General features: G+C 42.2%; 4 protein-coding genes across 9 annotated transcripts; 1 reads left to right on the top strand and 3 right to left on the bottom strand.

Annotated features, from left to right (window-relative positions):
* Positions 1-17,039: 17,039 nt before the first annotated feature.
* LOC109870230 (rho-related GTP-binding protein RhoU-like) lies at positions 17,040-24,185 on the bottom strand. Its single transcript, XM_020460635.2, has 3 exons — positions 23,523-24,185; positions 22,618-22,676; positions 17,040-20,427 (listed from the first exon to the last, which is right to left on the bottom strand). Exons 1-3 carry the CDS (start codon positions 23,770-23,772, stop codon positions 19,975-19,977), a joined length of 762 nt encoding a protein of 253 aa, XP_020316224.1. The 5' UTR covers positions 23,773-24,185; the 3' UTR covers positions 17,040-19,974.
* An 11,940-nt stretch (positions 24,186-36,125) lies between these two features.
* On the bottom strand, positions 36,126-40,267 carry LOC109870423 (TATA-box-binding protein-like). Of its 4 annotated transcripts, none has more exons than XM_020460929.2 (8): positions 39,322-40,267; positions 38,612-38,717; positions 38,180-38,502; positions 37,935-38,022; positions 37,653-37,744; positions 37,398-37,565; positions 37,123-37,217; positions 36,126-37,032 (listed from the first exon to the last, which is right to left on the bottom strand). In XM_020460929.2, exons 2-8 carry the CDS (start codon positions 38,660-38,662, stop codon positions 36,953-36,955), a joined length of 897 nt encoding a protein of 298 aa, XP_020316518.1. In that variant the 5' UTR covers positions 38,663-38,717; positions 39,322-40,267; the 3' UTR covers positions 36,126-36,952. The 4 variants fall into 4 exon arrangements, with proteins under 4 accessions (XP_020316518.1, XP_031660811.1, XP_020316519.1 ...); XM_031804951.1 differs by having other exon boundaries at positions 39,891-40,266; XM_020460930.2 differs by having other exon boundaries at positions 39,169-39,552.
* Positions 40,268-42,298: 2,031 nt separating this feature from the next.
* LOC109870411 (proteasome subunit beta type-1-B) lies at positions 42,299-44,672 on the bottom strand. Its single transcript, XM_020460913.2, has 6 exons — positions 44,466-44,672; positions 43,984-44,091; positions 43,461-43,542; positions 43,188-43,317; positions 42,924-43,030; positions 42,299-42,642 (listed from the first exon to the last, which is right to left on the bottom strand). The coding sequence occupies exons 1-6, from the start codon at positions 44,564-44,566 to the stop codon at positions 42,457-42,459; spliced, it is 714 nt and encodes a 237-aa protein (XP_020316502.1). The 5' UTR covers positions 44,567-44,672; the 3' UTR covers positions 42,299-42,456.
* Positions 44,673-50,517: 5,845 nt separating this feature from the next.
* Positions 50,518-57,806, top strand: LOC109870050 (uncharacterized). 3 transcript variants are annotated; one of them, XM_031804806.1, is made up of 7 exons: positions 50,518-50,631; positions 50,948-51,116; positions 51,273-51,434; positions 51,465-52,013; positions 53,971-54,164; positions 54,499-54,658; positions 54,803-57,806. In XM_031804806.1, exons 1-7 carry the CDS (start codon positions 50,629-50,631, stop codon positions 54,943-54,945), a joined length of 1,380 nt encoding a protein of 459 aa, XP_031660666.1. In that variant the 5' UTR covers positions 50,518-50,628; the 3' UTR covers positions 54,946-57,806. The 3 variants fall into 3 exon arrangements, 2 of the variants coding, with proteins under 2 accessions (XP_031660666.1, XP_031660665.1); XM_031804805.1 differs by having other exon boundaries at positions 51,273-52,013; XR_002252087.2 differs by lacking the exon at positions 50,518-50,631 and adding an exon at positions 50,655-50,704 and having other exon boundaries at positions 51,273-52,013.
* Positions 57,807-71,454: the final 13,648 nt, after the last annotated feature.

Genomic DNA, 71,454 nt, shown 5'->3' with positions numbered 1-71,454 from the left:
ATAAAGAAATAACAAACATGGGTACAAAACCCGACACGCACCAGTAAACATGTGCACAAGCACTACAACAAACAATTCCACACAAAGACATGGGGGGGAACAGAGGTTTAAATACACAACAATTAATGAGGGAAATGAAAACCAGGTGTGTAGGAAAACAAGACATAACAAATGGAAAATGAAAAGTGGATCGACAATGGCTAGAAGACCGGTGACGCCGACCGCCGAACGCCGCCCGAACTAGGAGAGATAATAGGAGAGATAATTTATGAAATTATGATATTATTCCCTGAAACAGGCTTGTAATTTACACCGTTCATGAAACGGAAGCTTTCTTCTTTGGAAATTATTTTGTGACTTCATTTTGTAACTATGACTTAGCAATGCAATTTGATAAGACTGATCATGAGACGACCTTGGGGCCACAGAGAGTTTTGGATGAATATGGATCAAATCAAATCAAATGTTATTTGTCACATGCTTCGAAAAACAACAGGTGTCGACCAATAGTGAAATGCTTACTTACGGGTTATTTTCCAACAATGCAGAGTTAATGATAAAAATCTAATAAAAAATAGAAATAGTGACAATAAATACATAGAATAAATACACAGTGAATAACAAATATTCATTAGCATGAAGAACATTCAACTTGTGAATTTCCCTTGTTCTTACAAACTCCTTTTAACAAACAGACAGACCGTTGCACAATTGATTCCAGAATATAATCATGGATATCTTTATTATTCCCTGAAGTGGTTTTGACTGAGATGTTGATGGTTTCAGTAAACCATACAATTTGTTCTCAACTTTTCCTCCCTCTCCTAAGTTTAACCCCATTTTACTAAGGCACCACATACTGTAGCAGACATACAGAGGGGTTTGTTCACACAGAGACCTGTCTAATGCACACTTGTGATAAGTATATCTCTTTTCCAACAAGATGGAGTGTAAACTTTCCTTTGTTGTGTCAATCGCATGCTATGTGACAAAGCAAACATTTATCTGTAAAAAAAAAGAAAGAGAAGAGGGTAGGTATCCTTGAGTATAATCAGTCTATCACCCCAGCAGGTTTCTCACCCCACAGGTCATAGTGGATCAATGTTCATAAAACCAGAGGAGGGTGAAATTAAATTTAGACACATCACAGTAGACACTTGAAAGAAGACAAGACACCATAAAAATACAGGATGTTGTTTTGATTTCTCCTTCAGGTTTCAACAGGCATCTACAAAACCCCTCTCTTTATTTTGATGAACAACAACCCCCACCACCAGATAAAAATGTCCCAATTAGATAGCAAACAACAGTGGAATGACTGTATTAGCCACCTCATTGCAGATAGCAGATTGGGTCCTATGAGTAGTGTTGGAATCTGTGAAGACTGCAGTGCCATGTGCAGCAGCCTCCAGACAATGTCTGTGTCCCCTGAGGGATCTTTTCATCCAATGCACCCAGCAGCCCTCCCCTGCCTCCCAAACGTGGCCCCATCGCAGTTCTCCTGGTTATGTCATTGCAATATCTTTGCAAATAACAGCTGCCTGCAGCTCCCTTCCCCTCACACTGTGCTGGGCAGAGTCACGAAAAGAGAGGAACTGGGTGCAGCCCATGGAAAATAATGATACTTATGACAAATCATGGGATTAAAGGTACAGAATGGAAAGATTCATTGTTGAGAGGTCCATCTTCCAGTAAATGTGCCAGTGATGTGGACATTTTTAAGCTGGTATTGCTTGTAGTCTGTTTCTGTATGCATCCGTATAAAACCATACTTCTCGGCATGGAAATATCATAATTGAAAGTATTGACATTTCAATTTTGTTTTATTGACCCAAGGTACTACTGTGCTTGAGTAATCGAAAATATATTTTTTCATACTTCATTTTCTATTGGTAAGGCTCATAGTATCAGGTTGCTCCTTTTGAGCTTGAAATCTGATCACTGACCCATATAGAAACCAAATTGAACATGTTGATGTCAAGGCATCTCCAGGAGGTTGTAATGTACTCCTCCCACACTTGCGGTCAAATTCAGCTCAAACTGTAAATTCAACTCACATAGTCCCATGATGTATTAAAACCTTTCCAATGCCTGCCTGCCTTTCATCAGCACAAGATCAGTCATTCAATACCAGGGTCATCAGTTCCCCACTGACAGTCTAATGGAGGCTCAGTGGCTTAAAGTATTAGCCAGTAAGAACATGGGTGCAACCGATCGTAAACCACTTGCTGGCCATATGGGGTAAAAGGATCAGATAGAGTTTTCAAGACAAAACACAGCAGTCTCAGTCAGTATTATAATGTAATTCATCTTCTTTAATGCATTTTTTGGTCATTACAACAATAGTTCCAAGCAGTGTGTGAGCGTTGACAACTCTCTCCAATAATCTTTAATTGAAAATAATTCCTACGATACGGAGGCATTATATCGTGATCTTAAAATATGTATTTCATGGGCAAACTATTTTCATGGGATTCAAATAGGATTTTTTTAAAACTCATGTTTGTTTTGTTGCAGAGCCTATTTTTTGAGGATGTGAGAGCCATAAGCTATGAGGTTACAGGAGGAGAAAGTAGGTGATTCGCCTTTCCCTCAACAGCCTTGCCTGTTTTCCGAATTTGTGTCGGCTCACAAAGTTGGAAAACAAGATAAAGGTTCTGGCCCACTGCCTTGACTCTGACTGGGGCAGTGGGAATATAAGGGGGGGGGGGGGGGGGGGTCAACAGGCTGGTTACATCTGGTTTCTAGGCCACAACTTAATAAGAAACCCAGAGGGGGTCTGTTTTCTCTTCTCAATGTCATTTTCTTGTCTTCATTTCCCAGCAGCACTTTATGTATACACATTGAGACACTTTTCTACTTAAAAAGGTAAATATGTTAGAATCCTCACCTCTTTTCTCTGGGGAGGATAAACTATAACAAGCTTACAGAAGTTCTATTGGGCTGACTGCTGAGACAGCATGACAAAGGACAGGTTTAAGATAAAGTAGACATAGTGACATCATAAAGGCTAGGGCAAGCTGTTAAAAAGGGTGTGGGACACTATCCAACTGTTCCCTTTATACAGTAAACATGCACACGTCACACATTAGAAATAAACAACCTCTATCATCCCATCCAAGACAAACAACATTTGAGGTTCCCCACAGTTTATTAGGAAAAGGGGAGGGAGCTTTGGGGGCAAAAGGGATAAAGATATATATATATATATATATTTTTTTTAAAGAGATTTCTTTCTTAATAAATTAATCATCAAATGTTCTTTGTAAAACAGCTGTGCACCATTATTAGTGGCGTTTGAAGATTTGATAACCGTTTTCTTAGAAACCATGCTCTTGGCAACAAAATAAATGTATTGGCAAAAGCCCAAATGACTGCAGACCAGCTGATTTGATAAACGCTCTCTCCTCACTCTCTCTTTTTTTGATATCTAGATGATTTTACTTTTAAATTACATTTATGCAGTGCTGAGAGTGCAGCTTGCAAGCTATAGCTCAGCAAGTTGTTTACCTTCGTGATGGAAAGACAAGTGTAGGGTGTGAGATGGAATTTAAATTTTTCAGGTGTGGAGTGAACAAGAAGGTGGAAGAGGCTTGGCATCTTGCGATGATATGCATTATATATATATATAATTTATTTAACTAGGTAGGTCAGTTAAGAACAAATTCTTATTTTCAATGACGGCCTAGGAACAGTGGGTTAACTGCCTTGTCAGCTCTTGGATTCTGATCTGGCAACCGTCCCATGGGGACTTGCATCTTCGGTTACTAGTCCAACACTCTAACCACTAGGCTACCCTGCCACCCCATATGCCTAGAGTTTCAAGCTTTGGTTTACTTCAAATGTAATCTTCAAGTTAATAATATTTATGTTGGATTCATGTCTCTATCTCAACCAAAAATCTATATTAAAGTGCATTTAAAGTTTGATTTGATTTAGTCTTATTCTGTAACTTAGATTTTTTGTTGAGATGGAGACTTGAATCCAACACAACAATTTAGAATTTGTAGACAAACTGGAATTGAAGCCAGACTAAGTCAGTGGCACTAAAGATACATCTCCTTTTAACTGTTGATATTTGGTTGCGCTGACAACCAAACACAATTCAATAACACTTTTGCAATACAGTAAATAGCCTATTATCTCGTCGACAAGTTGATATGTTGGATTCACATCTCCAACTAAACAAAACATTTAAGTTATAGAATAGGATTAAAACTTCTTCAGGATCGGTGGTTCCCCACAGGACGGTAGAGCTAACGAAAGCTAATGTGATTAGCATGAGGTTGTAAGTAACAATAACATTTCGCAGGACATAGACAGTTCTGATTTTGGCCAAAATCTTAATTGCGCCTGAGCTGGAATAATACATTATGGCCATTCTCTTGCATTTCAAAGATGATGGTACAAAAAAAATACAAAAGAGTTGTTTTGTGTGTTATATTCTCCTACATTCATTTCACATTTCCACAAACTTAAGCGTTTCCTTTGAAATGCATATGCATATCCTTGTGTCAATGCCTGAGCTACAGGCAGTTAGATTTGTGTATGTCATTTTAGGCAAAAATTGAAAAAAAGGGGCAGATCCTTAAGAGGTTTTAAGCCAGTGGCTCAGATGAAACTATCCAAGCATTTATTTATTTTTACCTTTATTTAACTAGGCAAGTCAGTTAAGAACAAATTCTTATTTTCAATGACAGCCTAGGAACAGTGGGTTAACTGCCTATTCAGGGGCAGAATGACAGATTTGTACCTTATCAGCTGGGGGATTTGAACTTGCAACCTTTCAGTTACTAGTCCAACGCTCTAACCACTAGGCTACCCTGACACGCATGAAATACATTGGGGCAAAAAAATATTTAGTCAGCCACCAATTGTGCAAGTTGCTTGTTTGTAGGTGACCAAATACTTATTTTCCACCATAATTTGCAAATAAATTCATTAAAAATCCTACAATGTGATTTTCTGGATTTTTTCTCTCTCATTTTGTCTGTCATAGTTGAAGAATACCTATGATGAAAATTACAGGCCTCTGTCATCTTTTTAAGTGGGAGAACTTGCACAATTGGTGGCTGACTAAATACTTTTTTGCCCCACTGTACATTTAAATGTTGATATTTACCTAACACAATTCAATATGACATTTGTAATACAGTAAATAGCCTAAAGTGAAGGCTATCTTACAAACAAATGTAACAGTGTTTATTGAATCTTAAAATGAGTAATATCCACGGCCATATTTTGAGGTTCCTGTAACTATAAATGTATTCTTATGTAATCATGGATGCAAAGGTCACAGGTCTGGAGATCTTCACAATGGCCATAATAATCTGCACAGAATCTCGAACAGCGTTGATGACGTGCACTATGTATTTTTTTATATAATCTCAACTGCAATCCAGGTAATGTGGTTGTGCTAATATTGTCTGTTACATGGAATTGTCAATCACAGTGAACTCAAGTAGGACAGGGCAATGCTAAGGCCTTTCTTTCATGATTTCAAGTGGATACTGTCCCACACAATTGAAAAGCCTGGACCCAAGTATGTTGGTGGTGGTTGAAAGAGATGGTAGTTTGTCAAGGCCATTACAAGTGCCCCTGTGCCCCCTATGGGCATGATGTCTCTGCACACACGCATTCACACGCACACTACTGCACTCTATAGAGGGTTTTCTTTACCCCCTCCAAATGACATGACAACACATCTGCTGCCCTATCTTCAAAGCTGGGGAGCCTTGTTTTACAGGTCCCAGTTGTGGGTCTGGTGCAGCAGATAATAGAGCCTTTAAAACAGGATAAATTATGAAACAGAAAAATGTTGCTTTTAAAGGTTCTCTCAAGTATCAAACATAAAGTTTTGTTTTGCTAAGTGTATTTAATAATTTGTCTCATAAATCCCTGACATATTATTTCATAAACAGATCAAAAATACATCAATTTACACAACAAAAATATTAAATTCCAATCCAATTCACATCCTTTACATTTATACCCCAAACACATGTACTTTTAAGATCAATACACCTGTTTAGGTTATAATTATGTAGTTGACTGTTACCCACTATAGCCCCATAGGAGACTCTAAAACATGAAAGCCTTTAAAGACTGGTTTAACTCATTAGAAGTTACTTTATACCCATGCTCAAAATACATTCACAAAGTGTAAGAAGGGCTAATAGAAAGACGAGGCTATTGTAAGTGACATTAATGCTAATTATTGAAAAATGACTGAACAAGCTAGCATAGCGCTAACTGACCGGAGCTAGCAAACCGATAACCGGAGCTAGCCAAAAGCTAACCGGAGCTAGTCTTAAGCTCGCAGCTTTTCTAACATTTACAGTACAACAATTACAAAGTTCTTAAACATCACAGTTACGACATAAAATTCTCTAAACCCTTAGGATATTGTCAGGAGTGTCTTTTTCAAAAATATATATTTTTGGAGTTAACACATTTTTATTTTCTAGATCAAAGGTCTGCACCGCTATCATTTAATTTTACACTCGACATGCGTTTTCTGTCGAGTACGAAGATATACAATGACGATGTTGTTCAAAATCATTACATTCACTTCAACAGGCAAGTTACAAAACCATATTGTGGTATTCAGTGTATTTATGCATTTTAATGGCCTGTAACACAAGATAAATGATGAAACAGTAGAACGTTGCAACTCTTTCAAAGGTTCTCTCAAAAATGAGAACACACAGGTGCAGGATCGCATATAGTCCCAGTGCGACACGAACATGTCTCACTGCGCCCTACTGGCCAACAGTAGTATCAATGCATCGCAGTGGCGAAACCTTGGAGGACTGACATTTTTGTGTGCGTCACACTTGCAACGTCTGTCATACGTATCTGTAGACACTTTTATTGGATTCCAGTTTTTTTCCCCAATCACTTTGGAAAACATTTCAGATGTAAGTGGTATATTTTCAAAACTCTAAGCAAAAAACTCTAAACTGATAACACTTATCATACCCCCTATCTCAAGGGTCTTCACACTTACTAGACTCGCAAAAATACCCTCGGCTACACGTATTACTAAAATGTAAACTGTGAACTTGTCATATCTCGAGCAGTACCCTGAGTTAATAAAGCAGCATACTCGACTCCTCCCTGTCATATTATTGTTTTGGTATTTTTTCTTTGAGTAAGGCCACTCCAGAATGCAGCTGTTTCAGCCTCGCTCAGTGCCTTCTGTGGCGGAGGGGCGGCCAGGGAAAGCACAGAGCGTAGGCGTCATTGATCTTATCAGGAAATATGTTGACTATCTCCTAGCAAATACATTTCTAACTTAGCGTTATGAAGGAAATGTAGACATAAAACGTCTCGGTGCTCACCAGCCACTAAACATGGAAATATGATCATCCGTTACAATAAAGCAAGCTGTAAAATAAGATTCAACTGTGGTTGGTGGTGAATAAAAGCAGTGGCTAACATCTGTTTTGAGGTAGCTATACAACTTGGCTTGTTATTAATCTTTGATGTCAGAATGTTATACCCATGGAACTGGAACTATACAAACGATGAAGCGATGGAGTAACTTTATAAACGTTGTTGCTTTACTCTTAACTGGAGCATCTTGGTAACAGGCCTGCAGACACACTCAGAATGGTGTTTTGGCTGCATCCCAATACTCTAACAATGTTGCAATATTGTAGATCCGTGCTGAATTTGACAATGGGAAGTAAACTGATCATAACCAAATCTTATAGTGTTTGTGTTTGTGGTGGTTTCGATGCATAATTAGCTTTTTTGATGGAACTTGCCCCACCAATATTTTCATGTTAAAATCACCACTGAAAAGCGGTTTGTTTTTTATTGTAAAGTTACAGCCTGTTACATTCTGAAATTGTCGCCATAGCCTTAAATCCCAACCCACTGACGTCCAGGCAAGAGGCAACTCCCCAAAGAATTATCAACGATTTCAGTCGCAATTTGCTTTTACTTCATATAATGACTTCCACGATACTGATCAAATTAAGCCTGGTTTGTTCTAATGTAACTTTAATATGCTAGTGTAAGCCCAATAACTCATATATAGCTTCCGTATTCAGCAATCAGACATCACGTTTATGTGAGGATGCAGAAATTATTTTGGCAATTAGCTAGCTAGCTTGCTAGCTAACATTCTATAGCTGTGTAGTCTATATTTAAGAAATACGGCCCGAGGGGGTGTGGTACAGTATATAGCCGACATACCACAGCTAAGGGCTGTTCTTATGCATGACGCAACGGAAGTGACTGGACACAGCTCTTAACCGAGGTATATTTTCCATATACCACAAACCCCCAAGTTGCCTTAATGCTTTAATTAGAGCAGTAAAAATACATGTTTTGTCATACCCGTGGTACATGGTCTGTTATACCACGGCTGTCAGCCAATCTTAAACCACCCAGTTTATAATATAATATCAATGACACTGTATGATAACATTACTGTACATTTATACTCGTATGGGATGGGGTAAACATTCATTATTGATATGCTAATGCAAGCAGTGTGAAATGGCAATTGCTCGCTCCCTGAAAACTTGAGACATCTGTGGCATTGTGTTGTGTGACAAAACTGCTCATTTTAGAGAGGCCTTCTATTGTCCCCAGCACAAGCTGCACCTGTGTAATGATCATGCTCTTTAATCAGCTTCTTGATATGCCACACCTGTCAGGTGGATGGATTAACTTGGCAAAGAGAAATGCTTACTAACAGGGATGTAAACAGATTTGTGCACCAAATTTGAGAGAAATAAGCTTTTTGTGTATATGGAAAATGTGGGACCAACACATTACATGCTGCGTTTATATTTTTGATCAAGGGAATGATTTGGTTTTACTTTCCAATATAAATTGATGTAAAATTGATACATTTATGAGGTAAAAAATATAAAAATGTACAGTGTTCACCAGTGATCAAACTATGTCCAAACACACCAAGACAGTCATGAAGAGGGCACGACAAAGTCTATTCCCCCTCAGGAAACTAAAAAGATTTGGCATGTGTCCTGAGATCCTTAAAAGGTTCTACAGCTGCAACATCGAGAGCATGTTGGTTGCATCACTGGTTGCATCACTGCCTGGTACAGCAATTTCTTGGCCTCTGACCGCAAGGCACTACAGAGGGTAGTGCATACTGCCCAGTACATCACTGGGGCTAAGCTGCCTGCCATCCAGGCCCTCCACACCATGCGGTGTCAGAGGAAGGCCCTAAAAATGGTCAAAGACCCCAGCCACCCCAGTCATAGACAGTTCTCTCTACTACCGCATGGCAAGCGGTACCGGAGTGCCAAGTCTAGGACAAAAAAGGCTTCTCAACAGTTTTTACCCCCGAGCCATAAGACTCCTGAACAGGTCATGAAATAGTTACCCGGACTATTTGCATTGTGTGCCCCCCCCCAATCCCCCAACCCCTCTTTTTACGCTGCTGCTACTCTCTGTTTATCTTATATTCATTGTCACTTTAACTATACATTCATGTACATACTACCTCAATCAGCCCAACTAACCGGTGTATGTATGTAGCCTCGCTACTTTTATAGCCTCGCTACTGTATGTAGCCTGTCTTGTTACTGTTGTTTTATTTCTTTACTTACCTATTGTTCACCTAATACCTTTTTTGCACTATTGGTTAGAGCCTGTAAGTAAGCATTTCACTGTAAGGTCTACACCTGTTGTTTTCGGCGCACGTGACAAATACACTTTGATGTGATTTGATTATATGTTAACTAGGCACTACATAGTTTTGCTTCAGTTGTTATCAGTTTTGAGCAGTTTGATTAAGTGATAGTAAATTCTACTGTTAGCAAATGACAAGAAAATCATATAGAAAGTAAAGTGAATATTGCATTTTGAAAAGCAGATACTTAGATGGAATATGTATGAAAACTGAAAGAGTGATTTGGTAGAGTGAACAAGTGACTGTGAATTTGTTTGTTGTACTCAGTCAATTGAAAATGAGCTGAAGAGTTTTGAAACGAGCCATTTTGATTATCTGTTTTGATTTGTGTGCTAAAGTTGTGAAAATGTACAACATAATTGTGCAAATTGCACCAAAGTGATTGAACAAAAACCTGTAATAGTTTGTTTTGAGTAAAAAGACCAGACTTCTTCCTCAGCCATTAAAAGTCATTTCTGTGAAAATTCTGGTTCCTCCCTTGATTGTATAACATCATATGACTTATTGAGTTGAAATGTGCCTGAAACCATGATGCTCTGCAGTGCCCTCCTTTTTGGCCTGTGTCAAAATGCATGTTTCCCTGGCCGTGCTGTGTCATTGCAGTTTACAGAGTACAGAGCAAATGTATTCTGTAATTCTCGGACGGAGAAAGGGAGCTATTGGAGATTTTCTGAAAATACCCTTTCTATACATGGGAATGGGTCTATATCTAGACTACTTGTTACCCTGGCTTTGTTTAGAGGCAAAACACACCTACCGTGCATTTGAAAAATATTCAGACCCCTTCACTTTTTCACATTTTGTTAAGTTACAGCCTTATTCTAAAATACAGCCTTATATTAAATGCAATTTTGTCATCAATCTACACACAATACCCAATCATGTCAAAGTGAAAGCAGGTTTTTAGACATTTTAGAAAATGTATAGAAAATAAAAACAGAAATACCATATTTACATAAGTATTCAGACCCTTTGCTATGACACTCGAAATGGAGCTCAGGTGCATTCTGTTTCCAGTGATCATCCTTGAGATGTTTCTACAACATGACTGGAGACCTCCTGGTGTTAATTCAATTGATTGGACATGATTTGGAAAGGCATACACCTGTCTATATAATGTCTCACATTTGACAGTGCATGACAGAGCAAAAACTAGAGCAAAAACCAAGCCATGAAGTCGAAGGAATTGTCCGTAGAGCTCTGAGACAGGATTATTGTCACGACTTCCGCCGAAGCTGGCTCCCCTGTACCCACCCTTGTTTTGTGCGGGATTGAATTTGTGTTACGTGTGTGCGTTAGGTAGAGGTGTTCGTGTTCTGGACCTGGCACCCTGTGTTTTGGGTGATCCACATTATTGTCCGTGCCCTGTGTTGTGGGCTTGTTATTTTGTGCCGCATTAAAGTGCACCTTTCCCTGTGGAACTCTCTGCGCCTGATTCCTCCCTCACCCACCTAGTCCTGTGTGACAATTATGTAGAGGAACAGATCTGGGGAAGGGTACCAAAACATTTCTGCAGCATTGAAGGTCCCCAAGAACACAGTGTCCTCCATCATTCCTAAATGGTAGAAGTTTGGAACCACCAAGACTCTCCCTAGAGCAATCGGGGAGAAGGGCCTTGGTCTGCGAAGTGACCAAAAAACTGATGACAGAGCTCCAGAGTTCCTCTGTAGAGATAGGAGAACCTTCCAGGAGGACAACCATCTCTGCAGCACTCCACCAATCAGGCCTTGATGGTAGAGTGGCTAGACGGAAGCCACTCTTCAGTAAAAGGCACATGACAACCCGCTTGGAGTTTGCCATGAGAAACAAGATTCTCTGGTCTGACGAAACCAAGATTGAAGTATTTGGCCTGAATGCCAAACGTCACATCTGGAGGAAACCTGGCACCATCGCTATGGTGAAGAATGGTGGTGACAGCTTCATGCTGTGGGGATGTTTTTACTAGTTAGGATCAAGGGAAAGACGAACAGGGCAAAGTACAGAGAGATCCTTGATGAAAACCTGCTCCAGTGCTCAGGACCTCAGACTGGGGCAAAGGTTCACCTTCCAAAAGGACAATGACCCTAAGCACATAGCCAAGACAATGCAGGAGTGGCTTCGGGACAAGTCTCTGAATGTCCTTGAGGGGTCCAGCCAGAGCCCGAACTTGAACCCGGTCTAACATCTCTGGAGAGACCTGAAAATAGCTGTGCAGTAACGCTCCACAGCCAACCTGACAGAGCTTGAGAGGATCTGCAGAGAAGAATGGAAGAAACTCCCCAAATACAGGTGTGCCAAGCTTGTAGCGTCATACCCAAGAAGACTCAATGGCTGTAATCGCTTCCAAAGGTGCTTCAACAAAGTACTGAGTAAAGGGTCTGAATACTTATTTAAATATGATATTTCAGTTTTTATTTATTTTTAAATGAGCAAAAAATATATAAAAAAATAAACAGTTTTTGCTTTGTCATTATGGGATATTGTGTGTAGATTGATGAGTAAAAACATTCATTTAATCCATTTTAGAATAAGACTTTAAAGTAAGAAAATGTGTAAGAAGGGAAGGGGCCTGAATACTTTCCGAATGCACTGAAGGACGGAGCCAATCGAATAAACTATAATCAGTGCAAAGACAAAACAAAAGGGATCCAATATTTATCTTCAGCACATACAGTATGGATATGAGGCTCGCATATGGGGTAGTCCAGCCATATCACTCTGTTACTTTGCTCCTCCGGAAAATTATAAACAGGGCCTCTTTCTCAACCAACATTTGGAATTGATTAAAGGAGCGCACACACACAACCTGTTTTGTGGTTACTCTAACTGCTATTAACTTTTCTAACCCAAACATTGCCTGCCAAATCCAATAACTCGCTGTGCTGCCTCCCAAGAAACATTCTCATCTACTGACATTGTTTGCAACAAACTATGGGCCAAGTCTTTTGAACAGCACATACTGAATTTCAGGGTAGGGTTTTGAGGATGGGAAGACATAATCGATGTCTGGTGTGGACATTCAAAAATGTCATGAGGTGTCTTGTTTGTTCTTTATAGAGATTTTCACCAGAGTGATCTCAGTGGACTAAAAGAGATATGTTGTCCTCATTTCACCCATCTTGTGTGTATACAGATGTAGGATATTAATTTGAGCCAGTTTGCTACAGCAGGAAAATAATTATGCTGTAACAGGAAATGTGAATTATTAATGAATTTACATATTTGTAGGGGTTGATACATTTTCAGAGAAGGGAAAATCGAGTCTGAAATTTCTAAATGGAAATTACAAACTTCAGAAGCCTTTTTAAACCTCAAATACACTACAAGTTCTACATGTTCCTGCAACAGGATGATCTAATTAAGATAGTACATCTGTACATTGTATCCAAAGAAGGGCATTAGTAGGTTGGGGGATTCAGACTAGGTCATCATTGTTGCTTTTCTCTGTCAGCACATGGAGTAACAAGTGGACCATAATTTCCTGCCAGTGATGACCTGGGCAGCAACCCAGAATAATTACTTTTCAACATCTATCCAGGCTTGAGCCTCTTAGAAATCACAGCCTTACTTGATCTGCCAAGTACCTCTGTTCTGCTTACAGCTCAATGCCCCACGTTTGCAACTCTGTGATACCGTTTAGCTTTTCTGCAGATATTGGACACCTACATTGGCAAATCCCTCAGGCCACTGGTATCTCTTCCCCAGTGGTGTAACACAAAGTCGTTTTTGCCAACTTTTACTTTGACTTCAGTACATTCCTAAAGACAATAATGTACTTTTTACTTCATAAATTTTTCTTGACACCCAAAAGTACTCGTTACATTTTGACAGGAAAATGGTCCAATTCACACACACGTGAAAAGCATGCCCAAATTATACTGCTTCCTACTCAGCCATAAAAGCTAGAATATGATTATAATTATGATGTCTGTGAGTATAACAGAACTCAAATGGCAGGCAAAAACCTGAGACAAAATCCAACCTTGAAGTGGGAAATCTGAGGTTGGTCGTTTTTCAACTCATTCCCTATTGAAAATACAGTGGGATATTGGTAATATTGCACTTCCTAAGGCTTTCACTAGATGGCAACAGTCTTTAGAACCTTGTTTGGGGCTTCTACTGTGAAGTGGGGGCAAATGAGAGGGGAATGAGTCAGAGGTCTGCCAGGAGCCACGAGCTGACCATGCGCGGTCACGTGAAAGTTAGCTTGCGTTCCATTGCTTTTTTACAGACAAAGGAATTTCTCCGGTTGGAACATTATTGAGGATTTATGTTAAAAACATCCTTTATGTTAAAAACATCCTAAAGATTGATTCTATACATCGTTTGACATGTCTCTACGGACTGTATTGTGTAAAATGAAGTCCTATGAGTGTCATCTGATGAAGATCATCAAAGGTTAGTGATTCATTTTATCTATATTTCTGCTTTTTGTGACTCCTCTCTTTGGCTGGAAAAATGTGACTTGACTCTGATCTAACATAATCGTTTGGTTTGCTTTCGTCGTAAAGCCTTTTTGAAGTCGGACACTGTGGCTGGATTTACAACAAGTGTATCTTTAAAATGGTGTAAAATCCATATATGTTTGAGGAATTTTAATTATGGGATTTCTGTTGTTTTGAATTTGTCACGTACTTCGCCGAAGATGGTGCCTCTTCCTGTTCGGGCGGTGCTCGGCGGTCGTCGTCGCCGGCCTATTAGCTGCCATCGATTCCCTTTCCGTTTGTTTTGGTTATTGGGTAATTGGGTACACCTGTTTTGTATTAGGGTTTGTTTGTAGGGTATTTAAGGGCACTAGGCCCGCTGGGTATTTGTGCGGGCTTGTTTTTTGTTACTCTGTGTTTGATGGTGAGAATTATTCGTGTCTTTATTCTCCGGACTATTTTTGTCCTGGTGTTTTGGACTGGCAACTTATATACGCCCTGTGTGTTGGCGTGACCGTTTTTGTTGCGCTGGTGAATAAATTTGACAAACAACTGAACCCTGCTCTCTGCGCCTGATTCCACCCACCACTCCTAGTTGATCGTAACAGAATTTGGTGCCCTGCAGTTTCACTGGCTGTTGACAGAGAGGTTAAATTATGTCTGAGTGTTGGAGTGTGTCCCTGGCTATCTGTAAATATATATTTTTTTAAATAACAAGAAATTCAATTTACTTTTGATACTTAAGTACATTTAAAACCAGATGCTTTTAGACTTTTACTCAAATAGTATTTTACTGGGTGACTTTCACTTTTACTTGAGTCAATTTCTATTAAAGTATCTTTAGTTTTACACAAGTATGACAATTGAGTACTTTTTCCACCATTGCTCTCCCCCTCCCTCTGGGAAGAGTTATGCAACTTGTCTTGCAAGGCCTTCTTCATAGATGTGGGCATCGGTATGCACATGTCAAAACATGTTATCTGTACCAGGGCCAGTCCTGGCCATTCTGCCACCCTAGGCAAGACCAAAAAATTACCTCCCCTACAAGAATAGTTCCAGTAAGCAAAATTACATTGAAAATAATAAATATTTTTCCACACGTTAAAGTTAGCTTCACGTTACGTTCTGAATGAAAGGTGAAAAGACGTCTTTCCAGACGTTAAAGTTTGGTTCATGTTCAATTCTGAAGGAAAGATGAAAAGTTGAGATTTTTGGTTCCAACCGCCGTGTCTTTGTGAGACGCAGAGTTGGTGAACGGATGATCTCCGTATGTGTGGTTCCCACCGTGAAGCATGGAGGAGGTGTGATGGTGTGGGGTTTCTTTGCTGGTGACACTGTCAGCGATTTATTTAGAATTCAAGGCACACTTAAACCAGCATGGCTACCACAGCATTCTGCAGCAATACGCCATCCCATCTGGTTTGGGCTTGGTGGGACTATCATTTGTTTTTCAACAGCACAATGACCCAAAACACCTCCAGGCTGTGTAAGGGCTATTTGACCAAGCAAGAGAGTGATGGAGTGCTGCATTAGATGACCCGGCCTCCACAATCACCCAACCTCAACCCAATAGAGAGGGTGTGTTGGATGAGTTGGACTGCAGAGTGAAGGAAAAGCAGCCAACAAGTGCTCAGCATATGTGGGAACTCCTTCAAGACTTTTGGAAAAGCATTCCAGGTGAAGCTGGTTGAGAGAATGCCAAGCGTGTGCAAAACTGTCATCAAGGCAAAGGGTGGCTACTTTGAAGATTCTAAAATATAAAATACATTTTGATTTGTTTAACACTTTTTGGGTTACAACATGATTCCATATGTGTTATGTCATAGTTATGATATCACTATTATTCTACAATGTAGAAAATAGTAAAAATAAAGAAAATCCCTTGAATGAGTAGGTGTGTCCAAACTTTTGACTGGTACTGTACATATTACCTCAATTACCTCGACTAACCGGTGCCCCCGCACATTGACTCTGTACCGGTACCCCCTGTATATAACCTTGCTACTGTTATTTTATTGTTGCTCTTAAATTATTTATTTGAGTAGTTTATTTGAGTAAATACTTCCTTAACAATTATTTTTCTTAACTGCATTGTTGGTTAATGGCTTGCAAGTAGGCATCTCACTGTAAGGTCCACACCTGTTGTATTCAGCGCATATGACAAATACAATCTGATTTGATAAATATTTTGCGTCCCCACCTTTCACAAAGTGGGCACTGCTTATCACAGGGCGGCATCAGCGCTCACCTAAAAAGCCCATGGTTGAGAAAAATTGTCATTGTTTTGGGTCAGAATTATGTGAGTTTTTATGTTCTGTTGGAGGTGCGTCTTGGTCAGTTTAGCTTAGAAAATGCTGCCCTCGTCGATCTGCCACCATTGGCAGCCGCCTAATCCTGCCTAATGAGCGGGCCGGCCCTGATCTGTACCATCTAGACATCTCTCACATTTATTCTGGTCTCAGTTGAGGCGGTTATTTGTCATGTGGGTCTCTATGGTTGAGCAAGAGCTCTACATATTGCACCACCAACACACACAGAAAAGTGGCCTGAAAATGTCAGTCATTAAGCAGGGCCAGGTTCTGGCTGAGAGAATAGAGCAGGCTGTCAGCCTAATAGAACGTTTGAGTGACTGATAAAGACTCCAGATGATTGGCCTAATGGCTCATAGCTGTGACTGCAAGTGAAAGCATCAGGGGCTTTCCATATCAACATTTAATTTCATATTTCAATTTCAGCTGCATAAACTCTCCCTATTCAAGTACATTTTTACAATATTGACTGTATTCGGATTATGTTAATACAGTTGACATAATTACACTATCCAGTATTGAGCCATAGTTGTTCAGTCAATCAAGCATTAATTTGTAATAAATAGGTAATTACAAATATCACAAAGGAAAAGAGTTTCAGATACAAAACCCTGACAAATCCATTCCAATGTAACAAACACAAAACCCAGATTGTATACCAAATATTCTTTATTTTCCAAAGGTATCAAACTACAGACAAACAGGTCTTTGTTCTGACATTACACTGAATGCGAGCTGTTATTTCCCCACAACCCCATCCCCCACAGGGCCCTGAACATAGATCATGGAACCTCCATGTTTGCTGGAAGTCATAGCTTGGAAACTCAAGAGTATATATAGTACACCATGTGATGTGCACTGTTACAAAGATACTCATTTGAAGAAATGCATCATTGTTAAATGCATTTGTGTTGAGAAAATAATCGACACAATACTGTTACAATACACAATACAGTTTGAAAATTCTATGACGCTATGAAGAAGCCAACATTCAAAATGACCTAGAAAAAGACAACTGTCCAAAGGTATGTGCACCACTGTCCACTAACACTTACCGCATACCCACATCACATCCAAAGGCCCATCCTATTTAAAGCATTTATGTCACATTTCAATTTCACCCATGTCCCTGTATTTTCCTTTTCAAGAAATAACTAGTATTTCATAACGAGTAGATACATTGCTGTACGTTATTATTTATGTAAATTCATGGTGTATGTGATGATAAACATTTAACTGACTGCTGATGCAACATGGTCTACTAAGTGATCCAGTGAAACATTAACTTCTCCATTCTCTCTGTCTTCAATCATAATTCACTTTCAGAGGTCCATCACACATCCACAGGTGACACATCCAGGTCATCTAAGGAGGTTAACATGATCATGCAGGTAACTATCATTTACCCCAAGGTTTAGTTTGGCATTCTACTGGAAGAGCTATTACAAGGCTTGAAACACAATATCACTGAAAGAAGTGACGGTTAACATTTTGAAATTCAAATAATGTCATATCTATGGGCCTACCTAAATCAGAACACGGTATTTACAGAGACAGACATCCCAGTGATATGGAATATAGGTATTGACAACCTTTTTTCAACCAGTTCCAAGATGATGGTTCTGTTAAGCTTGCTCAAGATAGTAAACACGCTCTTTCCAGGGTATTGGTTGCAGAAAGATACTAAATGACTTGATTGGCTCATAGTCATTAATAACAGATAGCAGAGTATGGTAGTTAAGATCAGTTAACATTGACTCAGCTGCAGTCAGCCCTCTATTATCTCTGTATTATTTTGGCCTAGTCGTCTGGGGATGTTTCTGCCTGTGGTGTTTTATCTAAGGAAATCTGAATACCCAGGTTTGTATTATTTTGCTGACATCACCCTATTCTCTCCAAATTGTCTGAACTTCCCGGGAATCTGGTAACCAGGAGTGTCTAATAGTTTGATCCATTACCTATTTTCCTATTTAACCCTTCACTTCTATCAGGATTCCAATGCACACATAACCAAACAAAAATAGCATTACATAGGCCATTAGGCCCATTCAATCAGATATATATTTTTGCTATCATGATTTAAATCAAACATGATACCACAACAGACATTGTAAACCCCCAGAGTAAAGGAAATTGTGCAGAATAGACGGGTGGGCAAAGTCAACTGATAACAACAGGGATACACATTAAATGTGTTGTCCATTAGACCTGTTCTTTATTCAGTGTAATCTAAATATCTAAACTGCCTCTTCATATACAATTAATTATGCACTATAGTCCACAGGTCTGGTTGCTGTACAGTTCTCAGTTGGACATTCATGCAGGAAATAAAAGATTGCAGTGAGTATACATATAATTCATGGTTCACAGTAACGACATATTGCATTGAAATATTACGTTGAAAAAGTTGATTTCATTTTTGGAGGAGATCATCATTCATTGCTATAATATAATGCTTAACATTGCACTTCAAAACTAATAAACAACCCAAAAGAGTATTAGTACATCATTTGTGTGACTCTTGGTAAAAGTTTAAAAGACTTTCAAGAATTTAACAAAGAAATGTTGACTCACTTATATTGTGTACAACGTGGACAGTAAACGATTGATAGACAAACGAGTTGTATTAGGTTGACATTCTGTATGTAATTTTAAATAAAATATTGCTCTTCCACTTTTAAACTCCTAAAATAGACGACATTAAAAAACGCAATTTGTCCCCTCCTCACAGTAGACCTAAACATACCTTCCGACACATAAATCAAACAGTGGACATGTTACACATGCATTTGAAGCCCATAAGGAGCCCTTTAAATGTTGCCATGGCGATATTTGTTTACAAATCCTTAGGTGGTGTTATGGTCAAGTAAACCAAAGCTCAACAGGTCCAGTTAGAATTCCAGCACATAGCTGGAGACTGAACCTCATTTGAGCTTAGACAGAACCCATGTCCTAATGTAAATACCAGTTATAAATTCTGAAAAACAGTGTTTGAGTGGTTTATACATTAGACGACAAGCTAAACAAGAACCAGAATGAAAACAATGAAAGTTACACAGTACTCTCCTCAAATTATCTGATTACAGCACTGCATGTTTCTTTTAACATAGGAACTACTAAATCAAAGGGACGGTAAATCCCACGTCGGGAAGTTGACTCAATGTCATATGCCAAATTAATCTGAGTTTACATACACTTACCATGGGAAAGGTCAGAGTAAACCAGGTCAATAAAACAACAACATAGACCCTCCTAGTTATCAAGAGGGTTTGATCTTTCACAGTTGTCTATTGGAAGCTGTGTGTCCTTCAGGATCATGGATATAACACAGGGGAAAGTCAATGAGTAGTCTTATCAAACAGCACTTTGAGGGAAGTCAGATCTGTCTCCATTGCAGTTCACGTTGGTAAAGCAAAAATAGCACAAGGTCAGTGAGGCCTAACCTTCACATATCTCAGATACTCCAGATCAGACCTTCGCCCATATTCCAGTCGCTGTTTTCCTTACTGTCCTGAACTCTTAACGTGCTGACATGGAACCAGAATTGGCACCCATGCGTCCCTACTGTCGCACGTGCAGACAGAGGCTAGGCCACACAACAGTACTTCTTCCAGCACGACCTAGAAAGCTTCTTCATCTTATCTGGAGTCCGTTTTTTCAGTCGATGCTGCTGCTGACTGTCGGAGTGCTGGATGCTGGCCACGATGGCTGCGTCAAACACCTCTTTGAGGTTCTTCTGGGTGAGTGAGGAGCACTCCATGTATGACACGGCCCTCATGTCCTCGGCACACTGCTGGGCCTCCTGGGGCTCCACTGGCCTCTCTTTGTACTTTGCCAGCTCGATCAGAACCTTGACGTCCTCCCGCAGGTCTGACTGGGTTCCCACCAGAACCACCGGCGCCTGCGGGCAGTGCCGGCGAATCTCTGGCACCCATTTCTCTGTGACATTCTGAAAAGAAGAAGGGCTGACAACACTGAAGCACAGCAGGAAGATGTCTGCGTTGGTGTAGCAGAGCGGACGCAGTTTGTCAAACTCATCCTGCGGGAAGAGGAGAGGAGAGGAGAGGTGGGTTCATGACACGACCTGATAACTAGTAGAACCAAAAATGGCCATGCTCAACACAATATTCCTCCTTGTGAAAAGGTATTTGAGTGCAGGAATGGAAAGGGCATAGCCATAACTAAGAGAAGGAAAATCCTGCTCTTATTGGCTAAGATGTCACCATGTGCATGGCTGTAACTAGTGGAGCCTCTGCCTCATGACATAGTCTCTCTGGCAGGCAGGAAAACACAATCCATGTCCACAGCCTGACAACACATGACACTTCTATCGGTTTCTGTTAGAGTGAAAGTGTTCTGTTTACATGCCATAGTTCTTCTGACTGGGGACAGCACTTTCAGCATTGCATGTAGTTGATTTTAATCTCCTCCAATGTTGGTGACTGACATACCATTGCGTAATGTATTGTTGAAGGCACTGTTTATTCCGACCAGCATATCTTGAATGCTAAATCAAAAAAACTGCCAACAGCTAAATTGGAGAAGAGAGGGAGCATTGTTAAATTGCTATAACATGTCTATTATAGATTAAAATAATGACATGCACCATAGTCCACACTTTTGACTCCCAAAAGGAATTTGTGATGATGATCATGCAGCTAAATCATGTGAAAAGTGTGATGAGGCTGTTGAGAGGGTACAGGAGCAAAACATTTATGATTTGCAGTTGGCACAGCCAACCACTACCCCGCTGCCAAACTCTAAGTATAAGTATAGAGATATGTAATTTTCACCAGCTAAAGAGATGGAGTGGAGCGGTGACATCATTTATATCATGTATTAGTGGCAGCACAGCATTGCAGGGGATTTACAGCGGTAAGCATCTAACCCATGGGCCATTGCACTGACGCCAATATGGGTGCTTATCTTCGCTAATGTGTGTTTAGTCCTTTTATCTGGCAAACATATTACGCAACATTCAGATTACATTTGCATATCTCCAAAACATCTAGTTCTACTGTGATTTCAACTGGAGGAAAGATAACCATGGCATTCCACTGAGAATATATTTTGCTGTTTATTGACAAAGCATGCATTCCCTGCTCTCTCGCGCTTTCATCTGTTTCTCTGATACACCCAGCTTGTGTGTACCCATTGCTTCCTGGAAGAGATTTTAATAGTGTATTTCCATCCTCAGGAACCCAATGAGGTCAACAACATAAACAGTGAGGGACACTGTAGTTGGTATTCAGGAAATCTTCTGCATGTTTAGTATGCTAAATACATGCTATGCTAAGACTCTGTTATGAAGAGGGGAGCTGGGTGACATCGGTGACAAGCTCATTAATATTATTTTGATTAATTGGCTCAATCATTTTCTCACATTTGCATGGGGGGGTGCTGGTGCATGTGCTTTCACAATTATTATTTTGGGCTGTCACATGAGAGCTAATTATCCATGGCATGCAAGCGCAAATGTCATCTTGATTATTTGTCAATGTATGCTAAGTCTAACTATGTAATAGGCCTAACTAAGTTATAACTACTATATTGTTTGCATTGTCTTGTATAAAGCTCCAAACACCTTGCAAACAATATTGCTTGCATTGTCTTGGTGTCTAATGAAAAGCCTATCCTCTCAGAGCCTCTCTGCTCGCTTTCCAAAGAGACGAATCAGAACCCGATGAACTCACAGAGCACAGCCTGTGTCTAGACAGAACCGCTCTAGATCTCTCTTGGTCTGCTTTCCAGGGCTGTTTTCCACTGTTGACTCTCTCCAGCCTGCTCTGCTCCTCAGAAACAGACCCATCTCGCGTTTCCTCTGACCAGCCCCAGCTGTGCCGAAGCTTACGTTTCCTTTCCAGGCTCAGATTCAATTCATTACAATTCTAAGGTTTCCTATCTGTAATCCCCCCAAGCCGGTTACCCCCTCCCATGTGGGGGAGTCAACGTTTATCTGAGTAACCTCATTTCTGGTGCAGAATCACGACAAAAACACTGCTGGAGCACATCAATTTAGACAGATCACTTCACTCCCCTACATTAGTAGACTACATTTTACCTCATTCTTTACATCTGCTAGTCTAGTAATGCATAGGGGTTAGAACAAGTTTGAGATATTCTAGGAACAGAAAAAAGGTCAACTTGTATGTTTTTAACCAATCCTTCACACTTCCAGGATAGTTGAGATAATATCAAACTGTCATATATGTGTATTTTAATTACAAACCTGGCCAGCTGTGTCACAAAGCTGCAGTTTTACAGGCTTGCCATCAACTGCCACGACCGCTGAAAAAAAACCAATTATACATTTAATCAGCCAATATAACAAAGAAATTAGTAACCAAAATGGCATTATATACTGTTACGGACTGAATAGTGTTGTAATGAACAAACTATTGAGTATAATAATTACCATAGTCTTCCTGTTGCCGCCAATGTATGGCAGAAGACAATTGGAAACATTTTTACTAAAGCTGAATAGAAATGTTTTGTCAGTCTGTGTTTAAAATATACACTGAGTGTACAAAATATTAGGAATACCTCCTTCAAGAAATACTAATCAGGTGAATCCAGGTGAAAGCTATGATCCCTTATTGATGTCACCTGTTAAATCCACTTCAATCAGTGTAGATGAAGAGGAGGAAACAGGTTAAAGAATGATTTTTAAGCCTTGAAACATTGTGTATGTATTGCCATTCAAAGGCTGAATGAAAAAGACAAAAGATTTAAGTGCCTTTGAACTGGGTATGGTAGTACGGGCCAGGCACACCGGTTTGAGTGTGAACTGCAAGTTGCTGCTGGGTTTTTCACACTCAACTGTTTTTATGTGTATAAGAATAGTCTACCACCAGAAAGACATCCAGCCAACTTGACACAACTGTGGGAAGCATTGGAGTCAACATGGGCCAGCATCCCTGTGGAACGCTGTTCTGAGGGCAAAAGTCGGTGCAACTCAATATTGGGAAGGTGTTCCTAATGTTTTGTGCACTCAGTGTAGGCTACTCATGAATTCACATAAATGGCCCGTTAAAACCGCACGATAAAAACAAGAACTTGCATAGCCCAAAAATACGAATAATAAGTCCTAATAGCCGATTTATAAAAAAAAAAGGCACATATTTGTCAAGTTACCTGCAAAATTATCAAAAGCAGTTGGGACATATTCAGTTGGATATCCATTTGTGGTGTAGCTGACAATCAAGCTCGTTTTCCCAACTGCCCCGTCACCGACAAGCACACACTTCACTTTGCGCTCTACGCCACCGGACCGACACTTGGAGCCCGAAAACGACTCTCTGCTCCGAACCCTCCGAGGGGGAACCGGTGGGACCGCCGCCGACACTGCTACAGGTTTATATTCTCCATCGCCCTGGGGAGGCATCGCCTTGTGGTATCACCAATGGAACCGTCGTCCAGCGACCAGTTAATCCAAGTTTTGCCAAACTATTCGTTTCCTAAATCTGACATCAACTGGAATTTCACAAGAACTGTCCCTTATCTTCTGTAGTGTTTCCATGACTGGAAAAAGTGTAGCCTTTCTATAAAGACGAAGCAGACAACTTGATGTCAATCCCCCACTGTGCATAAATGAATTCCCCAAGCAATAAATCCTATAAGAGAAAATGTTTCCAACCCGTATGATTTGAAGTTCCTTTCCTGAATCTTTTCCAGAGTTTTATTTCGCACTCAACCTCCTCAAAAAAAGCACAGCCTCCTACTCGTGAGCAGCATGACATCAGGAAACACCACTGAGTCAGAAAAAAATGTGCACCATTGACCAATAGCAATAAGCAAGCTTGCCCCCACCCCAAAATAGAATAAATAAATACGCTTGAAACATACAGCAAATACATAATTTGTAAGACTTCGTCTGTTTAATGGTTTATAATACTCTTCTATTCATGGTTAAGTTTTAACCGGCGAAATTGTTACATGTGTTGGAAACAATTGTTACATTTGTATCCCTCAGCCTGTTTGATCTCACCAAGGAGTTACAACACAAACATATGGTTACAACGCACCACTTCTCTCCGATGATACGGCTGCGCCATAGAGTAGCTCAAATCTGCTACCTGGTGGACTTCGACAGGAAATATGATATATTGATTGACCACGTTAGAGACAAAGATGTAGCGTCATGTCGGCAGCATTAAGACTTCCGGTTTTCAGATTTGCCTTCCAAATAAAAGTATGCGTTAAAACGCTATGTGTTGTTAATAAATCAATTATTTTTGCAGCTTTGAATAGCGCATAATGTTCAAATGTTATGATTTTGTAACTACGCCGGAGAAAATCCTAAACTAAAGACAATTAGTGCTTTATATAAAATAAATAATATAAGGTGGAGCATGGGGTAGAATGGTTAAAGCTTAAATAAATTAATGTAAGGAACATCATATTCTCCAGATCCTATTCATCTAGCACTAAAGTTGTTGGAAAAAGGCGGAGGCTTGCAAGTCTCACGACTTCCTCTGAAGTCGGCCCCTCTCCTTGTTCGGGTGACGTTCAGCGGTCGACGTCACCGGTCTTCTAGCCATCCATTTGTTTTGTCTTGTCTTCCATCACACCTGGTTTCAATCCCATTAATTACATGTTGTGTATTTAACCCTCTGTTCCCCACATGTCCTTTTCCGGTATTGTTGATTGTAAGAGTTTGTGCACGTTATGTCTGGCGTGCAAAGGGTTTTGTCCCATTTGTATTCATTTATTTGTGTTTGTTCTCTGTGATTTTATTATTAAACTGCACCGTTGTAACATCGTCTTTGCTCTCCTGCTCCTGACTTCTCTGCCGCCAGTACGCAAACATTACAGCAAGCCGAAGAACACCATCCCAACCATGAAGCACGGGGGTGGCAGCATCATGGTGTGGGGTGCTTTGCTGCAGGAGGGACTGGTGCACTTCACAAAATAGCTGGCATCATGAGGTAGGAACATTATGTGGATATACTGAAGCAACATCTCCAGACATCAGTCAGGAAGTTAAATCTTGGTCACAAATGTGTCTTCCGAATGGACAATGACCCCAAGCATACTTCCAAAATTGTGGCAAAATGGCGTAAGGACAACAAAGTCAAGGTATTGGAGTGGCCATCACAAAGCCCTGACCTCAATCCTATAGAACATTTGTGGGCAGAACTGAAAAAGTGTGTGCGAGCAAGGAGGCCTACAAACCTGACTCAGTTATACCAGCTCTGTCAGGAGGAATGGGCCAAAATACACACCAACTTATTGTGGGAAGCTTGTGGAAGGCTACCCAAAATGTTTGACCCAAATAAAACAATTTCAAGGCAATGCTACCAAATAATAAATGAGTGTATGTAAACATCTGACCCACTGGGAATGTGATGAAAGAAAGAAATCGTTCTCTACTATCATTCTGACAATTCACATTCTTATGGCATAGGCAAGATGCAGTAGATGGTATAGAGTACAGTATATACATATGAGATGAGTAATGTAGGGTATGTAAACATTATATAAAGTGGCATTGTTTAAAGTTACTAGTGATACATTTATTACATCCAATTTTTTATTATTAAAGTGGCTAGAGATTTGAGTCAGTATGTTGGCAGCAGCCACTCAATGTTCGTGATGGCTGTCTGACGAGTGTCTGACGGCCTTGAGATAGAAGCTGTTTTTCAGTCTCCCGGTCCCAGCTTTGATGCACCTGTACTGACCTCGCCTTCTGGATGATAGCGGAGTGAACAGGCAGTTGCTCGGGTGGTAGTTGTCCTTGATGATCTTTTTGGACTTCCTGTGACATCGGGTGGTGTAGGTGTCCTGGAGGGCAGGTAGTTTTCCCCTGGTGATGCGTTGTGCAGACCTCACTACCCTCTGGAGTAGAGGTCGACCGATTATGATTTTTCAACGCCGATACTGATTATAGGAAGACCAAATAAGCCGATACCGATTAATCTGCCTATTTTATTTTATTTGTAATAATGACAGTTACAACAATACTGAATGAACACTTATTTTAACTTAATATTATACATCAATAAAATCAATTTAGCCTCAAATAAATAATGAAACATGTTCAATTTGGTTAAATAATGCAAAAACAAAGTGTTGGAGAAGAAAGTAAAAGTGCAATATTTGCCATGTAAGAAAGCTAACGTTTAAGTTCCTTGCTCAGAACATGAGAACATATGAAAGCTGGTGGTTCCTTTTAACATGAGTCTTCAATATTCCCAGGTAAGAAGTTTTAGGTTGTAGTTATTATAGGAATTATAGGACTATTTCTCTCTATACCATTTGTATTTCATTAACCTTTGACTATTGGATGTTCTTATAGGCACTTTAGTATTGCCAGTGTAACAGTATAGCTTCCGTCCTCTCCTCGCTCCTCCCTGGGCTCGAACCAAGGAACACAAGGATAACAGCCACCCTCGAAGCAGCTTACCCATGCAGAGCAAGGGAAACAACCACTCCAAGGCTCAGAGCGAACGAGTGACGTTTGAAATGCTATTATCGCGCGCTAACTAGCCAGCCATTTCACTTCGTTTACACCAGCCTTATCTCGGGAGTTGATATGCTTGAAGTCATAAACAGTGCAATGCTTGACGCACAACGAAGAGCTGCTGTTAAAACGCACAAAAGTGCTGTTTGAAGAATGTTTACTGCCTACTTCTGCCTACCACCTCTCATACTTAGATACTTGTATGCTCAGTCAGATTATACACAACGCATGACACGCTAGATAATATCTAGTTATATCATCAACCATGTGTAGTTAACTAGTGATTATGATTGATTGATTGTTTTTTATAAGATAAGTTTAATGCTAGCTAGCAACTTACCTTGGCTTACTGCATTCGAGTAACAGGCAGTCTCCTTGTGGAGAGCAACAAGAGGCAGGTCGTTATTGCGTTGGACAAGTTAACTGTAAGGTTGCAAGATTGGATCCCCCGAGCGGACAATGTGAAAATCTGTCGTCCTGCCCCTGAACGAGGCAGTTAATTAACCCACCGTTCCTAGGCCGTCATTGAAAATATGAATGTGTTCTTAACTGACTTGCCTAGTTAAATAAAGATTAAATAAAGGTGTAAAAAAAAAAAATCTGCTAAATCGGTGTCCAAAAATACAGATTTCTGATTGTTATGAAAACTTGAAATCGGCCCTAATTAATCGGCCATTCCGATTAATCGGTCAACCTCTACTCTGGAGAGCCTTATGGTTGTGGATGGAGCAGCTGCCGTACCAGGCGGTGATACAGCCCGACAGGATCCTCTCGATTGTGCATCTGTATAAGTTTGTGTGTGTTTTCGGTGCCAAATTTCTTCAGCCACCTGAGGCTGAAGAGATTCTGTTGCGCCTTCTTCACCCCGCTGTCTGTGTGGGTGGACCATTTCAGTTTGTTCTTGATGTGTTCGCAGAGGAACTTAAAACTTTCCACCTTCTCCACTACTGTACCGTTGATGTGGATAGGGGGGTGCTCCCTCTGCTGTTTCCTGAAGTCCACGATCATCTCCTTTGTTTTGTTGACGTTGAGTGTGAGGTTATTTTCCTGACACCACACTTCGAGGGCCCTCACCTCCTCCCTGTAGGCCGTCTTGTCGTTGTTGGTCCACTGTAGTGTCGTCTGCAAACTTGATGATTGAGTTGGAGGTATGCATGGCCACGCAGTCATGGGTGAACAGGGAGTACAGGAGAGGGCTGAGAACGCACCCTTGTGGGGCCCGTGTTGAGGATCAGTGGGGTGGAGATGTTGTTTCCTACCCTCACCACCTGGGGGCGGCCCGTCAAAGTCCAGGACACAGTTGCACAGGGCGGGGTCGAGACCCAGGGTCTCGATCTTAATGATGAGTTTGGAGGGTACTAAGGTGATAAATGCTGAGCTGTAATCGATGAACAGCATTCTTATATAGGTATTCCGCTTTTCCAGATAGGTTAGGGCAGTGTGATTGCGACGTCTGTGGACCTATTGGGGCGGTAAGCAAATTGGAGTGGGTCTTGGGTGTCAGATAGGGTGGAGGTGATATGATCCTTGACTAGTCTCTCAAAGCACTTTGTGATGACGGAATTGAGTGCTACGGAGCGATAGTCGTTTAGCTCAGGTACCTTAGCTTTCTTGGGAACAGGAACAATGGTGGCCCTCTTGAAGCATGTGGGAAGAGCAGACTGGGATAGGGATTGATTGAATATGTCCGTAAACACACCAGCCAGCTGGTCTGCGCATGCTCTGAGGACGCGGCTAGGGATGGCGTCTGGGCCAGCAGCCGTGTTTTATTCACATTGGTCGCGGTGACGGAGAGCCCGCAGGTTTTGGTAGCGGGTCGTGTCAGTGGCACTGTATTGTCCTCAAGGCGAGCAAAGACGTTGTTTAATTTGTCTGGGAGCAAGACGTTGGTGTCCGCGACAGGTTGGTTTTCTTTTTGTAACCCGTGATTGACTGCCATATACATCTCGTGTCTGAGTCGTTGAATTGTGACTCTACTTTGTCTCTATACTAGCTTGTTTGATTGCCTTGCGGAGGGAATAGCTACACTGTTTGTATTTGGTCATGTTTCCGGGTCGCCTTGCCATGATTAAAAGCAGTGGTTCGCATTTTCAGTTTTGCGCAAATGATACCATCAATCCACGGTTTCTGGTTGGGGAAGGTTTTAATCGTCACCGTGGGTACAACATCACCGATGCACTTGGTAATAAACTCGCTAACCGAATCAGCGTATACATCAATGTTGTTGTCTGAGGCTATTAGGAACATATCCCAGTCCACGTGATCGAAGCAATCTTGAAGCGTGAAATCAGATTGGTCGGACCAGCGTTGAACAGACCTGAGCACAGGCAACTCCTGTTTTAGTTTCTGTCTATAGGCTGGGAGCAACAAAATGGAATCGTGGTCAGATTTGCCGAAAGGAGGGCGAGGGAGGGCTTTGTATGCATCGTGGAAGTTAGAGTAGCAATGATCCAGAACGCTGCCAGCCCAGGTTGCGCATTCGATATCCTGATAGAATTTAGGGAGTCTTGTTTTCAGATTAGCTTTGTTAAAAATCCCAGCTACAATAAATGCAGCCTCAGGATATATGGTTTCCAGTTTACATAGAGTCCAATGAAGTTCTTTCAGGGAGGTCGAGGTGTCTGCTTGGGGGGGATAAACAGTCGTGGCCAAAAGTTTTGAGAATGACACAAATATGAATTTTCACTAAGTCTGCTGCCTCAGTTTGTATGATGGCAATTTGCATATACTCCAGAATGTTATGAAGAGTGATCAGATTAATTGCAATTAATTGCAAAGTCCCTCTTTGCCATGCAAATTAACTGAATCCCCCAAAAACTTTTTCACTGCATTTCAGCCCTGCCACAAAAGGACCAGCTGACATCATGTCAGTGATTCTCTCGTTAACACAGGTGTGAGTGTTGATGAGGACAAGGCTAGAGATCACTCTGTCATGCTGATTGAGTTCGAATAACAGACTGGAAGCTTCAAAAGGAGGGTGGTGCTTGGAATCATTGTTCTTCCTCTGTCAACCATGGTTACCTGCAAGGAAACACGTGCCGTCATCATTGCTTTGCACAGAAATGGCTTCACAGGCAAGGATATTGCTGCCAGTAAGATTGCACCTAAATCAACCATTTATCGGATCATCAAGAACTTTAAGTAGAGCGGTTCAATTGTTGTGAAGAAGGCTTCAGGGTGCCCAAGAATATCCAGCAAACGTCAGGACCGTCTCCTAAAGTTGATTCAGCTGCGGGATCGGGGCATCACCAGTACAGAGCTTGCTCAGGAATGGCAGCAGGCAGGTGTGAGTGCATCTGCACGCACAGTGAGGCGAAGACTTTTGGAGGATGGCCTGGTGTCAAGAAGGGCAGCAAAGAAGCCACTTCTCTCCAGGAAAAACATCAGGGACAGACTGATATTCTGCAAAAGGTACAGGGATTGGACTGCTGAGGACTGGGGTAAAGTAATTTTCTCTGATAAATCCCCTTTCCGATTGCTTGGGGCATCTGGAAAAAAGCTTGTCCGGAGAAGACAAGGTGAGCGCTACCATCAGTCCTGTGTCATGCCAACAGTAAAGCATCCTGAGACCATTCATGTGTGGGGTTGCTTCTCTGCCAAGGGAGTGGGCTCACTCACAATTTTGCCTAACAACACAGCCATGAATAAAGAATGGTTCCAACACATCCTCCGGGAGCAACTTCTCCCAACCATCCAGGAACAGTTTGGTGACAAACAATGCCTTTTCCAGCATGATGGAGCCCCTTGACATAAGGCAAAATAAATAACTAAGTGGCTTGGGGAACAAAACATTGATAGTTTGGGTCCATGCCAGGAAACTCCCCAGAACTTAATCCCTTTGAGAACTTGTGGTCAATCCTCAAGAGGCATGTGGACAAACAAAACCCACAAATTCTGATAAACTCCAAGCATTGATTATACTAGAATGGGCTGCCATCAGTCAGGATGTGGCCCAGAAGTTAATTGACAGCATGCCAGGGCGGATTGCAGAGGTCTTGAAAAAGAAGGATCAACACTGCAAACATTGACTCTTTGCATTAACTTCATGTAATTGTCAATAAAAGCCTTTGACACTTATGAAATTCTTGTAATTATACTTCAGTATTCCATAGTAACATCTGACAAAACTTTTAGGCATGACTGTACACGGCTGTGATTATGGCATTTGATTGTAAGGAATTCTGGGTTCAGGTGAACAAAAGGACTTGAGTTCCTGTATGCTGTTATGATCACACCACGACTCGTTAATCATAAGGCATACACCCCCGCCCTTCTTCTTACCAGAGAGATGTTTGCTTCTGTCTACGTGATGCGTGAAGAAACTGGGTGGCTGTATCGACTCTGATAGTCGAGAATGTTACACTCTCTGAAGTCTCTCTGGAAGGCAACCCTTGCTCGAATTTCATCTACCTTGTTGTCAAGAGACTGGACATTGGCGAGTAGTTTACTCAGGAGCGGTGAGCGATGTGCCCATCTACGGCGCCTTACCAAAAGGCCGCTCCATCTGCGGCGTAGTTGTTTTGGGTCGCCTACTGGGATCTGATCCATTGTCCTGGGTGGTGGTCCAAACAGAGGATCCTCTTCGGGAAAGTCATATTCCTGGTCGTAATGTTGATAAGTTGACGTTGCTCTTATATCCAATAGTTTTTCCCGGCTGTATGTAATAAGACTCAAGTGAGACAGTGATTGCTGAGATCCTGGTTGAAAACAGCAGAGGTGTATTTAGGGGGCAAGTTGGTCAGGATTATATCTATGAGGGTGCCCATGTTTACGGATTTGGTGTTGTATCTGGTAGGTTCCTTGATCCTTTGTGTGAGATTGAGGGCATCTAGCTTAGATTGTAGGCTGGCCGGGGTGTTAAGCATATCCCAATTTAAGTCACCTAGCAGTACGAACTCTGGCGATAGATGAGGGGCAATCAATTCACACATGGTGTCCAGGGCACAGCTGGGACCTGAAGGGGGTCTATAACAAGCGGCAACAGTGAGGGACTTATTTCTGGAGAGATGGAGAGATGGATCTTTAAAAGTAGAAGCTCAAACTGAGCATAGACCTGGATAGTATGCCAGAACTCTATAGGCACTCTACAGTATATTGCAATTCCTCTCCCTTTAGCAGTCCTGTCTTGACGGAAAATGTTGTAATTGGGGATGGAAATTTCAGAATTTTTGGTGGCCTTCCTAAGCCAGGATTCAGATGCAGCTAGAACATCTGGGTTGGCGGAGTATGCTAAAGCAGTGAGTAAGACAAACTTAGGGAGGAGGCTTCTGATGTTAACATGCATGAACCCAAGGCTTTTACGGTTGCAGAAGTCAACATATGAGAGCGCCTGGGGAATGGGAATGGTGCTGGGGTCTGCAGGGCCTGGGTTAACCTCGACATCACCAGAGGAACAGAGGAGGAGTAGGATGAGGGTACGGCTAAAGGCAATAAGAACTGGTTGTCTAGTGCGTTGGGAACAGAGAATAAAAGGAGCAGATTTTTGGCTGTGGTAGGACAGATTCGTGGCATAGTGTACAGACAAGGGTATGGTAGGGTGCGAGTACAGTGGGGGTAAACCTAGGCATTGAGTGACGATGAGAGAGGTTGCATCTCTGGAGGCGCCACTTAGAGGTCGACCGATTATGGTTTTTCAGTGCCGATACCTGTTATTGGAGGACCAAAAAAACGCGATACCGATTAATCGGACTATTTTTTAAATATAATATATATATATTTGTAATAATGACAGTTACAACAATACTGAATTAATACTTATTTTAACATATTATAATACATCAATAAAAGTCTATTTAGTCTCAAATAAATAATGAAACATGTTCAATTTGGTTTAAATAATGCAAAAACAGTGTTCTGTCGGGAAAGATATCAGGTTGTCTCTGTGAATGGTTTGTCCAATGACAAATCAACTGTAAATTTCGGTGTTCCTCAAGGTTCCGTTTTAGGACCACTATTGTTTTCACTATATATTTTACCTCTTGGGGATGTCATTCGAAAACATAATGTTAACTTTCACTGCTATGCGGATGACACACAGCTGTACATTTCAATGAAACATGGTGAAGCCCCAAAATTGCCCTCGCTAGAAGCATGTGTTTCAGACATAAGGAAGTGGATGGCTGCAAACTTTCTACTTTTAAACTTGGACAAAACAGAGATCTTCTGTGAAGTGTGAAGGACCTCGGCGTTACTCTGGACCCTGATCTCTCTTTTGAAGAACATATCAAGACCATTTCAAGGACAGCTTTTTTCCATCTACGTAACATTGCAAAAATCAGAAACTTTCTGTCCAAAAATGATGCAGAAAAATGTATCCATGCTTTTGTCACTTCTAGGTTAGACTACTGCAATGCTCTACTTTCCTTGCTACCTGGATAAAGCACTAAATAAACTTCAGTTAGTGCTAAATACGGCTGCTAGAATCCTGACTAGAACCAAAAAATTTGATCATATTACTCCAGTGCTAGCCTCCCTACACTGGCTTCTTGTCAAAGCAAGGGCTGATTTCAAGGTTTTACTGCTAACCTACAAAGCATTACATGGGCTTGCTCCTACCTATCTCTCTGATTTGGTCCTGCTGTACATACCTACACGTACGCTACGGTCACAAGACGCAGGCCTCCTAATTGTCCCTAGAATTTCTAAGCAAACAGCTGGAGGCAGGGCTTTCTCCAGTTTTATGGAATGGTCTGCCTACCCATGTCAGAGACGCAAACTCGGTCTCAACCTTTAAGTCTTTACTGAAGACTTATCTCTTCAGTGGGTCATATGATTGAGTGTAGTCTGGCCCAGGAGTGGGAAGGTGAACGGAAAGGCTCTGGAGCAACGCACCGCCCTTGCTGTCTCTGCCTGGCCGGTTCCCCTCTTTCCACTGGGATTCTCTGCCTCTAACCCTATTACAGGGACTGAGTCACTGGCTTACTGGGGCTCTCTCATACCGTCCCTGGGAGGGGTGCGTCACCTGAGTGGGTTGAGTCACTGATGTGATCATCCTGTCTGGGTTGGCGCCCCCCCTTGGGTTGTGCCGTGGCGGAGATCTTTGTGGGCTATACTCGGCCTTGTCTCAGGATGGTAAGTTGGTAGTTGAAGATATCCCTCTAGTGGTGTGGGGGCTGTGCTTTGGCAAAGTGGTTGGGGTTATATCCTTCCTGTTTGGCCCTGTCCGGGGGTATCATCGGATGGGGCCACAGTGTCTCCTGACCCATCCTGCCTCAGCCTCCAGTATTTATGCTGCATTAGTTTATGTGTCAGGGGGCTAGGGTCAGTTTGTTATATCTGGAGTACTTCTCCTGTCCTATTCGGTGTCCTGTGTGAATTTAAGTGTGCTCTCTCTAATTCTCTCTTTCTTTCTCTCTCGGAGGACCTGAGCCCTAGGACTATGCCTCAGGACTACCTGACATGATGACTCCTTGCTGTCCCCAGTCCACCTGGACATGCTGCTGCTCCAGTTTCAACTGTTCTGCCTTATTATTATTGGACCATGCTGGTCATTTATGAACATTTATGAACATTTCACAGATGTTGATTGGGAGAGTTAAGACAACAACGGGTGAGACAACAATGGGTAAACGGCTGAGACATCAAAAATGGGTAAATCGCAATGAATGGTTAGAGGGGGTCAGTTAGCTACACACAGGGCCTGAGTTCGAAGCTGGGACCGACAGATAAACAAAATGAAGTACCATGTTATTAATGAACAGTCCAGCAGGCATAAAGGACACCAGGGACATGTCCAGTGGGCCACCATTGTTCCCCTACCCAAGAAAGCAAAGGTAACTGAATTAAATGACTATCGCCCCATAGCACTCACTTCTGTCATCATGAAGTGCTTTGAGAGGCTAGTTAAAGATCATATCACCCCTGCCTTCACTGGACATCCTAGACCCACTTCAATTTGCTTACTGCCCAATAGATCCACTGACGCACTGCCCTATCCCATCTGGACAAGAGGAATACCTATGTAAGAATGCTGTTCATTGACTATAGCTCAGCATTCAACACCATAGTACCCTCCAAGCGCATCATTAAGCTTGAGGCCCTGGGTCTGAACCCCGCCCTGTGCAACTGGGTCCTGGACTTCCTGGCGGGCCACCCCAAGGTGGTGAAGATAGGAAACAACACCTCCACTTTGCTGGGGCTCCACAACGGTATGTGCTCAGCCCCCTCCTGTACTCCCTGTTCACGTACGCCTCCAACTCAATCAACAAGTTTGACGACAACAGTAGTAGGCCTGATTACCAACAATGACGAGACAGCACCACAGGGAGGTGAGGGCCCTGGGTATGCGGTGCAATGAAAATAACCTCTCAACGTCAACAAAACAAAGGAGCCTATCGTGGACTTCCAGAAACAGAGGGAACACACCCCTACCCACATTGACAGGATTGCAGTGGAAGGCTCAGGAGACTGAAGAAATTTGGCTTGGCACCTAAAACCCTCAAACTTTTATAGATGCAAGTCAGTTATGAACAAATTCTTATTTACAATGACGACCTACCAAGGCCAACCCTAACCCGGATGACGCTGGGCCAATTGTGTGCCACCTGATGGGACGCCCAATCAATGCCGGTTGTGATACAGCCTGGAATCGAACCCGGGTCTGTAGTGACGCCTCTAGCACTGAGATGCAGTGCCTTGGACTGCTGTGCCACTCGTATCACCGCCCGCAACCGGAGGGCTCTCCAGAGAGTGGTGCAGTCTGCCCAGCGCATCACCAGGGGCACACTACCTGTCCTCCAGGACACTTACAACACTCAATGTCACAGGAAGGACAAAAAGATAAAGGACAACAACCACCCGAGCCACTGCCTGTTCACCCCACTATCATCCAGAAGGTGAGGCCAGTACAGGTTCATCAAAGCTGGGAACGAGAAACAGCACTCTCTCAAGGCCATCAGCCTGTTAAATAGCTATCACTAGCACATTTAAGGCTACTGCCCTTTATGCAGACTTGAAATCACAGGCCACTTTAATAATGGAACACTAGTCACTAATGTTTACATATTTTGCATTCCCATCTCATGTCTATACTGTATTCTATTGTACTGCATCTTAATCTATGCCACGCTGACATTGCTTGTCCAAATATTTATATATTCCTAATTCCATTCCTCTATTTAGAAGTGTGTATTGTTAGATATTACTGCACTGTTGGAGCTAGAAACAAGCATTTCGCTAAACACGCATGTCCAGTAACATTTGATGAATCAGGTGAAATTATGACTAGTTCATAATCTTGCCATACGCTGATAAAAAGCTTTAACTAACGAGGGAGATCACAATTGGTAAGTGAATATTTAATTGTGCACAATGGAGCAAAATAACATTTAAAACAAGAACATAATGACTGACTGCTTACGTGTGCTTAGTTGGTAGACCAAATATACAGTACGTATCAACTATTGAAACAAAATCCACGGTGAATTGATTTGTCTATTTTAGCATTAAAACATGACCGTTCTTAAATAGCACTTAAAATGACCAAAAACTGAATGAGAAAAGACATCCGAGGTACATAGTTACTAATAAAACTCAGATGCACAAGGTTGCATGATGAATGTTCCACTCCACGTTACACCATTTTTTTTTACTTCAGCAGCAAAGTGTTATCAAAATGGAATATGTACAAAAAATATTGTCGCAATAATGACACATTGGTAAGTCTTGCAACACAATCCTAAGTAACATTCAATCTGGAGATTATTCATAACAGTTAAATAGACTGTAAAAAACATTTAAAGAATAAGGTTAGGAATCTTGAATGTCTGCTCGTAGGGTTGTGTGGACAAACATGCACTGAGAAATGATATGATAACATCTTAAAACCTAGCATTCAAATTAAATGCTTCAATAAAAATAAATTGTCAGTCAGACTGCCTCATTTAATATCAAGCAAGAGTCATTTAAAAACAAATAAAACTGCTAAAATACAGCATTTCCCCTAGTATCAAATCACCATTAAGGTGATTAGGAGGGGTCCCCGACATGCCGATTAAAATGTACAGGTTCAATCAGAGTCTCAATGTAATAACGGGTCACAACAGAGCAAGTTCCCCTGTGACTATTAAAAAAATAAAATAAAAAAGATTGCAGGCATAAATATTTACGTCGTCTTCCTGAATCCTTTCAAGATGGGGTAGATGTTTTCAAATGCTTCATAAATTTCTCCTCTGACCTTTGCACCTTGAAATAAGCAGCAAAAAGGATAGTAAAGTTACATTTGACAACAAATGCCCTTACTCTATGTTATTAGGAAAGGGAGAAAAACCTCACCTGTTAATACAACTTTGCCTGAAACGAATATCAGCAGGACAATTCTGGGTTTGATCATTCTGTAGATTAGCCCAGGGAACAACTCAGGTTCATAACTGGAAAAATAAGGGAAAAAATTAGGCCTACTTCTAATCTTTGCTCCCAGTACTAAATCACTTTAGAATACCAATCTTAGTATTATAAACAATGTACAAAATATGGCAGAATTACAAGTATAAGAACACATCCCATCAGATATTACAGGCTTTAATTTTGCAGTAGTGAATATGACAAACCTGCTGAACTGTTGGTGAGTTAGTACAAGTCCCTCTAACCGAATGGGGAATTTGACATCACAGCTGCCCACCATGTTCTGAATCTTGAAATCAAGAAATTTGGCTGGGAAGCCCAACTTCTGCACAACTCTGGCGTATTTCCTGGCCGCCAGGCGGGACTGCTCTTCACTATAGGGGTAGGAGAGAGCATGAGGAGGTCTTTAAACAGATGTTGTTTTGACATGTTTTGTGTTCTTTAAAAAAAAATATTATAACCTTTTGGCTCCCGTGCAAACCATTTTTCCAGAACTGAAGATAAGTGCAGTTGTTCTTGGCTCTCGTATTCTCATGATTACAGCAGCAAATCGCTGTAAGACAAGAACAGTTGAGAAAGTTTAACATTTTGTCAATAGAACAGTGTCTTGGTGGGACATTCTCAGACCCGAAGCAACATGCCTTGTAACTAGAATGGGCCCACATTTTAGCCTGGTCCTATTTCACATTTCCCTCAGCCCTGACAATGATTTGTGCAAATTAAGAATAACAATTTATGCTTACCTTGGGGTTGTACTCAGCATTTCTAGCTCGCAGTGCTATTGTTTTCAAGTCAAGTTTGCAGCCCAAGTTCACAGTGGATACGATGTTCCTAAAAAAAGGAAGGAAATAAACCATGCCATCAGGATGGAGATTCTCGCTGTTGATATGGTCACATCACTATTCACCTTCATCTATTAGCTTCTTGTATTTCAGCTTTATAGGAGTACATAGGGTTTGAGACTAATGAACTGTTCAGGAACACTTACTGTAACTGAGGGACAATCCCAGAACTCTCAGAGGCAGGAGTGGCAGGTGTGATGGGTGTCATGGGGGTTAGCGGTGTAGCGGTGTAGAGGGGAGTGTTTCCTGGCAGTGTGGTGGTGGTGACCGTTTGGGAGTGATAAAGCTGTGGTGTCTGGCCCAAACCCCCTGGCACCCCAGCCTGCTGGGACGAAGCCTGCTGCTGTTGTTGCCGCTGCTGCTCTTCCAGGAGAGACAGGCTGTTTGTGTTTGTGACAGGTTGGGGCGTCAGACCACTGCCATAGGGCATCATGGGGCTGAAAATGGGCATACCAGGAGTCATTGCCCCCTTTGACAGATGGAAGAACAATCCCTCAATTAGGCTAGTTGAATCTAAAAACATTTGAGCAATGTTGTTCCTGTGTTGACAACAATAACGTCTCACTCAAATTTGTTACCTGAGGGGAGGCAAGACCCTGGAAAGGAGGCAAACTGTTGTTCTGCTCCATGTCCTCAAATTATGAAGCGTTCACTTGACTGGCCGTCTCAAAGGCCTGCAATTCTCTGAGGAGTAGGATTGATAATTTCGACAAGTCATGAATCGTAATAGCAGAGCGTAGCAGCGAACCCCTTAGATCGCTTCTTTTGACCAGAAAGAACAGACAAATCACATACAGAAAGTTAGCTAAGCATTGCCACCGATTTCCCCGGTCTCAAACACTTGTCAATGGAAACTTGACCAATTACTCAACTAGACCACATAATGGCAGCAGTACCTAACTAACTATAGACAGCTAATGTATCCAATTAGTTAACCTTTGCAGCCAGACAGTCAGCTAACAAACGTTAACTAAGCTAGCTACCGCTACAATGGCGCGCGAACTTTTAACATAGCTACCTAGCACTTTAACACCACGCATTGAAATTCAATCCAACTTTGCAATGTATGCTTTTGTTTACAGAAACCATGCAACTTCGTGTGAACGTAAAAAACTGTTTGGCGCAAATTTCGCACCTGACTTGCAGTTGGCCAGGTTAGCGTAGTAGTTACGTTAGCCAACGCAAGCTAGCTACTGCTATGGCAACACTCGTGTGGTCGTTAGTGTTTTTCTCACTAAGTGATGCTGTTGTGTTGAGAAGGGACTCCGTAAATACGTCAAATACTCACCCCCGTCTCTATAACATTCAAAGGAGTTTTGGCTAGCTGATGGTTCCACGGATTCATGCACTTGTTCTAAACAGTGACATCAGTGACCACTTCCGGTGTCAAAGTTCCTAAGCCGTTTAACCGCGGTTGGCATCCATCAAAGTTCCTAATACATTATTGATTATTTTCTCTGACAAGGTACAAGGGCATCAGTTCCCCCAAATCAAAAACAGAAAGTGCTGTTCAAGAAAAATAAAAGGGGTTGGCTTTATATATTTTCTTGCCCTGAGCGTGTGTAGTCTTCGATTAAGTTTAACGGCGGTTGGCATCCAATACATTTTGCATTACCGCCACCTACTAGACTGGCGTATAACTCCCTTACACTTCCCTTAAAAAAATAAAAAAATAAAAATTAGAAATAAATACCCTACCGTCTAACAGTACACTAACATTTGTTGTATTTTTTATAAAAAATACTCCACTTTCTATCTATTTAGCCCTACTTGAGACCAACAGCCTGAAAGAATGGGACACCACCAATTAAAACATCACGTAAATCTTTTGATATCAAGTCTCACACACCCACATACCTCTTTGCAGCTGCCACCACAACCTATTTTCTGTGACCACGTTCCATCCCTGCAGTACAGTTGATAATTATTGCTATAAATGCCAAAAATACAATCTTCCTGAAACATATATCACTTGTTGGTTTATCCCTCTGTACTGGTGCAGATCTAATACTCACAGCACTCCTCTCCCTCCCCCTTGACCTTCCTCTACTTTCTTCACTGCCTCGGCATATGACAACTTCTGCACTATTCTAACCCTGGAAACCTCAACCTGCTTCTCGCACGGGACATTTCTGATCCCCAGCCACATGGGCACCCCTACAATTAACACTCATCACTACTTTCCCCAATGCTACACATTCCTTTGTCTCATGCCCTTCCGCACACCTAGGAACCTCCCTCCTCCACACTGCTGCCACATGCCCATAAACTTGGCACCTGTAACAGCGTAAAGTATTTGGTACAAAAACTCGTACAGGAGGGTGGGTGTAATTTGTGGAACGTTCCAACAGGAATATGTTCCAAAAAATTTGTAAATAAGAAGGTTTTCAACAAACATCGTATACAGAGTTGTATAGCGGCCGAATAAGATTCCGTGTAAGGAGGGGGCTATTTCATTAAGTTTTCACTCACCACGTTAATTCACGAAAAATGTCTCTGGTAGCCTATGGACAAACATTAACAATAAGCTACGTGGTGATTCGGCAGCTAGTTAGCTAGGTGAATTGATTATGCTACTTTGTATGCATTGTATGTTAGCAACTTAGTACTTTAAAATGTTTTTGGAACAGATTCCTGTTGGAACGTTCCACAAATTATACCCACCCCGTACAGGATAACTTATATATCATAACATCACTTTGTCAGGCAGACTCAACATCAAAACTCAAAAGAACCGACAATGACTCTTTCTCCACTCACACCACCCGGTCTGCATCACACCAAACGAGGAGCATCACAAACACCGGGAATCTCCCCATTCAGTTGTTCAGCTTTCACATTTCCCGCTTCCCCAGTAATCACTCATTTTAATGGCGCCCTTTTCTTGAGAGCAAAACAATTCACATCTCTTGCCCCCCATTCGTTTAGCAGAGCACCTGCTCCCTCTGACCAGCAGAAACACAATCATCACAAGACCACTTCTGGTTCCCCTCACCAATTCCACAGCAGCTAACGGTTTTCACCCACCTTGAAACTACAAATGGATCAGCCAAAAGGCAAGGGTCCACTTTTTCAAAAAACTTCACTCCTGTCACTCATCTTTATCCTGACCCATGTGTAGTCTTCCTGGCCTGAGCATGCTTAGATAGGATTTTTGCTTTTATGGCACAGGTTGTAGTGCACATGTCTTGATCCACAGGGTCACTGGTTCAACCCCTGCTTCTGCAGTTGCCCCTCAATTACATTGGTGGCAGCAGAAGAAGAATCCCTGGTTTCTGTTCTTTGTCAGAAGCATTCCCCTGGCTGCATAGGGGTTTTAATGTGTAGTACACCTCTTTGAGGAGTTACGTATGAAAATACTACCACAAATAGGTCTGGACAGTTATGGCACAGCGGGGTTGTGGATCCAGTTGTGAATGTCCAAACTCAATCTCTACAGTTATAAACACCCCTATTTGGCAAAAAGTATTATTCGGAGCCTTAACCAACTCTCTTCTAAAGGAACCAATTCCAATCATGGGACCGATGGCATATACACTGTGTACAAAACATTAGGAACACCTGCTCTTTCCATGACAGACTGACCAAGTGAAAGCTATGATGCCAACTGTTACATCCACTTCAGTGTAGATTAAGGCTGCCCAACCCTCTTCCTGGAAATCTGTCATGTAGTTTCAGTCCAACCCTAATTTAGCATATCCGATTCAGCTAGTTAAGGTCTGGTTGAGCAGCTAATTAGTAGAATCAGGTGTTAAATTAGGGTTGGACTGAAAACCCACAGGACAGTAGATCTCCAGGAAGAGGGTTGGGCAGCCCTGGTGCAGATGAAGAGGAGAGATTAATGAAGGATTTTAAAGCTTTGAGACATGGATTGTGCCCCATTCAGAGGGTGAATGGGCAAGACAAAATATTAAGTGCCTTTGAACTGGGGTATTGTAGTAGGTGCCATGTGTACCTGTTTGAGTGTGTCAAGAACTACAGCACTGCAGGGTTTCCACGCTCAACAGTTTCCTATCCATATCAAGAATGGTCCACCACCCAAAGGACATCCAGCCAACTTAATACAACTGTGAGAAGCATTGAATCAACATGGGCCAGCATCCCTGTGGAACGCTTTCAACACCTTGTAGAGTCCATGCCTCAACAAATTGAGCCTGTTCTGAGGGCAAAACAGGGTGCAACTTAATATTAGGAAGGTGTTCCTAATGTTTTATACACTGTGTTTGTTGGTTTTTCTAAACAGTTCATACTCCATTGTAATCAAATACATTTTCAAACATTTAATGTTTAATAAAAATGGTCACTGACAAAATTAACTACAGGGAACATTTTTCTTCAGCAAGAATGTAAAAAGAAAAGCAGGAGATAAGTCCAAAATATGAAAAATACAGACAAAAGTGAGAGGTTGACAGCGGCAGGTTGTTCAGTCCTTCCTGAGAGGGACTGTCTCTTCTTTGATGCCATCCTTGGTGACGATGCAGATCCTGAGGGCATCCCCGGTGTACACATCTCTCTCAGCAGCGGAGATGAAGACATCTTTGACCAGCTGCACAGCCTTCTCCTGGCTCAGGGGCAGGTGCTGCACACCCTCCATGTTCTTGAATCCAATCTGATTGTAAATTAAGAATAAAGACAAAGCCGATAAGGGGCTATACAGAAACCAAGAACTGGTTTGTTCCGAACCAATACAGTATCAATTAGGCCACTAGAATGTCTAGAGTTGCCTTGAAACCGCCAAATAATACATCACTTTTTTTTCTTTTAAACACAAACATTCAAGTCATATTGTGCTGTTGGATTGCAGTACAATCCATTGGACAGAGGTGCTTCAGGGGGAACTAAGCCCTTAAAAGATAGTGATGCTGAACTTATGCCCCTTTGTTTCTTTACCTGGTTGTCAAGCAGAGGTTGCAGCATAGCACTCGCTGAGCCTCCAGCTTTGTATGTGTCTCTCTGATAGGATCCCACTGGGTCAAAACTATAAACAGCTCCTTTGCCTGAAAAGCAAAAACAATCCAAATCAGTTAGGAGAGTAATACATATTGGACTAGAAGTGGATAAAAAAAACTAAAAAATATGCAGTGAATAAATTACATGGAAAATTAACCAAGCATTGTGATTATAGTAATAACAGAAATAGAGCAGGAGACATACCCTCCTCATCCAAGCCACCGATGATGTTGTAAACATAGTAGGGGAAGAATCTTCTACCGTACAGGATTGTTGACAGCATGGCTGCAATTGCTCCACTTGTCATGCACTTGTTGTTGGAGTGCTTGTACATCTAGAAATATTTGTTTGAAAATGAAATATTTACAAATGCTAACTTAGTGTACAGCAGTATTCCATAACTTTCAGCTTAGCGAACTATTTAAAGTAACATTTATGAATGAAAGTGAAACAGTCTCAAGCCCAAGATGATGTCACCTTTAATCTTGCATCAATGATTTTAGTAAGAGTCAAGCAATCTCCATGGAATCCACTGCATCCTATGACAGTTGTATCTGTCCTGTGATAAATGAAAAACTGTATTAGTAACAGCATTTAGTGGTTGAATATTGATTTACATCCAATGTATTATGATGTTCACAAGCAGTATCCACCACCATTTAAAATGATTTTCTTTTACCAAGACTGCATTTAGAAGTGTCATCTGTGTCAATACATAAGACATTGATGAGTCACTTAGGCTGTGTTTAGACAGGCAGCCCAATTATGATATTTTCCCCTCTAATTGCTAGTTTGACCGATCACATCAGGTATTTTCACAGCAAGCTCTTTCAGAACTAATCTGATAGGTCAAATGACCAATTTCTGAAAAATATTTGTGGAGAATTTGACTGCCTGTTTAAACGTAGAAATAGTGAGCCAGTTAGCGGAGTTAAACCACACCATCTGACAATGTGCCTTCGCTCATCCTTAGAAATACAGTAGTGTATGTTTGACTTACAACTTGTAGCATTTTGGAGAGTCACGGCTGTGGATTGAATAGCCTTCACTCAAACGGGTGTCAGAGGCCACAATGGCAAAGTCTTCACCGGCAACAGCAAGCACAGTCCTGGAAGCACAATAAAAACGTTGTTAAGACTTTGAGGCTCCCTGACAAACAAGTTCGTTTGGGCAAAACATTAAATCAGCTCCGTGACATAAGTAGCTAGCTATAAAGAAACTAGTCTAACTACTGTTAGTGTCAGATACTAGCTAACGTATGCTAACTGAAATCGAAACTAAACATGTAGCTAGCGAAGTCTGTTGTTCACGTAACTAGCTAAAAGTGATCTCGATTAGTTATTAAGTGTTAGTTATTTGCTTCATGGGCACATTTAGTCAGACACTAACTTATATTCAATCACTGTCCGTTCTGACTGCACAACAGCATTAGCTAGTTCACGGTAACTTGCTAAGATTAGCTAGTTGGACATTCATGCTTACCCTCCGTTAAAGGAATATGGAGAGAATCGGTGCTCTACTGGTCCAGTATAGTGATATTCCTTCATTTTCCCATTATCTCCATAAACTTGTGTCGCAAACATTGTGCCGGTTAACGAGGAAACGCAAAGCCTTCAGCTTCCCAAAGACAAGTGAGAAATATCGCTGTATCACTGCAATATGGCGAACGGATATGCTTCTTCTTCTTCTTCAACAACCTGCAAAACAAAAATGTGTCTTTCCTACCACCTTCCGGCTGGAGTCATGGGTAAATGCAAATCAACTGTCGACCAAGAACATGGGTGTGAACTCAACATTCTTCTTCTTTTGTATATTGTTGTTCACACAATGTAGTGTGCTGCATGGAAACAGAATTCACAAAAAAACTGAACAACTAAAAAAAACTACTCAACTACTACCCCAAAAAATCGAAATATAATTTAATCAAACAACTTTTCTGTTAAAAATAAAACAGAGCTGATCCCTACACAAGCTCAAGGGGAGCCTGGGACGGCAGGCTGTCTTGCGGTGCCAGTACCCCTCGCAAGTCTTCAAATGTAAAATCCTTAAGTCCCAAAATCTCTCCCCATCAATCTCTCCCTATCCCAGTCTGCTGTCCCTACTTGCTTCAAGATGTCCACCATTGTTCCTGTACCAAAGAAAGCAAACGTAACGGAACTAAATGACTATCGCCCTGTAGCACTCACTTCTGTCATCATGAAGTGCTTGAGAGGCTAGTTAAAGATCATATTACCTCTACCTTACCTGACACCTTAGACCAACTTCAATTTGCTTACCACACCAATAGATCCACAGACAATGCAAATGCCATCGCACTGCACCCTGCCCTATTCCATCGGGACAAGAGGAATACCAACATCAGAATGCTGTTCATTGATTATTGCTCAGTCTTCAACACCATAGTACCCTCCAAGCTCATCATTGGGTTTGAACGCTACCCTGTGCAACTGGGTGCTGGACTTCCTGATAGGACGCCCCAAGTGGTGAAGGTAGGGAACAACACCTCCACTTCGTTGATCCTCAACACTGGGGCCCCATAAGGGTGCGTGCTCAGCCCCCTCCTGTACTCCCTGTTCACCCATGACTGCGTGGCCATGCACACCTCCAACTCAATCATCAAGTTTGCAGATGACACAACAGTAGTAGGTCTGATTACCAACAATGACGAGACAGCCTACAGGGAGGAAGTGAAGGCGCTGGCGGAGTGGCGCCAGGAAAATAACCTCTCCCTCAACGACAACAAATTGAAGGAGCTGATCGTGGACTTCAGGAAACAGCAGAGTGACCACGCCCCTATCCACATCGACGGGACCGCAGTGGAGAAGGTGGAAAGCTTCAAGTTCCTAGACGTACACATCACTGACAATCTGAAATGGTCCACCCACACAGACAGTGTGGTGAAGAAGGCGTAACAGCGGCTGAAGAAATTCGGCTTAGCCCCGAAGACCCTCAGAAACTTTTACAGATGCACAATTGAGAGCATCCTGTCGGGCTGTATCACCGCCTGGTACGGCATCTGCACCACCTGCAACCACAGGGCTCTCCAGAGGGTGGTACACTGCCTGCCCTCCAGAACACCAACAGCACTTGATGTCACAGGAAGGCCAAAAAGATTATCAAGGACATCAACCACCCGAGCCCCAGCCTGTTCACCCCGCTATCATCCAGAAGGCGAGGTCAGTACAGGGGCATCGAAGCTGGGACCGAGAGACTGAAAAACAGCTTCTATCTCAAGGCCATCAGACTGTTAAATACCCATCACTAGCCGGCTACCACGCGGCCACTCAACCCTGCACCTTAGCGGCTGCTGCCCCATATACAAAGACATGGAATCACTGGCTGCTTTAATAATGGAACACTAGTCACTTTAATAATGATTACATACTGCTTTACTCATCTCATATGTATATAATGTATTCTATTCTACTGTATTAAGTCAATGCCACTCTGACATTGCTCGTCCTAATATTTATATATTTATTAATTCCATTGTTTTAGATTTTTGTATTGTTGTGAATTGTTAGATACTACTGCACTGTTGGAGCTAGGAACACAAGCATTTTGCGACACCCTCAATAACATCTGCTAAATATGTGTATGTGAACAATAACAATTTATTTTATTTTGACTGCCAGCAAACATTTCTTCAGGCTGTGGTCCATCTATTACCATATTTTCACAGCGTCACTTGTTTAAATCGCCTCCGCATAGGAGATTCGATTGACCGCTCTAACTTTTGCCATCTCAATCTCCTTCACCCTTACAGGGCACTCCAGGAACTCATGATTCCCATCACAATTGAAACACTGTTGTCTTTCTGTACATTGTTCTTCAGTATACTCCGTCCGTCTGCACACACTTGAAACATGGACAAATCCTTTACAATTTTTACACTGCAGTGGTTTGGGGACGAAAACTCTTACAGCATATCTTACATAACCAAGCTTCACATGCGTAGGTAAGTGCTCTTTATTAAAAAACAACAGGATGACAGACTTTCTTATTTTTCTCCATTCACCCAGCAGGTGGCCCATTCCTCCTGACAGAGCTGGTGTAACTGAGTCAGGTTTGTAGGCCTCCTTGCTCTCACACACTTTTTCAGTTCTGCCCACAAATTTTCTATGGAATTCAGGTCAGGGCTTTGTGATGGCCACTCCAATACCTTAGCAGCATGATAAAAAAAAAGTGTACATGTAAATAGTCAAGGTGGCCATTTTATGAATTGTTCATTAGTCTTATGGCTTGTGGGTAGAAGCTGTAAAGGAGCCTTTTGGTCCTCGAGTTTGCGCTCCGGTACAGCTTGCCATGCGTTAGCAGTGAGAACAGTCTATTACTTGGGTGACTGGAGTCTTTGACAATTTTCTGGGCCTTCCTCTGACAACTCCTAGCATATAGGTCATGGATGTCAGGAAGGTAGGCTCCAGTGATGTACCCTACCCTCTGTAGTGCCTTACGGTCAGATGCCGAGCAGTTGCCATACCAGGTGGTGATGCAACCGGTCAGGATGCTCTCGATGGTGCACCTGTAGAACCTCATTAGGATCTGGGGACCCATGCCAAATCTTTTCAGTCTCCTGAAGGGGAAAATGTGTTGTCGTGCCCTCTTCACGACTGTTTTGGTGTGTTTGGACAATGATAGTTTGTTAGTGTTCTGGACACCATGGAGCTTGAAACACTCGACCTGCTCCACTTCAGCCCCGTCGGTGTTAATGGGGTCCTGTTCAGCGCTTATTTTCCTGTAGCCCACGATCAGCTCTTTGTCTTGCTCACATTGAGGGAGAGGTTGTAGTCCTGGCTCCACACTTCCAGGTCTCTGACCTCCTCCCTATAGACTGTCTCATTGTTGTCAGTGATCAGGCTAAGCACTGTTGTGTCGTCAGCAAACTTAATGATTGTGTTGGAGTCGTGCTTGGCCACGCAGTCGTGGGTGAACAGGGAGTACAGGAGGGGGGACTAAGCACGCACCCCTGAGAGGCCCCAGTATTGATGATCAGCGTGGCAGATGTGTTGTTGCCAGTTGCAAAGGGACGTGTTTAGTCCCAGAGTTCTTAGCTTAGTAATGAGGTTTGTGGGTACTATGGTGTTGAACGCTGAGCTGTAGTCAATGAACAGCATTCTCATATAGGTGTTCCTTTTGTCCAGGTGGGAAAGGGCAGTGTGGAGTGCAATTGAGATTGCATCATCTGTGGATCTGTTGGGGCGCTATGCGAATTGGAGTAGGTCTACGGTTTCCAGCATGATGGCGTTGATGTGAGCCATGACCAGCCTTTCCAAAGTATTTTGTGACTTCCGACGAGTGCTACCGGTCTGTAATCATTTAGGCAGGTTACATTCGCTGTCTTGGGCACAGGGACTATGGTGGTCTTTTTGAAACATGTAGGTTTTACAAACTCGGTCAGGGAGAGGTTGAAAATGTCAGTGAAGACACTTGCCAGTTCTTCCAAGCATGCTTTGAGTACATGTCCTGGTAATCGGTCTGGCCTCGTGGCTTTGTTGACCTGGAGAGGAATGTTGACCTGGAGAGCGTGATCTCACAGTCGTCTGGAACAGCTGGTGCACTCATGCCTGCTTCTGTGTTGCTTGCACCGAAGTGAATACTAAAGGCATTTAGCTCGTCTGGTAGGCTCGCTTCACTGGGCAGCTCACAGCTGGGTTTCCCTTCGTATTCGGTGTCGTTGGCCGTGTTTGAGATCATCAAAACCATGATGTATCTTGGTGTAACAGAATAACTTTAAACCGTCACATCAACAACTGACACACACAAAGCATCGTTAACCATCGCTCCACAAAAGCCACGGCCCTTGCAGAGCAAGGGGAACCACTACTTCAAGGTCTCAGAGCAAGTGACGTCACCGATTGAAACGCTATTTAGCGCGCACCATCGCTAACTAGCTAGCAGTTTCACATCCGTTACATTGGGTTAATTGTGACTGACTGACTGATCTACAAATAATATTGAGTAGTTATTTATGATGCAAGGTGATTTGCAGATGAGTCAGTCTTGCCTTGCCTTTAAAGTCGTCTATAACATAGAATGTGCCCTTTCTGTTTCTGGGCTCGTTTGAATGGTTAGGCAAAAGTAACCGACTATTGATGAAAGTTGAAGAGTGAAGTCGGGGGAGGTGTATTTACGACAGCCAAAAGTTGGACACTGATGTGGTTTTCCAACAGCAAGGCTCAGTGCAACATGGCAGTGTTGCCATTGTTTATAATAGTTGTTCTTTATAATGTCAAAATAAACATGTCTCCAAGCCCCATATCATACACTCACAAACTGAAAATATATGTGTGTATATTGTGCAAACAATTGGTGAGAGAGCCTCACATCACATTAATTTGTACATATCCACTGTATAGATGTACTGAGACAAAGTTGTTTCTTGTTTCAGTTACCTCTTTGGTCACGTTTGCTTGAGTCAAACAAAAAACCCCTATTGATGACAATTGAACCTCCCACAATGCAGGCGATGGCTGCAGGATGAAGTTGGTGAAGAGCAACTGAAGAAACCTGCAGTTGACTTGAAGGCGCAAGTCGGAAATGTTTTATCCCCATAATGCAACACAATTTGAAAGGCAGTGCTCAGATGCAGAGTAGTCTACATTTTGCGAGGATGGAGAGGCCAGAGATAGCCAGACTAGTAATTTTGGCTAAGGAACAGAAGTTGGGTATTGGAGAAAGGCCATCAGTGCGTGTTCTGCAAACAAAACAGTGGATGAAGCTGTGGCATGAGCGTGGTTTATGGATAGACGTGGTTATAGACAAGGAGGAAGATGGAGAGGTGCCGAGGGCAGAGGGAAGATGTGTGTTGCTTTGCTCTCTGGAGCAGGACGCCTTGGAAAGGAGTGATTACTGTGTTAAGTGTTGAGGTGGAGCAACTGAAATGGAAGATTCCCTGTGTCACACCCGCCGTTGGTGAGTGTGGTGAAACTGTCTGCCTTTTGAGTTTTAAAGCGGAGTCTTTACCTGACAAAGTCATGTTAGGATATTTCAGTTATGCTGTGAGAGCTTTTGTGCCGAACCCACTAAGGTGTTTCAGATACCAAGCTCATGGTCATTTTGCAGCAGTGTGTAGGAGGGAGATTCTGAGTAGAACAGAAGGTGTTGTGTGCTGAGGCAGCGAAGAGAGTAGAGGATGATGAGTCAAGGGTGAGTAGTAGGCCTTCGGTTCTAGGCCAATACAGAGTGATACAATTTGTGCTTCAGTAATGTTGGCTTCTTAGCATTCATTGCCATGGTTATCAACTGTACGGCAGAAACGGAACGTAAATCACAGAAATAGATGTTGTGGTGTCAGCTGCAGAGCAGTTCTTCGGTGTATGAGATTTTACTGAGGCAGCGCATCGGCCTGGTGTAGGATCAGTTAGGGTCAAAGTAGTGGAATGGAGTGGTGTTATTTATTCGAATTTTTATGACATAGCGGGACATAGGTGTAGGGTTAGTTGGTGGTGCATTTTTTCCCCCTTTCCCCCTTTAGAATTTGGGGCACAAAAACTAACGTGATTGACCACACACTCCCGCACAATAGGTGGCGGCATGTACAAACAAAATGTGCGAACAGACGATACCAAAGAAGAAGATGAAGATGAAGAAGACGGGTTTGACAGACGTGATCCGCTAGAACGCGCCTTCGTCGCTGTTCGGGATTATGGTAAGGCATTTCAATTAACGTTAGGGTAGCAGTTTTCGTTTCACTTTGAGGTACGCCTTTGGTGTAGCTTCCGGTATCTACGTTTTTCTTAGTATACTTATATCTAGCTATCTATCATGTTATTGCTGTCTAACATTAACGAGCCTATTTACCAAGTTAGCTAGCTAACATAGCACTTTGCTAGAATTTTAGCTTAACTAGTTACTATATTGTTATCACCGAAAAGTCAGTTTGCCGTGACCGACTGTTTGCTATCAACGCACATAACGTTCGCTGACTTGCTAAACTATTTGTAATTTATGTTTGTGTTTGACAGCATATCACAGTGCGAAAAGCAGCAGATGGTCGTTTGGTTTTATCCCAGTGCCAGAAGGACCACTTGTATCATTGCCCCTTCTGCCAGCCCTCAATTTTCAAGCCCCGAGACTATGCCAGTGTGTTGACACACATTGAGTCGCACAGATTGAAGGCTGTGCTGCATAGAGGTTAGCACATGTACCGTGATGTTACACATAGCTACACATACTAGCCCATAAAGTCTTTCATTAATTAGACTAGTTCAGTACCGGTCATCATCACATGATTATATAAACCAGGTAGTTTGTCCTGGATGTTGATTTGCTTGTTTTTATTCATTTCAGAGTTCACAATATTCATATGCCATCTGGAGTGCAGAGAAGCAAAGCATTTCCACTGCCCATATTGCCCCAAGACCTATGTAAATAGGAGTGATTTTACCAAACACATTCCACAATGTGAGTCAGTATGTTATCGAGCCCCAGGTTCAACAGCGAGAGCCCCAGATGTAACCAGTGCATCGGCGAGAGCCCCAGATGTAACCAGTGCATCGGCGAGAGCCCCAGATGTAACCAGTGCATCGGCGAGAGCCCCAGATGTAACCAGTGCATCGGCGAGAGCCCCAGATGTAACCAGTGCATCGGCGAGAGCCCCAGATGTAACCAGTGCATCGGCGAGAGCCCCAGATGTAACCAGTGCATCGGCGAGAGCCCCAGATGTAACCAGTGCATCGGCGAGAGCCCCAGATGTAACCAGTGCATCGGCGAGAGCCCCAGATGTAACCAGTGCATCGGCGAGAGCCCCAGATGTAACCAGTGCATCGGCGAGAGCCCCAGATGTAACCAGTGCATCGGCGAGCGGTTCAGCGTGTCCAGCTGTGAAACCTGCAGTCAAGCGGAAAATCAAGTGTTGCAACTGCAGTTTGTGGCTTAACAAAAAAAACCTGAGGAAACATCAACTTAGAAAACATACATCTGCTGAGAAGGGCATTACAGCTCACTCCAATCTCAAGGCTCAGTGCCTTGACCAGGACAATTGGGTGTTTGCAGAGGATAAACACATCTACCCTGTCTCTCCTTCTTCTGGTGAGCAGCAATAAGTAATGTATACAGTACCAGTCAAAAGATTGGTCACACCTACTCATTCAAGGTTTTTCTTTATTTTCACTATTTTCTACATTGTAGAATAATAATGAAGACAACTGCATGTTCTTAATGTTTTGACTACTCAGTGTATATTATATACAGTACCAGTCAAAAGTTGACACAACTACTCATTCCAGGATTTTTCTTTATTTTTACATAATAGAATAATAGTGAAGACATCAACACTGAAATAATGCATAAGGAATCATGTAGTAACCAAAAAAGTGTTAAACAAAACAAAATATGAGTTTCTTCAAAGTAGCCACCAATTGCCTTGTTGACACAGTTTTGCACACTCTTGACCTTCTCTCAACCAGCTTCACCTGGAATGCTTTTCCAATAGTCTTGAAGGAGTTCTCACATGCTGAGCACTTGTTGGCTGCTTTTCCTTCCCTCTGCGGTCCAACTCATCCCAAACCATCTCAATTGGGTTGAGGTTGGGTGATTGGAGGCATGGTCATCTGATGCAGCACTTCATTGCTCAAATAGCCCTTACACAGCCTGGCAGTGTGTTGGGTCATTGTCCTGTTGAAAAAAAAAATATTTTCCCACTAAGCGCTAACCTGATGGGATGGCGTATCGCTGCAGAATGCTGTGGTAGCCATGCTGGGTAAGTGTGCCTTGAATTCTAAATAAATCACTGTCACCAGCAAAGCACCATCACATCTCTTCCTCCATGCTTCACGGTGGGAAATACACACGCAGAGATCCGTTCACCTACTCTGCCTCTCACAAAGACACAGCGTTTGGAACCAAAGTGTCAAATTTGAACACAGACCAAAGGAGAGATTTCCACCGGTCTAATGTCCATTGCTTGTGTTCCTTGACCCAAGCAAGACTCTTATTGGTGTCCTTTAGTAGTGGTTTCTTTGCAGCAATCGACCATGAAGGCCTGATTCACGCAGTCTCCTCTGAAGAGTTGAAGTTGAGATGTCTGTTACTTGACCGCTGTGAAGCATTTATTTGGGCTGCAATTTGAGGCTGGTAACTAATTAACTTATCTTCTGCAGCTGAGGTAACTCTGGATCTTCCTTTCATGAGGGCCAGTTTCATCATAGTGCTTGTTAGTTTTTGCAACTGCACTTGAAGAAACTTTCAAAGTTCTTCAAACACTTGTTAACTGAAATGCGTTCTGGGTGACTATCTTATGAAGCTGATTGAGAGAATGTCAAGAGTGTGCAAAGCTGTCATCAACGCAAAAGGTGTCTACTTTGAAGAATCTCAAATATATATATTTTTTTTATTTAACACTTTTTTTTCTGGTTACTACATGATTCCTTATGTGTTATTTCATAGTTTTGATGTCTTCACTATTATTCTATAATGTAAAAATAAAGAAAAACCCTGGAATGAGTAGCTGTGTCAGCTTTTGACTGGTACTGTATATGATAATATACTGAGTATACAAAACATGAAGAATATGCTGTTTCCATGAGACTGACCAGGTGAAATCTATGATCCCTTATTGATGTCACTTGTTAAATCCACTTCAATCAGTGTAGATGAAGGGTAAAATAATAAGATTTTTCAGCCTTGAGACAATTTGAGACGTGTATGTGTGCCTTTCAAAGTTTTTGAATGGTCAAGACAAAATGGAAGTGCCTTTGAACGGGGTATGGTGGTAGCTGCCAGGCGCTTTGGTTTGTGTCAAGAACTGCAACGCTGCTGGGTTTATCACAGTCAACAGATCGGTTTATATGAAGAATGGTCCACCAGCCAACTTGACATAACTGTGATAACCATTGGAGTCAACATTGGCCAGTATCCATGTGGAATGCATTCGACAACTTGAGTCCATGCCCTGATGAATTGAGTCTGTTCTGAGGGCAAAAGGGCACTCTTGTCCACCTCATTGTGTATTAGTGAAATGCCCCTTTTTTTTTTAAATGTCTTTCAGTGCTAATTCGGGAAATGCTTACCAAGCAAGAGATGATACTGGAACAACAGACACTCATCCTACGACTCTTACAAACAGCACAGCAGAATGGAGCAGAATATGCGATCGAAGGAGGCCTTCTGCCATTGAAGGATCAACAAAGTCTCCAGAGGCTGGAAACCGATCTTCAGGGGGCTGACTTCAAACTTAAACTGGTGAGTTTCATTCCACTTCATCTAATGCTCTTTTAGAGTGATTCAGGGGGAGTTCATGGGATTCAAATCAAATTCAGATATGCAAGAAGGGGAAAAAAGTAGGATGAATGTCCACAAACTTTTTGTGAAATGGAAAATGGGTCTCACTCCCCAGTAAACTTATCAACTTTATGTAGGATTAAAGCATGACGTTTCAACCTCCAAAGACCTTCATCAGAATTAGCATACAAGTTTCTTAACCATATATGCTTCCCTCGCCTGGGGAAAAGTGGCAGTCACTTGTGGCTTAGTTTGTCAATTGATACATTATTCAAATGTTTTTTTCCCCCTTTAGATTAACCACTTGAGCCTCGTTGGGGGATGCGATGTGAAGGATGTCGTGTGGCGTTTAATGAGGCACACAATTTCCAATGCGCTGGCAAAAAACATGAATTGGAGAGGAGTGAATAGGAAAATCTCTCTTGGATCTCTTCGACTAAGAGAGGTTTTGATTGGTAAGGATTTCTCATATTTGCAAATGTCTCATGACACGAATGGCTTCCTGCAATGCAATTACCATGACATTTTAAAGTATTCAATTCACCCTGTTGCAACAAAATGTTCACATCTTTGCGACCACTTGTGTTCTTGTTCATTAGCTGTTGTCCGGAAGAATCCGTTAACATCTAAAGCATCTGAGAGCGATGTGGAGTCTGTCATGAAAAAGTGGTTGCAGCTGGCAGCATACCGGGAAGGAGGGAGAAGGAGACGAGACAGGAGTGTGGTGGCACCTGTGCCGTGATGGACTTGGGGAGAGGGGTGTATTTTAAGTGATAATGCCCAAAAAGCCGTGGTTTGGAGGACATATTGGCATTCGTCTCAGGCCAGCAAACCGTGCCGCTATGTCATCCAAACCCTAGCTTTGAGGGCATTATCGCTTTAATACAATGGTTACCAACCTATGAAAATATGTAAATCATTATTTTAATTCAATGTTATTTTGATGAATTTATTCATATCATTTCCATCCTTTCTCGAGATATAGTCCCACACACAAATCTAGGGTCGCTTGTTGTTCATTCTATTGGCATCGTTGCCAACCAAACCGGTCATTAGTTCTATACGTTCAATGCCAAGCTAGCATAGCTATCTAAGCTAAATGGCTATACTAGACACAATTTGATTTGAATCAATTTGTTATCCTCGCACCTTAGCTAGCTAGTTGTATGTTACTATGAAAACCAGACCTACTTGCCGCCTGTCTCGTTTGGACAGTTTCAATGATTTGGTGGAGATCGCAATTCAAAATTTAATCAAATCAAAATTGTATTTGTCACATGCACCGGAAATGCTTACTTACAAGCCTTAAACCAACAATGCCATTTTAAGAAAAAGAGATATAAAAGAGCAGCAGTAAAATAACAATAGCGAAGCTATATACACAGGGGGTACTGGTACAGAGTCTATGTGCGTGGGCACCAGTTAGTCAAGGTAAGAGGTAATATGTACATGTAGGTAGAGTTAAAGTGATCATGCATAGATAATGAAACCGAGTAGCAGTAGTGTAAAAGGGGAGGGGGGGGCAGTGCAAATTGTCTGGGTAGCCATTTGATTAGCTGTTCAGGAGTCTTATGGCTTAAGGATCGGACCCCTTTTTCAATATTTGCCTAAAATGTCATACTCAAATCTAACTGCCTGTAGCTCAGGCCCTGAAGCAAGGATATGCATTTTGTTAATACTATTTTGAAAGGAAACACTTTGAAGTTTGGAAATGTGAAAGGAATGTAGGAGAATGTAACACATTAGATCTGGTAAAAAATAATACAAAGAAAAAATATACCATCTTTGAAATGCAAGAGAAAAGCCATACTGTATTATTCCAGCCCAGGTGCAATTTACATTTTGGCCACTAGATGGCAGCAGTGTATATGCACAGTTTTAGACTTATCCAATGAACCATAGAAACATAATCACACAAATTCAAGCAGGACTGCCCAAATGTGCCTAATTGGTTTATTAATAACTTCATGTTCAAAACTGTACACTCTCCTCAAACAATAGCATGGTATTCTTTCACTGTAATAGCTACTGTAAATTGAACAGTGCAGTTAGGTTAACAAGAATTTAAGCCTTTTGCTTATCATATATGTCTGTCCTAGGAAATGTTCCTGTTACTTACAACCTCATGCTAATCGCATTAGCCTACGTTAGCGCCGTCCCCCAGGGGGCCCACCGATCCTGAAGAAGTTGTTTAAGAAGCCTTTTGGATACCTAGACATGGTGCTCCGGTACCTCTTGCTGTGCGGGAGCAGAGAGAACAGTCTATGACTAGGGTGGCTGGAGTCTGACCATTTTTAGGGCCTTCTGACACTGCCTTGTATAGAGGTCCTGGATGGCAGGAAGCTCGGAGTACAGGAGGGGACTGAGCAAGCACCCCCATGGGCCCCCTGTGTTGAGGATCAGCATGGCGAATGTTGTTACCCACCCTTACCACCTAGGGGCGGCCCATCAGGAAGTCCAGGATCCAGTTGCAGAGGGAGGTGTTTAGGCGCAGGGTCCTTAGCTTAGTGATGAGCTTTGAGGGCACTATGGTGTTGAAGGCTGAGCTGTACAATGAATAGCATTCTCACATAGGTATTCCTTTTGTCCAGGTGGGAAAAGGCAGTGTGGAGTGCAATAGAAATTTCATGGCGACAGAAGTGAGTGCTACGGGTCGGAAGTCATTTAGGCAGGTTACTATGGTGGTCTGCTTGAAACATGTTGGTATTAGACTTAGTCAGGGACAGGTTGAAAATGTCAGTGAAGACACTTGCCAGTTGGTCAGCGCATGCTTGCAGTACACATCTTGTAAATCTGTCTGGCCTTGTGAATGTTGACCTGTTTATAGGTCTTACTCACATCTGCTATGGAGAGTGTGATCACACAATTGTCAGGGACAGCTGATGCTCTCATGCATGTTTCAGTGTTACTTGCATAGAAGTCATTTAACTTGTCTGGTAGGCTCGTGTCACTGGGCAGCTCGTGGCTGTGCTTCCCTTTGTAGTCTGTAATAGTTTGCAATCCCTGCGATGAGCGCTCGAGCCAGTGTAGTAGGATTCAATCTTAGTCCTGTATTGATGCTTGGCCTGTTTTATTGTTTGTCGGAGGGCATAGCGGGATTTCTTATAAGCTTCCGGGTTAGAGTCCCGCTCTTTGAAAGCGGCAACTCTACCCTTTAGCTCAGTGAGGATGTCTGTAACCCATGGCTTCTGGTTGGTGTATGTACGCGCAGTCACTGTGGGGACGACATCATCGATGCATTTGAAGCCAGTGACTGATGTTGTGTACTCCTCAATGCCATTGGAAGAATACCGAACATATTCCAGTCTGCTAGCAAAACAGTCGTGTAGCTTAGCATCTGCATCGTCTGACCACTTTTTTTTATTGACCGAGTCACTGGTGCTTCCTGCTTTAATTTATGCTTCTAAGCAGGAATCAGGAGGATAGAGTTATGGTCAGATTTGTCAAATGGAGGGCGAGGGAGAGCTTTGTACGCATCTGTGTGAAGTTTAGGTGGGCTAGAGTTTCCACCCCCCTCTCCCCTCTGGTTGCATGTTTAACATGCAGGTAGAAATTGGGTAAAATGGATTTGTTTCCTGCATTAAAGTCCCCAGCCACTCTGGATGAGTTTTTTTCCTGTTTTCTTACGACTGTATACAGCTCATTGAGTGCTGTCTTAGTGCCAGCATAGGTTTGTGGTGGTAAATAGACAGCAATCTAATATTAGATTTTAATGCACCAACTGTTTACACATATACATAGAGCACCACCCCTTGTCTTACCAGATGCGCCTGTTCTATCCTTCCGAAAAAAGCGTCAAACCCGCTTATAACCTGCTTTAATATAGGTTATTCATGTCGCTGTTCAGCCATGACTGGGTGAAACATGAGATATTACAGTTTATAATGGCCTGTTGGGTAGGATATACAGTTGAAGTCGGAAGTTTACATACACTTATGTTGGAGTCATTAAAACTAGTTTTTAAACCACTGCACAAATTTCTTGTTAACAAACTATAGTTTTGGCAAGTTGGTTAGGACATCAACTTTGTGCATGACACACGTAATTTTTCCACTTATAATTCACTCACAATTCCAGTGGGTCAGAAGTTTACATATACTAAGTTGACTGTGTCTTTAAACTGCTTGGAAAATTCCAGAAAATGATGTCATGGCTTTAGAAGCTTCTGATAGACTAATTAACATAATTTGAGTCAATTGGAGGTGTACATGTGGATGTATTTCAAGGTCTACCTTCACACTCAGTGCCTCTGCTTGACTTCATGGGGAAATCAACCAAGACTTAAGAAAAAAAATTGTAGTCCTCCACAAGTCTGGTTCAAACGCCTGAAGGTATCACGTTCATCTATACAAACAATAGTACGCAAGTATAAGCACCATGGGACCACGCAGCCGTCATACCGCTCAGGAAGGAGATGCGTTCTGTCTCCTAGAGATGAACGTACTTTGGTGTGAAAAGTGCAAATCAATCCCAGGACAACAGCAAAGGACCTTGTGAAGATGCCGGAGGAAACTGGTACAAAAGTATCTATATCCACAGTAAAACGAGTCCTATATCGACATAACCTGAAAGGCCGTTCAGCAAGGAAGAAGCCACTGCTACAAAACCGCCATTAAAAAGCCAGACTATGGTTTGCAACTGCACATGGGGACAAATATACTTTTTGGGGAAATGTCCTCTGGTCTGATGAAACAAAAATGGAACTGTTTGGCCATAATGACCATCGTTATGTTTGGAGGATAAAGTGGGAGGCGTTCAAGCCAAAGAACACCATCCCAACCATGAAGCACGGGGGTGGCAGCATCATGGTGTGGGTGTGCTTTGCTGCAGGAGGGACTGGTGCACTTCACAAAATAGGTGACATCATGATAAAGGAACATTATGTGGATATATTGAAGCAACATCTCAAGACATCAGTCAGGAAGTTAAAGCTTGGTCACAAATGGGTCTTCCAAATGGACAATGACCCCAAGCATACTTCCAAAGTTGTGGCAAAATGGCTTAAGGACAACAAAGTCAAGGTATTGGATTGGCCATCACAAAGCCCTGACCTCAATCCCATAGAAAATTTGTGGGCAGAACTGAAAAAGCGTGTGTGAGCAAGGAGGCCTACAAACCTGACTTAGTTACACCAGCTCTGTCAGGAGGAATGGGCCAAAATTCACCCAACATATTGTGGGAAGCTTGTGGAAGGCTACCCAAAACGTTTGACCCAAGTTAAACAATTTAAAGGCAATGCTACCAAATATTAACTGAGTGTATGTAAACGTCTGACCCACTGGGAATGTGATGAAAGAAAGAAATAATTCTCTCTACTATTATTCTGACATTTCAGATTCTTAAAATAAAGTGGTGATCCTAACTGACCTAAGACAGGGAATTGTTACAAGGATTAAATGTCAGGAATTGTGAAACTGAGTTTAAATGTATTTGGCTAAGGTGTATGTAAACTTCCGACTTCAACTGTACGTGCTCGTATCCAATGATTGTACGTTGGCTATTAGGGCCAATGTAAAGGCAGATTACCCACTCGCCGTCGGATCCTTACAGGACACCAAGACCTATGTCGCCGATATCTCTTTTCAGCGAATGACTGGGATGAGGGCCTTGTCGGGTGTCTGAAGTAAATCCTTTCGCGTCTAACTCGTTAAAGATCTAATCTTCCAGTACGGGGTGAGTAATCGCTGTCCTGATATCTAGAAACTATTTTCGGTCATAGTAGATGGTGGCAGAAACATTGTCCAAAATAAGTTTAAAATAACATGGGAAAAAAAACAATAGAACAATTGTTTCGGGGACTGTAAAATGTCATACTTCTGCGCCATTAATTCCCTGCAAAGATCAGAAGCAGACAAGGTGTTTTCAAATCTCTGCTGTTGAAAAGCAAATGCTAACCTGAAAAAAAGGGGAATTATTGTCCTAGATGTGAACTCGTGCCAATTACTGGTGAGTTATGTGTAATTTTGAAATGTGCAATCAGCAGTCTTTCTCTTGTTATATCAGTCACTGACAGTCACTCAATTAGCTATGTCAGCTAACACATTTTAGATTGGTAAGTTTGCTGGCTAGACTATGTAAACTTGAGTAATCATGGCCGAATACTGACATCAGCAGTCTTTCTCTTGTTATATCAGTCACTGACAGTCACTCAATTAGCTATGTCAGCTAACACATTTTAGATTGGTAAGTTTGCTGGCTAGACTATGTAAACTTGAGTAATCATGGCCGAATACTGACAGGGCATGTGCCCTGATCTCCAGGGGGCCCCCATTCATTTTGTTGGGCATTCTCAAATCATGAACATGGAAAACTTTGTTATACAATTGCAACATTTGCTCTCCCATAATGAGCTGTTCTCCCCTCAGCAGCCTCCACTGGATTTGAGTAGCTCTTAAAATAAGGGCTGTGTTTTGTGTCGGCTTACCCTGGCATAACGTTTTGATAACCGTGTAATTCTCTCTAGGACAAGGTGATTTAATTATATATAACTACAAATGCCATGAGCATATAGACAAGGCAAATGTTGGCTAAATGTACTGATGAATATATTTGCAACATTTTAAATGGACAATGCTGTGAAACTGTCTTGTGCAAGTTTTAAATTGACAATACCTGTTAGCAAAGGTGTCAGCTAGAGATTACCTTTTGGAGCTTGCAGGGATTTGTATTTTGCATAATGGCTACTTAGATGCTAATTAGCATTTTCGATTCAGAGTAAGTAGAGCTGAATATAGATATAGAGATAGATCTCTCTCATGGCTGGGTCGAGGATATCTTGGGCGGGGACCCAGGACTGTTCTTCTGGTCCGTACCCCTCCCAATTCATCAGGTAGTGGATGCGATCACCCAGGCACTTGGAGTCAAGGAGGGCTAGGACGTAATAAGCCGGTGCAACGCCGACGTCAAACGGAGGGGGTGCGCCAATGGAAGATGGAGAGGGCTGTACCTCACAGGCTTGAGAAGGGACACACGGAAGGATGAGATCCGGTGCAATTGGAGGCGGTAGGTGACAGGATTGATGCTGTGTGTTAGTTTGAAGGGACCAATGAGCAGGGGTCATGAAGCCGGATGTCCCGTGTAGAGGGCCACACGTTGCCCAGGGTGGAAGAGTGGAGTAGATTGGTGACGCCGGTCAGCGAACCGTTTCTGGGAGAGGGAAGCTCGAAGTTTTTAATTTAATTTTTAATTTAACCTTTATTTTACTAGGCAAGTCAGTTAAGAACAAATTCTTATTTTCAATGACGGCCTAGGAACAGTGGGTTAACTGCCTGTTCAGGGGCAGAACGACAGATTTGTACCTTGTCAGCTCGGGGATTCTTGCAACCTTTCGGTTACTAGTCCAATGCTCTAACCACTAGGCTACCCTGCCGCCCGGAGTAGGTGCTCGATGTGCGGTCTCCCAAACCTGTTCACTCCATCGAAACCACTCGTCGATGGCAGGCACAGTTCTGTGCTCTGTCTCCCATGGGAACACAGGGGGTTGGTATCCGAGGACACACTGAAAAGGAGTGCGGTATGCACCAGGGAGTTCTGTGGGTATTCGGCCCAGGCTAGATAGCGACTCCACTCGTGTGATTGGTGGGTGCAGTGTTGGCGAAGGTACTTCCCCATTTCCTGATTCAGGCGTTTCGTCTGCCCGTTGGTTTGGGGATGGTATCTGGAGGATAGGCTGATGGAGACCCCCAGTCGGTCGCAGAAGGCTCGCCACACCCTGGAGAAGAACTGGGGTCTCCGAAACAATGTCTTCCCGGGATCTCATACAGACAACACCTGTTGGAACATGCACTCGGCCATTTCCATGGCATTAGGTAGACGTGGAAGGGGGATGAGTCGGCACATCTTGGAGAACCGGTCCACTACAACTAAAATAGTGAAGCCCGAAGAGTCTGGCAGATCACTGAGGAAATCCTTGGTGATGTGGGACCATGGTCTGTGTGGTGTAGGTAAAGGCTCGAATTTACCGGTAGGTAGTTGGCGAGGGCTCTTTGCCCATGCACAGACGGGACAGGAAAGAACGTGATCTCGGACGAATGCTGTTAGTGATGACCACCAGAACTTGCATGTCAGTAGTGCCGTGGTCCAGGTGATCCCGGGATGGCCAAATGCATACATGAGAGCACGCTACGGCTTCTGAGACAAACATGCAAAAGGACTATAGGAGGAAGGTGGAATCCTATTAACTGATTACAAAGGGAAACCAAGCCGTGAGATGCAGAACTCCCAAACGAGCCAAATGCCTTTTATGCTCACTTCAAGGAATACAACATTGAGTCTTGCGTGAAAGCCCATTGTTCCAATCTCAAAGCATGCATAGATCAGCTGACAAGTGTTTTCACTGACATTTTCAATCTCTTCTTGCCCCAGTCTGCAATCCCAACATGTTTCAAGCTGACCACCATTGTTCCTGTTCACAAGAACTCCCAAGGTAACCTGCATAAATGACAATCGCCCTGTAGAACACACATCTGTAATTATGAAGTGCTTTGAAAGAATGGTCATGACACACAATCATCCCAGACACCCTGGACCCATTCAAATTGGTATTCTGCCCCAACAGATCCACAGATGACACAATCTAAATTGCACTTCACACTGCTCAGCGTTAAAAACACCATAGTCCGCTCTGCAACTGGATCCTGGTCTTCCTGACTCACCTGCACAGTCGTGGATAGGGCACGACAGGACCTCTTCCCCCTCAGGATACTGAAAAGATTTAGCATCCTGAAACAGTTCTACAGCTGCACCATCGAGAGCATCTTGACTGGCTGCTTCACTGCTTGGTATGGCAAATGCACCGCCCTCGATGGCAAAGCGCTACAGAGGGTGGTGCGGACAGCCCAGTACATCACTGAGGCCGAACTCCCCACCATTCGGGACCTCTATATCAGGTGGTGTCCGAGGAAGGCCCAAAAAATTGCCCAAGATTACTGCCACCCAAGCCATAGACTGTTCACTCTGCTATTGTCCGGTAAACAGTACTGGAGCATCGGCTCTTGGACCAACATGCTCCTAGACAGCTTCCACCCCCAAGCCATAAGACTGCTAAAAAGCCGTAAGCCTAGAGGGGCAGCAGGTTGCCTAGCATTTAATAGAGTTGTACCAATAACCGAAAGGTCAATGGTTCGAATGCCCAAGCCGCCAAGGTGTAAAAATCTGCCGTTCTGCCCTTGAGCAAAGGTAGTTAACCCCCAACAACAACTGCTTCCCGGGAGCCGATGACGTGGACGTCGATTAAGCAAGCCCCCAGCACCACTGATTCAGAGGGGTTGGGTTAAATGCGAAAGACCAGTTTCGGTTTAATGCATTGTTGTGCAGCTGACTAGGTATCCCCTTTCCTTTCTCTAAGACTGTTAAATAGTCCGGGTAACCAGTTAATTAACTATCTGCATTGACTCTATCCTGCACTGACTCGCAAAACTAGTGCATATACTGTCAACTCGCATACACTACATACGTACACAACACATACATCATATTCTGCTGCAACTGTTCATTATTTTACTTGTATTATAATTTATCCTGCTGCCTAGCCACTTTACCCTGCCTTCATGTACATGTCCACCTCAATTACCTCATACACCTGCACATTGATCTTATACTAGTAGTCACTGTAGAACTCCATTCTTGTGTATTTTATTCCATGTGTTACTAATTTATTTGTATTATTATTATCTGCATCATTGGGAAAGGCTTGTATGTCATTACAACTGTGAGTCTTTAAAGAGCTTTCCACACCTGGATTGTGCAAAATTTGCCCATTATTCTTTTCAAAATTCATCAAGCCCTGTCAACTTGGTTGTTAAATTCTAGACAACAATTTTCAGGTCTTGCCATAGATTTTCAAGTAGATTTAAGTCAAAACTGTAACTTGACCACTCAACAACATTCACTGTCTTCTTGGTTATCAACTCCAGTGTAGATTTGGCTTTCTTTTTTTAGGTTATTGTCCTGAATTAATCTCCCAGTGTCTGGTGAAAACAGACTAAACCAGGTTTTCCTCTGATTTTGCCTGTGCTTAGCACCATTAGTTTTTTTTATCCTGAAAAACTCCCCAGTCCTAAACAATTACAAGCATGACCATAACATGATGAAGCCATTGCTATGCTTGAAAATATGGAGAGTGGTACTCAGTAATGTGTTGTTGGATTTGCCCCAAACATAACACTTTGTATTCAGGACAAAAAGTGAATTGATTTGCCACATTTCTTGCAGTATTACTTTAGCCTTGTTGCAAATCGGATGCATGTTTTGGAATATTTGTATTCTGTACAAGCTTTCTTCTTTTCACTCTGTCAATTAGGTTAGTATTGTGGAGAAACTACAATGTTGTTGATCCATCCTCAGTCTTATCCTATCACAGCCATTAAACTAACTGTTTTAAAGTTACCATTGGCCTGATGGAGAATTCCTTGAGTGTTTTTTTTTCCCTCTCCGGCAACTGAGTTGGGAAGGACTGGTTCAGTCTGTATCTTTGTAATGACTGGCTGTATTGCTACAACATCCGAAGTGTAATTAATAACTTCACCATGCTCAAAGGGATATTCAATGTCTGCTTTTTTTAAATATATTTTTTATACCCATCAACCAATAGGTGCCCTTCTTTGCAAGGCATTGCAAAACCTCCCTGGTCGTTGAAATTCACTGCTCGACTGAGGGACCTACATATAATTGTAAGTGTGGGGTACAGAGATGAGGTAGTCGTTCTCTATAAGGTCCCACAGTTGACTTTGCATGTCAGAACAAAACCAAGCCATGAGGTCGAAGGGATTGTCCGTAGAGCTCCGAGACAGGATTGTGTCGAGGCACCAATCTGGGCAAGGGTACCAAAACATTTCTGCAGCATTGAAGGTTCCCCAAGAACACAGTGGCCTCCAACATTCTTAAATGGAAGAAGTTTGGAACCATCAAGACTCTTCCTAGAGCCGGCCAAACTGAGCAATCGAGGGAGAAGTTTCCGATGCCAATAAAGACCTTTGAATTCAATGAGAGGAGGGGGAGAGAGATGGGGATGGAAGGAAAGAAGTAGCAAGAGAGAATACCGGAGAGAGAGAGAGAGAAGGGTGAAGATGGGAGGGAGAAAGAGACCGATAGGATCTGGCTAAAAATACTTGAATCAGTTATAGAACCCATTACCCTTTATGGTTGTGAGATCTGGGGTCCGCTCACCAACCAAGAATTCACAAAATGGCGACTGTACACAAAGGATATTTTTGCAGAATTCTGCATGCAATGTAAAACACCAAATAATACATGCAGAGCAGAATTAAGCCGATACCCCCTAATGATCAAAATCCAGAAAAGAGCCATTCAATTCCACAACCACCTAAAAGGAAGCAATTCCCAAACTTTCTGTAACCAAAGTCATCACCTACAACGAGATGAACCTGGAGAAGAGTCCCCTAAGCAAGCAGGTCCTGGGGCTCTGTTCACAAACACAAACAGAATCCCAGAACAGCAACACAATTACGCCCAACCAAATCATGATTACATAAAAAGTTAATTACTTGACACATTGGAAATAATTAACAAAAAAACTGGGCAAATTAGAATGCTATTTGGCCCTATACAGAGAGTATAAATACCTGACCACTGTGACTGACCAGAAATTAAGGAAAGATCTGACTATGTACAGACTCATTGACTATAGAGGCCGCCGTAGGCAGACTTGGCTCTCAAGAGAAGACAGGCTATGTGCACACTGCTCCAAAAAATGTGGAAACCGGGCTGCACTTCCTAACCTCCCAAATGTAAAACCATATTAGAGACCCAAATTTCCCTCAGATTACACAGACCCACAAAGAATTTGAAAACAAATCCAATTTTGATATACTTATATTGGGTGAAATACCAGTATGCCATCACAGCAGCAAGATTTGTGACCTGTTTACACAAGAAAAGAGCAACCAGTGAAGAACAAACAACACCATTGTAAATATTTGTTTATTTATTTTCCCTTTTGTACTGTATCTATTTGCACATTGTTACAACACGGTGTATAGCCATAATATGACATTGAAATGTTCCATTGGAACTTTTGTGAGTGTAATGTTTACTGTTTTTCCCTTTTGTTTATTTCACTTGCTTTGGCAATGTAAATATTTGTTTCCCATGCCAACAAAGCTCTTTGAAATGAATTGAGAGAGAGGAGGGAGATAAGCAGAGGTGGGATAATGTAAATCCCTTACAAAAATGTACCATGGTAGTACAATGAAAAAATGCCATGGTACTATCATGGTTTTTTTGGAAACTACCATGGCACGAATATTACCATGTTATTTTTCTGCCATGGTAGGGTAGTGGAAATTTCCTGTACTTACCAAATCATGAGAGCAAACCACCACACAAGTCAGAGTTATCATAAAGTCCATCTTTCATTATTATGAGCTCCATCACAACCCTGTGACTCTCAGATCAATTCAGTGTCTATAAATGAATTCTCTGAGAGTCCTTACACATTGCAACTGAGATCCTTTATAGCAAAGACACACACAGCCAGACAGCATTGGCTATAAATTATCGTTCAGCTTTGTCTCCTAAACTATGTTCTTATCTCGCTCTTGGTACCTCTCAGGACCAAAAACAAAACCTCATCCACTAGCATATATCAAATACACCCCTTCCTGGACAAGATCACAGAGAGACAGTGACTGGCACACAGACATTGTGGAGCCAAGAGATAATTGGTTCCCCCTCAATCACCCCTTCACATGGTTTAAAATATATGTTTACATATGAAGACAAGCTTGACCTCTCCCCTTTCTGTGGCCCAAGTAACTGAACCCTGACAGAGAACAGATAACTGCAAACGGCCAACAGTATTATCCAAAAGAAGACATTCTAATGACAAATATCTCACATAAGCATGCAATAAAATAAATTCAACATTTTATTTATAAATGTTACCTAAAGAATTCTGATTCTGCTAATGACAGTAGTTTCTAAAAATATATATATATTTTCATTGTACTTGCTACCATGCTACAAAAATCAACCATGGTAGTACAATGCAAAAAAATAAAAATAAATTAAAACTAGCAGCATGTAGTGAAAGCATGGTATTTGTTTACAATGTATTATGATGGTCTGTGTCCCACTGTTTTTCAGGTAAAGAGAGCAAAAATTGTAGTAATTTATGGTATACGCATGATTTATGCGATTTATGGTACTCGCATGATGCAACATTGGCTCTGCAACAGTACCCTCTTAAACCCTTTTAGCTCATAGTGAAAAACCACAACACACATATATAGTAGTGTAGTCTACTCTCTTCAACCTTGGGACCTGGATCGGGTATGGTGAGAAGAATTAAAAAACCTTGAAAATGAAATATAGTTTATCTGGTGATTCTCTCTTCAATACAGTTTTCAGTTGTCTCTCAATCACCTGACTTGGCTACACGTATAATTCTAAATAGCAACATACTAAAACATTTGTAAAAATGTATTAATTATCATATATCATAAAAAATAGCTTGACTGGAGCTAACTTTAGCCAACGTTCGCTTCTATGCAAACGGACTTTTATCAATAAAAAAATCGAAACATTACAAAAATGATAAAATATCATTACGTAACTTGGTGTTTCATATCCTATGCTTAATAACTCGCTCACCGTGATTATAAATGTAAAAATATTTTGTTCATCTAGTGCTTCTCTCTTCAGTTTTCTGTTGGCTTGGCTCTCTCATTCCGAATACTAGGCAGGCTAGCGCGTGAAGCTGTAGAGTGCGAGCGGCTCCCACTGCGTGCTGAAACGTGCACAACACCCCTTGACTATAAATACTGTAACGACCAATACTGTAAATTATTAGGATACCCCATATAATCTCACATTTCATGTTGGCAAAACAGGGAACCAAAACATGAGCAAAAAACGGTACTATTAATACAGAAAGTTTTACCCCTTTTTCACAGCAACCATTTCCTTTTTCTTTGATGTTACAAACTAAGGACAAAATCGTAGCCTGCCTCTGACTTTATCCCAAAATATAAATTAATCAATATAATACCAACCAACCTCTTTTGACCTTGCGGGGTTTATTTATTTAATGCATTATACTGCCATTGTACTATGGTAATGAACAATTAATAAAGATGGTACCATATGATCATTTTTGGTACCATTTATCATAATTGTGCGTTACCATGGTAGAATATAAACTCAGCAAAAAAAGAAACGCCCCTTTTTCAGGACCGTGTCTTTCAAAGATAATTAGTAAAAATCCAAATAACTTCACAGATCTTCATTGTAAAGTGTTTAAACACTGGTTCCCATGCTTGTTCAATGAACCATAAACAATTCATGAACATGCACCTGTGGAACGGTCGTTAAGACACTAACAGTTTACAGATGGTAAGCAATTAAGGTCACAGTTATAAACATTTAGGACACTAAAAGGGCCTTTCTACTGACTCTGAAAAACACCAAAAGAAAGATGCCCATGGTCCCCGCGTATATGTGGCTTAGTTATGCTTCAAGGAGGGATGAGGACCGCAGATGTGGCCAGGGCAATACATTGCAAAGTCCGTATTGTGAGACGCAGAAAACAGAGCTACAGGGAGACCGGATGGACAGCTGATCGTCCTCGCAGTGGTAGACCACGTGTAGCAACACCTGCACAGGATTGGTACATCCAAACATCACACCTGCGGGACAGGTACAGGATGGCAACAACAACTGCCCGAGTCACACCAGGAACGCACAATCCCTCCATTAGTGCTCAGACTGTCTGCAATAGGCTGAGAGAGGCTGGACTGAGGGCTTGTATGTGTTGTAAGGCAGGTCCTCACCAGACATCACCGGCAACAACGTTGCCTATGGACACAAACCCACCGTCGCTGGACCAGACAGGACTGGCAAAAAGTGCTCTTCACTGACGAGTCGCGGTTTTGTCTCACCAGGGGTGATGGTCGGATTCGCGTTTATCGTCAAAGGAATGAGCGTTACACCGAGGCCTGTACACTGGAGCGGGATCGATTTGGAGGTGGAGGGTCCGTCATGGTCTGGAGTGGTGTGTCACAGCATCATCGGACTGAGCTTGTTGTCATTGCAGGCCATTTCAACGCAGTGTGTTACAGGGAAGACATCCTCCTCCCTCATGTGGTACCCTTCCTGCAGGCTCATCCTGACATGACCCTCCAGCATGACAATGCCACCAGCCATACTGCTCGTTCTGTGCGTGATTTCCTGCAAGACAGGAATGTCAGTGTTCTGCCATGGCCAGCGAAGAGCCCGGATCTCAATCCCATTGAGCATGTCTGGGACCTGTTTGATTGGAGGGTGAGGGCTAGGGCCATTCCCCCCAGAAAGGTCCGTGAACTTGCAGGTGCCTTGGTGGAAGTGTGGGGTAACATCTCACAGCAAGAACTGGCAAATCTGGTGCAGTTCATGAGGAGGAGATGCACTGCAGTACTTAATGCAGCTGGTGGCCATACAGATACCGGCTGTTAATTTTGATTTTGATCCCCCTTTATTCAGGGACACATTATTCCATTTATGTTAGTCACATGTCTGTGGAACTTGTTCAGTTTATGTCTCAGTTGTTGAATGTTATGTTCATACAAATATTTACACGTTAAGTTTGCTGAAAATGAACACAGTTGACAGTGAGAGTATGTTTCTTTTTTTTGCTGAGTTTATAATGCTACTGGTAGATCGCGATTGACCTTTTGGAGACACAAGGTCTAGGGTGTCTGGGGTGATAGTGGTGTGCGCCATAACCAGCCTTTCAAAGCACTTGATCATTACAGATGCTAGAAACAAATATTTTGCAGCACCTGCTTTAACATCAACGTATCTGTTTTCGAGATCAAAACATTTATTTTGGATTTGATTGGTTTGGTATCAAAAATGTATTTACAAATGTATCCCCATCCATGTACAGTCATGGCCAAAGGTTTTGAGAATGACACAAATATTAATTTTCACAAAGTATGCTGCCTCAGTTTGTGTGATGGCAATTTGCAAATACTCCAGAATGTTAAGAAGAGTGATCAGATGAATTGCAATTAATTGCAAAGTTCCTCTTTGCCATTCAAATTAACTGAATCCCCCCCAAAAGGCTGGAGATCACTCTGTCATGCTGATTGAGTTTGAATAACAGACTGGAAGTTTCAAAAAGAGGGTGGAATCATGCTTGGAATCATTGTTCTTCCTCTGTCAACCATGGTTACCTGCAAGGAAACACGTGCCGTCATCATTGCTTTGCACAGAAAGGGCTTCACAGCCAAGGATATTGCTGTCAGTAAGATTGCACCTAAATCAACCATTTATCGGATCATCAAGAACTTCAAGGAGAGCGGTTCAATTGTTGAAAAGAAGGCTTCAGGGTGCCCAAGAATATCCAGCAAGCGCCAGGACCGTCTCCTAAAGTTGATTCAGCTGCGGGATCGGGGCACCACCAGTACAGAGCTTGCTCGGGAATGGCAGCAGGCATCTGCACACACAGTGAGGCGAAGACTTTTGGAGGATGGCCTGGTCAAGAAGGGCAGCAAAGAAGCCACTTCTCTCCCGGAAAAACATCAGGGACAGACTGATATTCTGCAAAAGGTACAGGGATTGGACTGCTGAGGACTGGGGTAAGGTCATTTTATCTGATGAATCCCCTTTCTGATTGTTTGGGGCATCTGGAAAAAAGCTTGTCTGGAGAAGACAAGGTGGGCACTACCATCAGTCCTGTGTCATGCCAACAGTAAAGCATCCTGAGACCATTCATGTGTGGGGTTGCTTCTCAGCCATGGGATTGGGCTCATTCCCAATTTTGCCTACGAACACAGCCATGAATAAAGAATGGTACCAACACATCCTCCGAGAGCAACTTCTCCCAACCATCCAGGAACAGTTTGGTGACGAACAATGCCCTTCCCAGCATGATGGAGCCCCTTGACATAAGGCAAAAGTGATAACTAAGTGGCTCGGGGAGAAAACATAGATATTTTGAGTCCATGGCCAGGAAACCACCCAGACCTTAATCCCATTGAGAACTTGTGGTCAATCCTCAAGAGGCAGGTGGACAAACAAAACCCCACAAATTATGACAAACTCCAAGCATTGATTATGCAAGAATGGGCTGCCATCAGTCAGGATGTGGCCCAGAAGTTAATTGACAGCATGCCAGGGCGGATTGCAGAGGTCTTGAAAAAGAAGGGTCAACACGGCAAATATTGACTCTGCATCAACTTCATGCAATTGTCAATAAAAGCATTTGACACGTATTAAATTATTGTAATTGTACTTCAGTATTCCATAGTAA

The sequence above is a fragment of the Oncorhynchus kisutch genome, linkage group LG25, assembly GCF_002021735.2.
Source record: "Oncorhynchus kisutch isolate 150728-3 linkage group LG25, Okis_V2, whole genome shotgun sequence".
Taxonomy (NCBI): Eukaryota; Metazoa; Chordata; class Actinopteri; order Salmoniformes; family Salmonidae; genus Oncorhynchus; species Oncorhynchus kisutch.
The sequence above is the reverse complement of the archived record's forward strand: the minus strand, read 5'-3'. Positions and strand labels throughout refer to the sequence as shown.

Excerpts from the sequence above, each read along its gene's own strand:
- LOC109870230 (XM_020460635.2), bottom strand. The coding sequence starts at position 23,772 with ATGCCTCCCCAGGGCGATGGAGAATATAAACCTGTAGCAGTGTCGGCG. Across the intron at positions 22,677-23,522 it reads TGCTTTTGATAATTTTGCAG|CGGTCGTGGCAGTTGATGGC; the intron begins GTAACTTGACAA and ends GTTTTTTTTCAG. Across the intron at positions 20,428-22,617 it reads TTTGTGACACAGCTGGCCAG|GATGAGTTTGACAAACTGCG; the intron begins GTTTGTAATTAA and ends CTCTTCCCGCAG.
- LOC109870423 (XM_020460929.2), bottom strand. The coding sequence starts at position 38,662 with ATGGAGCAGAACAACAGTTTGCCTCCTTTCCAGGGTCTTGCCTCCCCT. Across the intron at positions 37,566-37,652 it reads GTTTGCACGGGAGCCAAAAG|TGAAGAGCAGTCCCGCCTGG; the intron begins GTTATAATATTT and ends CTACCCCTATAG. Across the intron at positions 37,218-37,397 it reads ACTCACCAACAGTTCAGCAG|TTATGAACCTGAGTTGTTCC; the intron begins GTTTGTCATATT and ends TTATTTTTCCAG.
- LOC109870411 (XM_020460913.2), bottom strand. The coding sequence starts at position 44,566 with ATGTTTGCGACACAAGTTTATGGAGATAATGGGAAAATGAAGGAATAT. Across the intron at positions 44,092-44,465 it reads CCATATTCCTTTAACGGAGG|GACTGTGCTTGCTGTTGCCG; the intron begins GTAAGCATGAAT and ends TTGTGCTTCCAG. Across the intron at positions 43,543-43,983 it reads TCTCCAAAATGCTACAAGTT|GACAGATACAACTGTCATAG; the intron begins GTAAGTCAAACA and ends CATTTATCACAG.
- LOC109870050 (XM_031804805.1), top strand. Across the intron at positions 52,014-53,970 it reads CCCTGTCTCTCCTTCTTCTG|TGCTAATTCGGGAAATGCTT; the intron begins GTGAGCAGCAAT and ends AATGTCTTTCAG. Across the intron at positions 54,165-54,498 it reads CTGACTTCAAACTTAAACTG|ATTAACCACTTGAGCCTCGT; the intron begins GTGAGTTTCATT and ends TTCCCCCTTTAG.